At 41.7% G+C, this 72089-nt stretch overlaps 1 long non-coding RNA gene across 1 annotated transcript; it reads right to left on the minus strand.

Annotated features, from left to right (window-relative positions):
* Positions 1 to 12542: 12542 nt before the first annotated feature.
* On the minus strand, positions 12543 to 44079 carry LOC134585680 (uncharacterized). Its single transcript, XR_010086539.1, has 5 exons — positions 44005 to 44079; positions 42412 to 42461; positions 38740 to 38817; positions 26270 to 26469; positions 12543 to 13339 (listed from the first exon to the last, which is right to left on the minus strand). It is a non-coding gene; the product is annotated as an uncharacterized LOC134585680 (long non-coding RNA).
* Between the last annotated feature and the right edge of the window lie 28010 nt (positions 44080 to 72089).

The raw sequence follows: 72089 nt of genomic DNA on the forward strand, positions 1-72089 counted from the left end.
CTCACTTCTTGTCAGATCATTATCCTCTATCCTTCATCCTGTACCTGCTGTTTCCTGGTTCCCGTGATTCTGACTCCTTGCTCCTGTGTCTTGTATCCTGTGTATCCTGTGTTCCAATGTCCTTATGGTCCTGTGTTCTTGTCTCTGCCTGGTCCTGTGTCCTGTGCCTCCTGTTCCAGTGTTCGCCTGCAGTGTTCCTGCCCATACTCCCTTTCCAGTGATCCTGACCTTGCTGCCTTATTTTTGTGTGACCTGCTTCGGGCTTAGCTCCTTGGTGTTTATTTAGTGCTTGGTGGCTTAGGATCTGTGCCCCACTTATATTCTGTGGTGGCTGCACTAGCCTGACTAAAGCCTTTACCTTTGCCTAAGGACTATCACGTGTACTCTGCCTGCTCTATTGTAATATATTGATTTATTGTATATATTTGTGGCATTGTTCATATTTTGTTTTGTGTATATATATCCTTTGGTTTTCTCTAATACATTTTCTTTATTACTCCATTCATCATGTCCTTGCATTATTTCTCTGCTAAGTTGGTTCCCACATTTAAAGGGACAGTGCTGTCGCAGGGCAGCACCCCTTCATGTCCTTACATGTAGGTGTTGGGTTTATGCTGTAGAAGGGGTAAAGCTATTAAGCCCTCTGCACTTGTGTCTAATGGGATCGAGCCGTATTCTGGGGGTACATTAACAGAGCCTATAGGCCAGCAGTGGTGCTTTCCCGCCCGGTCTAAGCCCTGTTACGCCACCCTTTCTCTGGGTTTGCTACCGGGGGTATAGTAATAGGTGGGGTAAGAAGTTGGCCCATGCGTCTCTGGCAATGCTAGTATAAACCTTGTAGGCACATTATTCATGTAACAATCAAAACACGAAAAAGAAAAGGAAACCAAAAGGGAAATCAGGCGAACTATGTACATAAAACCGTTAATTGCGGCTCATATTTTAAGCCACTGTGGGGGTGGGTGACCAGCGACAAATTCACTAGGTCTACGTTACAGTGGTAGGTCTGTATGGGGTTAGTTACTCCACACAGTGTTGTGTACTCTGGTGTCTAGACAATACATTCAAGGTTCAAATGTACCTTTCTAACATGAGACAAGTTAGTTTGTAAAGCACATATCAGATATTTCACATTTGTGTACATATTACCCCTCCGCAGGTTTCAAGGACATTTATGCAAGCGGGCATGGATTGCTTTTGACCAGTCTCTATTTAGTTTCACTGGTGATACCCTGGTTTGGGGCATGGAAGACACCGCCTTAGTGAATGGAATGTCTCAATCTTGTAAGACCTTCTTTCCGTCCTCTGGGGATAAGATGCTGGAGTCGGTCCCATTCCTTTTGACCAAGAGTCTGGTTGGGAAACCCCACTTGTACGGGATATTTGCCTCTCGTAGTGCTGCTGTGATGGGGGCAAAGGCTTTTCTCTTCATCATAATGGATGCAGATAGATCAATAAATAGCTGTATGTGTTCATAACGCCCAGATAGGGGGGAGTTTATCCTTGCCGCTTGCATGATTTTGTCTTTGGCTGTGAAATAGTGTAGCTTGGTTATGACATCTCTCGGGGTTTGTGGGCCCAGATGTTTTGGTTTGGGCAGCCTGTTGGTCCTGTCCAGGAGGAGCTCCGTTTCTGACAATTCTGGCACATAAGCTTTAAATATTTCATGCACATAGGATTGTAGCTCCAGAGGGGTAACAGATTCTGGTATCCCCATCAGTCTAATGTTCTTACGCCTATCCCTGTCTTCATGGTCCGCCATTTTGTCTTCCAACCTCTTTAATTTGCTTTCTAGCTCTGTGTAGGCCTCAGCTAGAGTGTTATGGGCATCTACTATTTCATCTGCCCTTACTTCCAATCTGGCTGTTCTTTCTCCCAAATGTTGGATATCTGACCTTATGTCTGAAGCCACTTGCAGTAGATCTTTATGAAAGGTGGATTTCAGGTCCCCCAGTAACATTTTGAGAGTGGCTGTTGTGACTGGGTTTGTTAAGCCAGCCATGCTGTTGGCAGTAGCACTTACTTCTGAGACTGAGGCTGGCAAGCCCAGGCCGTCGGCGCCATCTTGCCCTGTCAGTTCCCGTGTGGTAGCAGAGGTAAGGTGCATTTGAAGCGTTTTTTGCTTCATTTTCTTGCAGGATTTCGTAGTCATTTGCTTCAAGTGAAAGGTGCGGTCTGTGTGTAGATTGCAGTCGGATTGATGCTGGAACTCAGCTGAGAACACCGTGTGTTGAGGAGCTCAGCACTCACGCGTCCGTTCTCGTCCGCCGCTAGGACACGCCCCCCTTGAGTTTTGTTTTTACACAACACCACTGACTACTCCTGATTGAAATATCTGAAAATTCCATTCAGAGCTCTATCGCATGTGAGTGTATACGCTATATACTTACATTATTATTCAAAACCTGCCTTATATACTACACTCCATTTTGTTCCTGTACTGTGATCTGTTTCATGTTTTAGCAAGGACCAACATACAATACAAGACGATCTTAAATATCCTCAGGCAGGGTTTGTTCCATCCAGGCACAGTATCTCAGAGCTAGTGTGACGCTCCACCTAATGTAAGTGGGACACCACACGTATTCCTGTCCTGACATAGCGATATACTCCATCATTGGATGTTTTTTTGCTCTTTTTGTCTTACATTTATAACCATCTGAAGCGCAACTATCCACCAACTGTGAATTATTACCACTTATATAGGCAGGAGGAGAGAACCTTGGAGGGATTGTTGCTGCTATACACATTACTGTTTTAGCGCATGATCTCCTGTTTGTATTACTTTATTAAATGGGTTGAGTTAGGGATATCATTAAATGAAAAGGATATGGGAACATTTATAAATTGCAAACTAGGCAGCAGTCTTGCTAAAGCTGGTAGGGTGTTTTCATGTAAAAAGGCGTATTTATTCACATTATCAAAATATAACATTTTGCCTCTTTACAAATCACTGTTAAGACAACCTTTTATATGCAGTGTAATTCTGTGCATCATTGTTAAGGAAGGATATTGCAAAACTAGAAAATGTGTAGAGGCAAGCTACAAAATTAGTAAGGTGGTTGGAAAAGATTAGCTATGATGAAAGGCTAGAAAACTGTATTGGTTTTCTTTAGAAAAAAAGACGGCTCTTCAGATGGGATATGATAACACTATACAACTATATACAGGGTCAGTACAAACCACTATGTGCTAAGGTGTTTTTGCTTACAGTAGAGCAAAGTGTTCTTTACACTAAGAATACTAAAGATGTGGCATTATCGACTTGAAAGGTTGTCTTACCAGATTCTATACATAATTTTTCAAAAGGCTTTAATGTTTTTTTGTTTTATATAAGCCGAATATTCAAGGATGTCATTTATATGTATATGAGCAGGTTATTGTTCCAAGGAGAAATCAGATTGCCATTATAGAGTCATGTATTTCCACCCCTTTTTATGGCATAATTAGAAATGCTACAATTCTTTAGGGATTTTTTTGCCTTCTTTTGGATTAACAGCACAAAAGAATAAGCTTCAGGACTTACCTTATAACACAAGCATGTCAAACTCACGGCCCACAAGGACCTTCTTTGCGGCCCGGCGAGCTGAGAGTACATGCTGGTGTTATAGCAGAGTAGGCACCTGCTTTCTCCACATTGCTGGTGCCTATTCTGCTAGCACTTACCCGGCTGGGGAGGAGGGCCAGCGAGGGAGCTCAGTGTTCCTGCTCCTCACTTCTCCCTCGCGTGCGCCGTCTATCGTAAAGCCGGGCGCTCGAATATGATGTCATATTCCGGCACCCGGCATCACTAAAGCGCGCGCGGGAGCAGATAGAAGGACCCCAGGGAGATGCCCCACATCGGCTCCAAAAGGTAGGAAACAATAAAGAAAAGTGTGTGTGTCTGTCAGTGAGAGTGTGTGTGTCTGTATATATGTGTGTCTGTCTGTGACTATATGTGTCTGTATGTGAGTATGTGTGTGTGTGTGTTTGTCTGTCTGAGTAGGTGTGTGTCAGTGAGTATGTGTGTCTGTCAGTGACTATATGTGTCTGTATGTGAGTATGTGTGTGTGTGTCTGAGTATGTGTGTGTGTGTGTGTGTATATCTGTCAGTGTTTCAGTGTGTGTGTGTCTGTCAGTGAGTGTGTGTGTGTGTGTGTGTGTGTGTGTGTCAGCAGGAGGATCAGATTTGGCACAGGGTCTAGGGGGGACAACTGGGATTTAGTAGAGGGGGGTGGGGATGCTGGGTTTTTTGTTTATACTGTACTTTTTAAATAAACCTAAGTTTCTATGAAAATTTAAGGTATTTTTGTTTTTGCGGCCGACAAACTTAAACCGTGTTTATGTGGCCCGTGCCAGACTTTGAGTTTGACATGATTGATATAACATAACAAAAAAATGTGCTTGTAATGTAAAGGGTCATTTAGCTTCCAGAGATTCATTTTAAACCTCAAAACTTGTATTTTGAGGGGTACAAAATAAGTTATAGCCTACTTGGAGAGGCGGTATCTCTGCCTGCAAATACCAACAGTCGTTATATTTTAAGTTCTACATTTCAGTCACACATTGGAAAAAATGGATACTTAAATAAGACCATAACATTTTAAATGAAGTTTGAATTTATTGTGTTTTATTGACATGTTTAAGGAACATGCAGATACAAAATTACCGAAGATATAATGAAACAAAAGAGTTAGAAGACCAGGTATACAATGACAGAAGCATCACAGAAATCAATGTAGCTAGCGACTTCCTTTCTGTTGCTATCCAAGGCAGACAGCGTAAACAGCCTTCTCCCAGCTTTCTCTATTTCCACAGCTGAGAGTGTAGGATGTTTACAATATCTGTCACTCAAAGAAAGTGCATCAGCTGGCTGGAGCGGAGAGGAAACTGCAGATTACACTACATTTAAATATACAAAAGAGAGTTAATCTAAACTGACCAAAAAGGCCACAGATTCAAAAAAAACAGTCAGGAACAGTCTTCAAGCAGGAGAAAAATCTATACAAATTTGGAACCTCCCTTCCCAAACTATATACCAATTATTTAAAGTTAAAAAAGTGTTCAATTTGTAACTCAAATATACACAATTTACCCATTTAATTTTGCACACATATCTTAATTGTATTGTGTATGTTATGAACTTATTCTCTTAAGGAGAACAACTTCAGCATTACCTCAGAGGGTCACAATACCTAGAAAACCAATTATTACTTAAGAAAAAAATACTTACAAATTAAAAACAATTTTTTTTGGAGGGTAGGGGAGAGGAAAAAAAAAGAATGGAATGCAAATTCACACGAGCATACTTACCAGTGCTAGAAGCTAAAGAGGGACATTTTATGACTGTATGCAACAAAATGCAACATTTACTAGTCATAATAAAAAATAAAAAATAAATAAGGTTGTTACTTTCTACAGCACAAACAGAATTAACATTGATTTCCTGAAATCTGACTAGGACAATTCCCTAAGACTAGCAATGGGAAAAGGTATTGAAGTGAATCAATGCTTTTCTATGGGGAAAGCCTAATGTGCATGGTGCTCATTGCGCATTAAGTTCCTCCGAGCTGGAATTAGGGTGGTGTAAAAAGGGTATTATACCTTTATTTGCTGGTGTGGAGGGAGGGCAGAGGACAGCTTTGTATTCCAAACACCGAAGCGTTCCTTTAAATCTAGACAGCCACATCTCACTTTAAGGGAGTGCCTCCTGTCAATCATTGTTATCAATATTTCCCTTACACCTGGCAGTCAACATAGAGAAAGCACACCAAAAAGGGAAGACAATAACCCCATTGCGACCGTGGACGGTTCAGGACCGTCATCGGTATTTTACCGATGCAGCCCAGGCAGTCTCCCTAAGGCGAATTAGGACCCCTGGGGCCATGTGATCGCTCAACAGAGCGGTCCCATGGTCACAATAGGTGTCCTAGTGTCTGCCTGCAGGGGAACTGTCTGGGCTGACAGCCAGTCTCCCTGCAAGTGTAAAATAAAAATAAAAAATAAAGTTAATGATAAAAAAATAGAATTATATATGTGTGTATATATATATATATATATATATATATATATATGATATATAGACATATATTATATGTATATAATATATGTCTATATATCATATATATATATATATATATATATGTATAAAATGTCATGCTAAGTGTATTTTTATATTAATATATACATATATTAATATAAAAATACACTTATAATTAAATTACACACGTGTATATATATATATATATATATATATATACACACACACACACACAATATCTATATATTATATATATATGTATATATATATATATATATATATATTATAAAATACAAATAAGTAAATTAAATACAAAATTTAAAAATAATAAAAAATTCTTTTTTTTATATATCTATATGAAATTTTATTCTAACTGTATTTTGATATTAATATATATATATATATATATATATTTATATCAAAATACACAGAATGAAATTGTATATATATCTATGTATATATAAATAAATAAAAATAATACAAAATATACATATGTCCATATACAAAATTACATAAATAATTATATAAATATACACATAGACTTCAAATATATAAATATGCATATATATTTAAAATCTATGTGCGGATTTATGTCATATTTTTACATAATTAAGTAATTTTATTGATTGCAATTTGAGGGATCTGCCTGACAACCCAGGCTGAAAGTCCAGAGAATTTAATTTGCTAGCACTGTATTTTACCCTGTAATTTTTTTTTTTATTCTTTATTTTTGTTGTGCTTTGTATGGTGCACAGCTTGTCATAAGACATGTCATCAACAGTGTAATCATGGTCATAGCATTGTAACAGAACATATCAGTTATACAGCACATTTTATAATATAAATTACCCTGTAACTTTCTATGACATCCTAAGTGTTTGTGACTAAGTGGATACTAAAAAAGACTAAACATACCCCACTTTCAATACCTTGGCTTGTCTACTTTTTCAAATGGTATGCCATTATGGGGGTAATTCTCATTCCTGGGCTACCACACCGTCTCAAAGGTTACGTAACTAATCTGGCAAATTTCAATTTGAAAATTGAATATTTGACCCTGTAACTTTCCAAAACACCATAAAACCTGTTAATGGGGGGTACTGTTATAATCGTGAGACATCACTGATTACAAATATGTGCATTTTTTTTCAGTAAAAGCTAACAGTATTATGAAATTCACAGCTAAAATGTCAGACGGAAATACAAATAAAAAATAAATAAATTTTTATTTATTTATTAAATTATTTTCTCAATTTTTTTTTACATTTTATTCATAATAAATTATGTTCCATATATGAATAGTTAATGATAAATTAAAGCCCTGTTTCTTCTGAACAAAATTATATATAATAAGTGTGGGTGCACTTAATGTGACAGCAGTGAATTACGGTTGAACAGACATATAGCGCAAATTCCAGTTTTTGTTTATGTTTTGTTTTGATCAGATCGTGCACTATTGACTCTGTCCTGAAGGGGTTAACGTACAACATCGCAAAAACAGGCCGGTCCTTAAGGGGTTCAATGTTATTATTTCTTCTCTTTATGTACAATGTTTGCCCTAGCCTTGGATGGTTTGCAATGGATTATAAATGTCATTTGCTAAATCTTAAATATAAAACTTAAAAGAAAAACAGGTCATCTCAGGAATAAAAAAAAAAAAGTTAACACAAGTCATAAGTTATTTTCAATGGTTTCCCTTTAAGCATAACATGCCTAAACATTTGGAATAATTTAAGAGATTAATGGAATACAAAAGGATGACTCCTCCCTGCAGACCACTGTAGAGTTCACAAAGAAACAGGCAGCTTATCCTACTGATAAACGTCACAACCAAATACTGGACTGCATCCAAAATCCACTTTGTGGAGAGGATGTAAGTTTTGAAGATGCAAATCTTAAACTGAAGCTTTTATAGCTATTAACCGATTTCCGACTTAAAAAGGGAGTTTCCCCAAGTGAATCCTGAACACACATCAGTTATATATTTTCTCCCTGCAAGGTTTGTTTGTGGAGTCAACTCAAGGGAGGACAAGTGTGGGAGAAAGGGCACTATGTAATCTACAAATTGAATTAAAAATACTGCTTCCTCATCAAGATATCCAGTCTGCTCTGAACAGTACAGCAAAACATGCACTTTGTGGGACATTAGCATGGATTACAACACCCCTACCCCCACATACAAAATGTATTCCAGAAAGCCATAACAAATTAGCAGGCTTATTGTATCAGTTTTCTTGTTAGTAACAAACTATAATCCATTATCTTAAAGGGACACTATAGCATTAGGAATATTTCCTAACACTAAAGAGACCTAGTCACTGTTTAGGTGGCTAGGACCCCGTTCTGTGGCGCATAAATTGTTTATTAACCATTTATTTGCTTACCTTAATCCAGCGCCGGGCTCTCCTTCTTCCTCTACGTCAGCTTCAGAGGCGCGCACTCATTTACACCAGCCCATAGTAAAGCATTACTCAATGCTTTCCTATGGGGATCTTTTTTGATGCTAGACTCCGTGAGGACGCCCAGCATCATATAGGTGAGATTTATGCTGTGTAAGTCGCGGAACCAGCCTCTAGTGGCTGTCAGGGAGAGGCAGTTTCTCTGAAACTGCTATGTTTTCAGCTGCAGGGTTAAAACTAGGGAGACCTGGCACCCAGACCACGTCATTGAGCTGAAGTAGTCTGAGTGCCTATGGTAGTCCTTTAACTGGCAGCTCACTGAATGGTAGTCAACACCAAATTGTATCCCTTAAAAGGGACACTATAGGCACCCGGACAACTTCATGTTCCTGTAGTTTTAATCTTGCCACTGAAAAATTGCTATTCTGCAGAAACTGCAATGTTTATAATGCAGGGGTAATATGTTTCTAGTGTCTGTTTCCCTGACAGACAGTAGAGGTGCTTCTGCCCCAATAGATAAACTCTTTTTCTATGACACCATCTGATTGAAATAGCCATTTTAAGAACACAGTTCATTGGATTGGCTGAGATCATCTACACCAGGAGTAGTCAACCTTTTCATACCTAACACCCACTAATGCATCTTTCTTGATGAAAAAATTCAATGTATATTTTTATTTCTATTTTATGGGTGTTTATAATTTTTTTAACTTTATGAAGTTTAATGAGAAAATAATAAAGTAAATAAAAATTTATTAAAGAGATCCTTGAGGCTGATGCTGCGAGACTAAATATTTGATATCTGGTTTAATTTTCGTAAGGAACAACGGTCTCCTGTTTCTGTGATATGCAGACTGTTTTTCCGTCTGCTTATAATATGATTTCTCATCCGTGCACCAGCTCCCCTCCTCTACCTCCTCAATCCCCCACCCTTTTTTTTCTTCCTTTTTTTAGCACTTCCTGCTGAGTGCGCTGGAGATGAAAAGAGCCTTCATCTCTCTGGATAGAGGGAGGATTCTTCTTGCGCCGTAGAACCGACAACCGCCCACCTGGAATCCTGAAACGCCCACTATTGGGCATTAGAGATCAGGTTGACAACCACTGATCTACAGTAATGATCTTAGCCAAAAAGGCCCAGGGCAAAAAGCAATGGCTGAAAGGCAAGTAAAAATTCCCCTTTCAATCCTTCACAGGCAAAGGGCGGGACCTAAATAAGTAATTTTAAACTATCGAGATATGAATAGTTTAAATGACACTGTAATGCTTTTTTCCCCTGGGATGAGAGAACATGGAATTGTCACTTCCACAGATGGAACAGTTCACTTTAAAATGTTACATGCAGATCATTGGCCAGTGTTTGTTTTAAGGATCAAGTGCACACATACGTTTAAATAAGCAAAGGTATAATTCCTGTATTCAAACAAACTGGAATGTTGACAGATTTGGCTAGACTAATTCAGACAAATAATTGTGTGCATTGGAGAACCTTACTTTAGCTACAGTTTCACTTTAAATACTAAAAACATTCCACACATGCCTGCCGGATAATCTATTATATGTTAACAGACCATGAGCTGGAATTAATCCAAATGTTATGTTATCTTTAAAAAATGAATTGATAAAAGCAATGTATGCATACTTTTTGCATTGGTAAATGTTGGCCTAGTTACTCTGTTGATACAGGAATGTGAAAAATACCAAAAATGCTACAAGAGGCATAAAAAAGACTGAATACAATACAAAACTGGAAGCCTACAGGAACTTAACTTCAAGAAATGTAAAGTCAAGTGTACTTAATAAAGCAGTTTAAAGATATTTTATAGTGTTAGGAATACAATCTATATTCCTAACACTATAGTGCTTCTGGTCTCACTCCCCTCTATCGTGGAGTTAGAGGGACAGGGGCACTGCACCCACACCACTTGAATGAGAATAAGTGTTCTGGGTGCCTATGGTATCCCTTTAAAAAGAACACAATAGCATTAAGAAAAGAAACCTGTTTTAATGCTATAGTGCCCCTGCCCACCCATCTGCCATAAAACAAATAAATATTATATATTTACAAAACATATATTTTTATACACACACACACACTTATTTGTGTAAAAAAAAATGTTACTCACCTTTTTCTGACGCCGAGACTCCATCTTACTTCTCCACCTCCTGTGACGATATCAAGGAGAAATGGATTGATGATTCAATCCAACAGGGTCCTAGTGCACTTACACAGTGAGAGCCGTGCCACATGCAGCAGCACTGAATTCAATGCTTTCCTATGAACTACAAGTTTTGGTCTGTTCAGCAAATGAACCTCTAGTGGCTGTCTGGAACACATATATGTTTAACCCTGCAGTGTAAATATTGCAATGTATCCAAATGTTAAAATGACAGGACCACTGAATCCACACCACTTCATTGAGATTAAGTGGTGTGGGTGACTTTAGTAGTCCATTAATAGAAAGGTAGCTTGATGCTTTTTCAGACATGTAATGTAATATATACCAAGCAAGGAAATATAAACAACATCTAGTTTTGCAATACCTACAAAAAAAATCCAGTTATTTGAGAATATTATCTTTTGCAGAAATAGACATATTAATTTTCAGAATAGTCTGAAAATGTTAAATTAGTAGTGAACTGTCCAGTAAGCAGGAACCGGGGTTTCCTTTCTTGGCAGATAGAAACTGCACAATTTAATGCATTTGTGAAGACAAACCTGCTTTACAAAGTGCCAATATTTAAATGAGACCACCAGTGTTTGCTTTCCTCATCTCAGGGCGAGAACCCACTCTTAAAGTAGCCCCGCTATATTTTTCATTCAGACACAGGGAGCTACATAGAAGCAGATTACACTGATCAGCTACAGCATTAATACCACCTGCCTAATATAGTGTAGGTGACCCTCGTGCTGCCAAAACAATTCGAATGCATTGCGGTATGGACTCCACAAGACCTCCGAATGTGTCCTGTGGTGTCTGGCACCAAGATATTAGCAGCAGATCCTTTAAGTCTTGCAAGGTGATATTGAATTTGTTGTTCCAGCACATCCCATAGATGCTCAATCAGATTGTAATCTGGGGAATTTAGAGGCCAAGGTAAAACCTTGAACTATTGGTCATGTTCCTCAAACCATTGCTGAACAATTTTTGCATTGCGGCAGGGTGCATTATGCGGCTGAGAGAGGCCAACTGCCATCAGGGAACACCAAAACTATGAAGGGATGTATGTGGCCTGCAATCTCTAGGCAGGTGGTAAATGTCAAAGTGACATCCAAACGAAGGACCAAAAGTTTCCCAGAGCATAACACTGCCTCCACCGGCCTGCTGTTCCCCAGGTAAATTACATGCAGCCATCCAATGTTGTGGCTGATTAGTGTAAATATAGTTTACGGTAGTTTATTTTTGATGATAGAGTCACTTTAGGATCTTCGAGGTACAAGTTTCTTAAAAATGAAACTATAGGAGCAAAATATGTTCAGAACATTCACAAGCGATTGTTTACAGTAAAAGCCATCTTCTTTGGCAATTCACATCTACTTTAAGTAGCTATCCCCATACACCACCATTTGGTGTATTTGTGGAAATTGCTGTTGATATAAGACAGCCCATTACTGCTGTCAATAAATCAGCCTGAACACTTAAAGCCGGGCTGCATTCTATCAATTTTGTACATAATGCATGTGCGCACTATAAGCATACACATTGGGGGAAGCTCTCCTTTTCCTCCTGGAGATAGCCAGGATATGGGGTCTGCAGGCGCTGTCCTTGGTTCTGTCAATAGTTCACTAAGCTCTCAGGCTGTGTGTAAACAGATAGCAGACACTGTATTGTAGCCATCAGTTTACAATGCAATTCCAGTCATCCTTTGGGATGATTAGAGTGGTGTATAGTCTATAAACCACTTATTTCATAATCTCTATCCAGATGAGGTTTATAAAATGAGACCAGCCACGATAGACCACATTAAGAGGTGTCAGCAATGTGCTTCTTTGAGCGCTGCTGTTCCAAAATTCAGGAAGTGTGTGAATCACTGAATGGTCGCCATCTTCAGGACTATGCCTTTTATTTTACAATTTTATAGCTCAATATAGTTCATTTTTATTGTAATAAGAAAATAAGCACAACACTGTATTCCAAGCAGAACTAAACGTTCTACTCAACCATGCCCGGGAGGATATTTCTTCTGTCAGGGCATGTGTCTTTTCTAACACTTGTATGTAGGACAAGGAAATGCTGGAAACCATCCACCAATGGTAATATTACCCCCTTTTGTATTTTTATTTTAAATAGTCTTCATTTGTATTTAAATTCCAAATTAATGAGCTAATCTCATTTCATAGCATTCATTAAATAAGCTACATAGTACAATGCTTGAAATGAATGGTTTGCATTGTACTGTACATAAATACATATTAGTTTCAGTCAGATTCACCCCACTGGGGGCTTCTGTACTACTCGGAGGGAGCAAATTAGCCCAAAATGTGGGATCATAATGGGTAATAAAAACAGATCTTAGTTTAGAACTGACTGACACTAAAGTTCTCAAATATAGAGGCAAACTCCATTTTTACACTACGTGTAAAAGCTACAAATATATAGAATGGGAATTGACAAAAACACTAAACAAAAACACAAACACTTGAATATATACCAAACCTGCAACAAGCCATCAGGAAAACACGACAGGATTATAGACTTCTGGTCATGAACGAGTTACAGAGAACAAAGTATAGGAAATCGGATTAAGGAGTGTGGGAGTTTGCAGCATTCAATATCCAAGCTGTTAAAGCACTCTTCATTAACAAGTTTCAAAACTGTACAATAGTCTGATTTAAAGAATGGTGGAATCCCGTGGCCCGTGCTTCAGTGAAGAATCACCATGGGTCCAATAGTTTTTCAGCCAGTTTTTCCATGACTGTCATCTACAAGCATGATGAAACCAAAAATCAATAGTTAAAAAATTTTGTTGGGTCAAGTTAATATAATATACTTTTGAAATAAAGGAATTTATACATTGAACGGTTTGCTAAAATCCTTGAAGTGTGCAGCAGTTGGCAGCTGCAAACATCCGACTGAAAGCCTCTCAGTTGCTTCACAGCTTCCAGTCGAGGATGTTTACAGATGCTCACTGTGAAAAGCAAATCACAGCCCTGGGGTAAACCAAAACATATACAGGTGTCACTTTAAAGAAACTATGCATACATTATACGTTTCCTCTAGTCACCCAGGTCAGTAATTAAAGTCATTTTTTTTTTTTTACATAGACTAATCAAATTTAAAATAAAAAATAAAATGTATTAAAAAAAGAGCACAAAAAAAACAACACACCCTACATTTGGGTCTGTTAAAGGGACAGTAATAAATATGACAGGATTGTGTAGTGGCTAAGATTCTTGAAGTCTCTATGCGCCAGTTTTATCCAGTGTAAGAAAGATGACCTAGCACACAGAAAATTTATTCAGAAACTGTGAACACCAACACATCAGCTCTTATACAAGTCTCTCAGGCTTATAGAGACACTATAGGCACCCACTTCATCTCATTCTGTGCACTGTCCCTTAACCCTGCAATGTAATACATTGCAGTTTTAGAGAAACTGCAATGTTTATAATGCAAGGTTAAGACTGCCTCTAGAGGCTATCTACCAGACAGTCACTAGAGGCGCTTCCTGCTCATTCACGTATTGACTCCGTAAAATGACGCTTGACGTCCTTAGGTCCTTCGCGTTCAAATCCCCTATAAAGCATTTAATTGAGCTTTTTAGTCCTAATACTAAAGTGTTCCTTTAAGAAAGATTTTCTGTATTGACGCAATTTGTGTGTGCAGTAATTTTTCTTATACTTAATGATTGTGGGTTAGACACTAGACAGAGAAGCACTGGGTCCTGCTATATAAATAAGATTTTGTACTATATTTTGTGAAATCCCAAAAGTCAAATTAAGTTGAGAAGGAAGCTTAGAACAAATATGGCATTCCACCTGGCCATGAAACAATAAACCTCCCATGGTCAACTTCCCTATCCAGCAAGTATTGTAGATACAAATCTATACATGGTGTGTGGAAGTGAATTTTGAATTCATGTACAAAGTGAAATATTATGGAATGATCACGTACCATTTGATTTTACCATAGAAAACAAAAACCTTTAAAATTCAGCAATATGGAAAGTGAAAAAAATGTAGGCCAAAGTAAATCCGAAACCTAGCTAATTAGAATTTGGACAATGTAAGTACTTTGGTCTACAAATTAAAGTTCACTTTGACAATTCACAAGGAATACAATAAGATTCAGATTCTCTAGTGCAATAGTAAGCTACAAAAAAGTTTGCTGAGAGTTACTGCGTTTTTCCCCCACCAGTTTAAAAAAGTAGAATGCTTGTAAGTTAAGTAATTCTTTAAGGACCAAACATGGCATGTAACACAAGGCCAGAGTTAGAGCTAGATATTCTAAATAATGTATATATATATATTTCACACAGAGCATGGAGAGACATTTATACTAAAGTGAAGGGGACTGCACTAATCTCCTGTGAAAAACTACTGGTGCTTAGCCGAACAGGAGCAGACACAGACTCCTCACATAATATTATATTCAAATATATTTAGATGCTCAGAAGTTTAAAGCATGGCAGTGATTGGATCAAAGTGTGTTCACCTTAATCTAATTAACACTACCATGTTTTTAAACTACGGAGTGCCTGGACATATTTGGATATAACATGAACCACAACATGTATGATTTTTTTTTTGTCCAACAGCAGGTGGAGCTGTTACAAGTTTACATGGTTAGAGAATGTTTTACGTTAGTTCATGTTTTCCTAGTGGACATACAGTTTGTTGTTACAGAGATTTCTCATGACCCAGTGGTACCCAAACTTTTTAGATTCAAGGCGCCCTTAATATTTTAATATTTTTCTAAGTCGCCCCAAATCAAAAGATTTTCTAGGTTGTATATATGTACAGAGCAGCGGCATATACTGGGCCCCTGTTCTGCAGAAATGCTTGCCGTTCAAGCGCAGATCCAGAACCTATTCTTGGGAGGGGCACTGGTAGATTATTTAAAGAAACAATCCAGGCACAATAATCACTACAGCACGTTGTGTGATGGGTAAAGTTTGTGTGTATGGAGGGGCAGTGTGTGTGTGTGTGTGTATAGGGGGGTAATTGAGGTTTGTAGTCCTAATACTAAAGTGTTCCTGTATGGGAGGGGCAATTGTGTGAATGGGGGGGGGGGGGGAAGTGGGCTGCTAGAGTTCACTCTTGCGAGATTTGGAGCGTTGCCATTGTAACCGTGGCAACGCTTCAAGCTCGCAAGAGAAGAACCCGGAGGAGCTGCAGGTTGCAACTCCCCCGGGTCCTCTCACCCTCCCTCCCCTACTGGCTGCCAACATTACACTGCTAGCGGGCCGGGGAGGGAGATTTCCCCTTCGGTCCTGCAGAGCCGGCAGGGGAGAGGGAGGCACAGTTCCCGGTGCTTTCGTCCTTGAACCGGGAAAGTAGCCTGCGGCTCCCCTGTGTGCCTGTTGCAGCACACAGTTTGGGAACCGCTGATATGACCCATAACTTTTAGAGTCCCTCATTTATCGTTATCCTTATCAGATACTACACGCAAAAACAAACACAAGCATGTCCCACAGAAAATGAATAAAATGTTAATGTTACAAATATAACCAACACAACAGTGGTTTAATTATATTTGAAGGTGCAATGAAACCATGTTTTCAGGTACCGTATATACTCGAGTATAAGCCGAGTTTTTCAGCCCATTTTTTGGGCTGAAAAACCCCAACTCGGCTTATACTCGAGTCAGAGTCTGTATTATGGCAATTTGCATTGCCATAATACAGACTGGGGGGAGAGGGGGGCTGGCAGAGCTGTACTTACCTTTCCTGCAGCTCCTGTCAGCTCTCTCCTCCTCCGCCGGTCCGTTCAGCACCTCGGTCAGCTCCCAGTGTAAGTCTCGCGAGAGCCGCGGCTCTCGCGAGACTTACACTGGGAGCTGACCGAGGTGCTGAACGGACGGCGCAGAGGAGGAGAGAGCTGACAGGAGCTGCAGAACAGGTAAGTTACAGCTCTGCCAGCCCCCCTCTCCCCCCCACTGAACTGCCACTGGACCACCAGGGAAGGAGAGCCCCCCTCCCTGCCATATATCAAGCAGGGAGGGGGGACGAAAAAAAATAAAATAAGAAAAAAAAAAAAAAAAAATTAATAATAAAATAAAAAAAGGGGTATAAGGACCACTATGGGAGGGGGGGGGGGGGGGTATAAGGACCACTATGGGAGGGAGGGGGTGGGTTAAGGACCACTATGGGAGGGAGGGGGGTATAAGGACCGCTATGGGAGGGAGGGGGGTATAAGGACCGCTATGGGAGGGAGGGGGGGTATAAGGACCACTATGGGAGGGAGGGGGGGGGGGGGTAAGGACCACTATGGGAGGGAGGGGGGTATAAGGACCACTATGGGAGGGAGGGGGGGTATAAGGACCACTATGGGAGGGAGGGGGGGATAAGGACCACTATGGGAGGGAGGGAGGGGGGATAAGGACCACTATTGGAGGGAGGGGGGTATAAGGACCACTATGGGAGGGAGGGGGGGATAAGGACCACTATGGGAGGGAGGGGGGGTATAAGGACCACTATGGGAGGGAGGGGGGTATAAGGACCACTATGGGAGGGAGGGGGGGGGATAAGGACCACTATGGGAGGGAGGGGGGTTATAAGGACCACTATGGGAGGGAGGGGGGTATAAGGACCACTATGGGAGGGAGGGGGGTATAAGGACCACTATGGGAGGGAGGGGGGGATAAGGACCACTATGGGAGGGAGGGAGGGGGGATAAGGACCACTATTGGAGGGAGGGGGGTATAAGGACCACTATGGGAGGGAGGGGGGGTATAAGGACCACTATGGGAGGGAGGGGGGGTATAAGGACCACTATGGGAGGGGGTGGGATAAGGACCACTATGGGAGGGAGGGGGGTATAAGGACCATTATGGGAGGGAGGGGGGGGGTATATGGACCACTATGGGAGGGATGGGGGGGATAAGGAACACTATGGGAGGGAGAAGGGGGATAAGGACCACTATGAGAGGGAGGGGGTGGGATAAGGACCACTATGGGAGGGGAGGGGGAAGTAAGGACCACTAGGGGAGGGGAGGGTAAGGACCACTAGGGGAGGGGTGAGTCAGGACCACTGGGGGGGGGAGTGAAGGAACACGGGGGTGGGGAGGTAAGGACCACTGAGGGAGGAGGAGGGGAAGTCAGGACATATGGGGGGGGAGGGGGCGGCAAAATTTTTTTTGCCTACGGCGGCAAATATCCTTGCACCGGCCCTGCACACACTGCATTCACACACTGCATTCATGCACACACACACACTGCATTCATGCACACACACACTGCATTCATGCACACACACACTGCACTCATACACACACGCTGCACTCATACACACACACATACGCACACACTGCATTCATTATACACACACTGTAAATAAATATTCAATTAATATATTTTTTTTAGGATCTAATTTTATTTAGAAATTTACCAGTAGCTGCTGCATTTCCCACCCTAGTCTTATACTCGAGTCAATAAGTTTTCCCAGTTTTTTGGGATAAAATTAGGGGCCTCGGCTTATATTCGGGTCGGCTTATACTCGAGTATATACGGTATTTGAGCATGGTGGTAGATTATGTACAGAGCTCTGTAGCAGAAAGCTGTACATTTCCTCTATAATGGAGGATTAAAACCAAGATGCTCCTTTGAGAAGAATTTTAAAAAAAGATACACAATGGTTCTTCTATATCCGACTAGGTTTGAAATACATCAGACCAGGTCATATATATGAGTGGAGCGCTATAGATAGATGGAGAAAGATTAATTACACTTACTCCAAACAGACAAAATGTTCAAATATTGGTAGAACTGGGATAATATGATTTATGATTTTTTTTTTTTATCAACATGTACAAATGCTTTTACCGTTTTATGTACACTTCCTTCTGCCTGAGGGAGCTTTGATGCTGATGCCCGCCTACCTCAACACACTATGGTTTATTTAAACAGAAAAGGGATCAATGTTGCCAGTATTCAAAATGATCGATATGCACGATGGCCGGTGGTGGCGTGATGGCCGGTTCCGACGCATCACTTCCGGTTCACATGGGGTCTGGCAAGTGCCTTAAACGAAGATGGCCGCTCTGCGACTGGAAGTGACGTAGCGGTAAGGTGCCCACTGCTTCTGCGATATGAATTAAGGATAATTGCATAAAGGCAGACACACGTAACCCTCCATAAAGAAGTGGGATTTGATTGGATGAAAACGTTTTGAATGGACCAATAAAACTTTTTTTGGGATATTTACAAGCAAGAGGAAGCAGCTATGATTTGCACACCGATTGAGAAAGCCGAGTGATCTGGGAGAAACGCGTCTCTTCAAAAGGAGCCTTTATGGGACATTCTTTTAGACTTTATTGCATAGATTTTATTACATATTTTTTATTTTACTTGTTTCTTTGTATTTTATTGCATAATAAATTAATTTAGTCCTACTCTGGCTTCCTCCACTTCTGCTTCCAAAGAAGGGTTGGTGTCCTCTTTATAGGCACCCAAGCACTATCACCAAGAGCCAGGTTCCATTGGCTCTGGAAAAGGTGAGCATTTATTTGCATTTTTAATTAAGTCATTGTTCATATAGCACAAAATACTAACACCATAAGCGGTCTTTTATTTTTATCTTCTGAGGATATTTACTGGGACCAACAAGGGTCAAGTGCCACCAGATGGCACAGATGCAGATGTGATTTGAGCCTGTCAATCTAGAGGCTCTTTTCCATGTGAGTGTACATCTCATGGTCTCTTTTTTATTGCCACATATCCAGCACAGATTTATACTATGTGATTCTTTTCACCTCTCTCCCCCATTTATGTTCTACCAATATTTTAACAATTAGTCTGTTTGGAGTAAGTGTAATTACTCTTTCTCCACCTATCTATAGCGCTCCATTCATAAATACGACCTGGTCTGATGTATTTCAAACCTAGTCAGATATAGACCTTTCTTTCATCTGTATCATTTAGTGGGTAAGGTAGATTCCCACTAGAGTGTGTAGCAGCTGTCACTTATACACTATTTTTTATAATTATTTAAGCGCACAGCTCACAGTCTTTGTATTCACCAAGTAATGATTCTCCATTTATACACATTAATAACAATAGTGTGGAAGTTTGGTAAAACAAATTTAAAAAAACATATATATATAAATCTATCTTTGCCTCTAAATACCAACATTTTGTTTTGGGCATTTTCAGAGCAGGGTATAGATAATAAGTAAAAAAAAAAAACTAAATTAAAAATGTCATCCAGGTTCTGAACATACCGCTCTCTTCTTTAAGAAAGCATAATTCACCAGTGACAATTCATTTGAAACACAACTCAATTCCCTGACATTACCTCATCGGCTGTGCACTGCCATAATGCATAGACTAGCCTGATTTTGGAAAGGACGCCCTCTAATTTTGGGTTCCTTCAAAGACAACATATGGTTTCTACACAATATGAAAAAAGTTTGCTGCACGAAATAATGAATAATGAATATAGAGGCTCAAATCCATTGAGTTTAACCTTCAAAACAGAGAGCTTTGTAACACACACATGTCTATATACCCTATAAGTAGGGAGTGTGCATATCCACTTAATTAGAAGTTAGAATGCTTCTGGATTCTCTACTTTTATAGGTTCTTTCTTACTTCCCACACCCATATCTTTCTTATGCATTCTCTGTCCTGCACCTGTCCTTTATGCAGGAAACAAAAGGACACCATACTCCTATACTGGTCCTGGTGCAGTCAAACCTGGGACTGGCTATCCCCACACCATTTGGTAAACACAAAATGTAGTCCAGGCACTCAGAATCGCTTATTCATATTGTGTACCTTGTAACCACCGACTTGCAAGCTTCACAAATATACATCACGCACATCTACATCCTTGTGCTAAAAAAAGGATTGTAATGGGGAGTGGGGGGTAGGAGTTTCAGTGGGGGACAGGAGCTGTGTGTGGGACTGGGTCTGTAGTGGGGAGATAAGGGCTCAAATGGGTGACAGAGGCTCTAATGGGCGAATAGGTGCTGTAGTGGGGTAAAGGGGTGGTAATTGGAGATAGAGATTGTAGTGTGGGTGTTGGGTGGTGCGTGGTTAGGGGCTTCAGTGGGGAAATAAGAGCTGTAAGGAGGAGGGAATGACTTATGGGGGAATATGAGCTGTGGTAGGGGCTTTAGTGGTGCGAGAAAGGCTGTAGTAAGGGATAGAGATTGTAGGGTCAATGTATCTCTATGGGGAGCGTTCAGCGCATCCATGCAGAGCGTGTAGAAGCTGAACTGCAGTGGCACAGGAAGCATCTCTAGTGGCTGTCTGAGTGATTGTCAATATAGGTATTACTAGGCACCAATGTAAACACTGCCTTTTCTCTGAAAACACCCTTTAAGTTTGCCTCTAAATATTTTATTCCTCTGCGTTGCTATGTGAATGTTTTCTATGTGTACCATTTGAGAGTCTGCATTGTGCTCAGTGGTGGAACTAAAGTAGAGAGGACTTTGATGCAAGAATGTTTTGGGGACATCCCCCCCCCCCCCCATTGTAAGGATGTAAAATAAAAAAAAATAAAAAATAGGACACAATCACACTTCTGAAGAAGCCTTGGACTGGCGAAATGCGTTAAGTGGGACTAGTTAATATATATTATACTTTTATATATTTATTTTTCGTTTGGTTAATAAATAGCATATTTTATATATTCATATACACACACACACACACACACACCTTTTTCCCTTCGTATAGTGGCAGTACTTACAAGTGGGATATTCCTTACGGTCTTGGACAAGAAGCTCCCTTCTTTGAATCTTATAGCTGTGCTCCGCCTGCTGCCTCCATAAAACCTGCAAGCCTGAATCTCACACCAGTTCTTCTTGTCCCGGCAACGGGACGGACAGGTTCCCTAGTTCTGATGGAGAAAGGTGCGATCAGCACAGGCTGCTGATCGGGGAGGTGAGTGCCCGATAGCTCCCCGGGCGGGAACTGAGTGGCACAGTACTTCCGGTCTCGCGTTACGGTACCGGGTACTTCTTTTTTTGTGGCTTCTACTGTGAGTTCCCGGGCAGTCCTCCTCGATGGCATTACGCATGTGCACAGCAGTGGAATGCACGCCCGGGAGGCATTGCGTTCCACCAAACACGGAATCGCGCTACTGCGCATGCACAAAACTGTGTTTTGGCGCCAATTTAAAAAAATTAGAATATAAAGCTGTGCAGAACCTTTCTGACTCCAAGGGTGGGTGTACAGTCCTGGTTCTCCGTGTCACCAGCCCTCCTACACGGACCTTAGGTGATTTAAGGTGAGATTTAACTCTTTAAACTCTCCTTTTATTCACCTATAATTATGCATGCTCATATATATATATATTTATTTATTTTTTTATTATGGTGTTTCCACAGATATGTCCAGTCCTATTTCTCCGGATAAAGCGGATAAAGACAAGATGTCAACATCTGTCCCCAAAAAAGCCACAAGCAAATCTAAGCACTTATGTTGTCTGGAATGTGCTGTACCTTTACCTGACGGATGTCGCAAAAAGACGTGTAATCAGTGCTCTGCAGAATTGCTAGAAAAAGCAAAGCAGACTGATATGGCATCCTTCCTGGGCTGGTTTCAGGAAAATTTGTCCCAGACATTTGAGTCTTTTAAAGATGATGTGGAGAAAGAGCCGGCTATTCAAGAGAAGCTGCCTAAGAAACGTAGGAGGAATAGATCTCCTTCTGTGTCTGACGTTTCTTCAGGAGAATGCTCCTTTTCTTCACCTTCGGATATTTCCAGCCTAGCTTCAAGTGTGGAGGAGGGCTTTCCACCAGAAGAGCTGAAGAAATTTATTAAAGAAGTGACGACAGCTGTACAAGAAACTGAACCTACCAAGGGTAAGGTTAAAGGTTTCCCCATGTTACCTAAAATCTTGGATCTCCTTCATAGAGAATGGAAGATTCCCGTTAAAGGCCCATTCCACTAGGGTTATGGCGACCTCCTGGGCTGAAAGAGCAGCAGCATCACCTGAAGACATCTGCAAAGCGTCTACTTGGTCTTCCTTACATACCTTTATTAAGCATTATAGGCTGGACATATTCTCATCATCTGAGGCTGCTTTTGGGCGTAAGGTGCTGCAAGCTGTGGCCTGCTGAGTCCCCACCCTTTTGTTTTGTTACAGGGATCTTGCTATATCCCACTTGTAAGTACTGCCACTATACGAAGGGAAAAACAGTAATTTTACTTACCGTAAATTCCTTTTTTCTTAGAAAGGGCAGTACTGGCTTTCCCTCCTCTTTCATATGGATTAAATTAATTTGCATTATTCAGACTCCATTTGGTTCTTTTTTATTACTGGTGTGTGATTCAGGCTTGCAGGTTTTATGGAGGCAACAGGCGGAGCACAGCTATAAGATTCAAAGAAGGGGGAGCTTCTTGTCCAAGACCGTAAGTACTGCCACTATACTAAGAAAAAATGAATTTACGGTAAGTAAAATTACTGTTTTTATTTATCCACCTACTGCTTCCTGGTACCATCATATTCTTAGGTGGGGATTATACCATCCATGCTGTTAAAATTAGAGTAAGTACATTACTTTATTTCTTCACTTGACTTTCCACCAATACTTACTTCACCATTGGAGGTTCCCTTTTGTATTTAATTTTATACATGTCCTGCACATCGCACTCTAATTGGAGCATTTGTGGTGACTACATCACCATATATCCTTACATGGGGATTGTTCCGTCCATGCGCAATACAACAGAGCTCTAAGTTAGCTCATTAGAATGTGAGTGGAAATTACAAAAGCTTATCCACCACATATCTATTGTACAAACTGTGTAGGACCCGCTTAGGGGGGTCTGCCTTGACGTTGGCAGGCGGGCATTCCCTCCAATAGCCATTGGAGTAACTAAATGACCTCCATTTGTCTAAATATACATACGTATTAAGGAGAGAGCGCAGGTAACTTTTTTTTCTTTGGTTTTTACTACATACTGTACTACACTATTATTTCTTGTCTTTATTCTTTTTTGAGGTCAATTGTGTACATACCCCTAAAGACTTGTGTATGTATATTACCTTATACTCACATTTTAGGTGCCGTTTCCCCTTTTCTTTCTCACATTTCACTTTACAAGGTTTGGGAATCCTTGATCTAATTACTGCTGCCTATAACTATCTTTTGCTGGATTCTATAGTGAGAGCCTATTACTTCCTTTTTACATATACATATGTACTGCCACACACACACACACACACACACACATCCGGAAACACACAGACACATAGGTAAAGACAGGCAGATACACAGACATACAATGACACACATGCTGATACAATGAAATACACACTAACACATACAGACCGCGAGATTTACACAGGGAGCTGAAGGGAGCTAAGTAACAGCTTGCTGCGGTTCCCCCCACTGTTCAGTACACGACACTGGACCACCAGTGAATGCCACAGCCCCCCTCCCTGGCCAGGTAACAAGCAGGGAGGGGGGACAAAATAAATCAAATAAAAATATTAAAAATAAAAAAATGCCTCCCCTCCTGCCCATTTTACATAAATTACATCCTTTCACAAACACACACACTATACAAACACACACACACACACACTCTGCATTATATACACACACTACACACTCTGCATTATATACACACACACACACACACACTACGCAAACACACACTCTGCATTAATTATACACACTATACAAACACACACTCTGAATTCATTATATACACAGACTACACAAACACACTGCATTCACTATACACACACTACACAAACACACTGCATTTACTTTACGCACACTACACAAACACTCTGATTCACTATATATACACACTACACAAACACTCACTGCATTCACTATACACACACAGTACAGAAACACACCCTGCATTCATTATATACACACTACACAAACACACACTGCATCCACTACACACACACACACACACACACAGCTCTCCTGTCTAAACACACTGCATCCACTACATGTGGCATGTATACTTTGTGCATTTACCTTTAGAAATAGTTTATTTTTTTCAAAATGGTAAATGTACAGAATATCGGCAAGTTATCGGCTATCGGCCCGAAAGTTCACAGATTATCGGTATCGGCTCTAAAAAAACAATATCGGTCGATCCCTAATTGATACCTGGGTCTCCTGGTGTGAGCAGGAAGTTAACCCTGCTTATACTGCATTGCAGCCAGCAGAGATTTAAATGCTGATTTAAAAAGCTGTATACAGAGTTCAATTTGAGCTCACCTGTCAATCTGGAGCCACTAAATATGGAGCCGATTTATATCAATTGATACCTGAGATTCACTGGTGTGAGCAATAATTTAACATAAACTAAAATATGTTTCATAACCTCATGGATGCAGTTAGATATTCAATACACTTTATACCAATATGCAAAAATAATTCAGCACTGAAAAGAGAAAATATAATGCAAGACAAATTTATAAATGGGTGAAAATAGTTACCAAAAAAAGTTCTAAATGTCCTAGGAATCCACAGTCTCAATAGGTCAGGTCACAAGAGGAACAAAGCAAACTTTATCAAAGCCAAGTGTTTATACATTCCTGGAATTCCTTAGAATCCAGCCAAAAAAAAAAAAGATTACATAGTACACTTATCATAATGCAAGAAAGATTTTATGGAATTTACTGTAGACAAACAAAAAAAGATATATATCTCTCTATCTTCTTTGTGGTTTAGTTGCAAACTTATGCACATATTCCGTTTTAATTAGCCATTAGCAGGTAGTCATCTGTATGAATAAAGCAAGAGGAGGTGGGTCTATAAGTCTATAATCCTTTAAAGAAACACTCCAGACATCATAAGCACTTAATTTCACAACGTAAGACTTTGCGACACTGACATTTTATGGTTTTCTCTCCCCCCTCAATGTTTCTTCTTTTCTGGTAACACCTCCTCAGCTCTACCTGTCTCAGTTGGAGTTCCCCAGGCTCTGCCCTTGGTCCACTTCTGTTTCATAGAAACATAAAATGTGACGGCAGATATGAATGGTTTGTCCCCTCTAGTCTGCCCAATTTTCTAAATACTCTCATTAGTCCATGGCCTTATCTTATAGTTAGGATAGCTCTATGCCTCTCCCACGCATGCTTAAACTCCCTCACTGTGTTAACCTCTACCACTTCAGCTGGAATGCTATTCCATGCATCCACTACCCTCTCAGTAAAGTAATACTTCCTGATATTATTTTTTAACCTTTGTCCCTCTAATTTAAGACTATGTCCTCGTGTTGTGGTAGTTTTTCTTCTTTTAAATATAGTCTCCTCCTTTACTGTGTTGATTCCCATTATGTATTTAAATGTTTCTATCATATCCCCCCGTCTCCTCCAAGCTATCTATATTGCCTCTCTTGGCGAACGTATTAATTCTTTTGGATTCTACTAACCTGTCTATGCCTAACATACCTAAATGTATCTTGTCTTCACTGATCTCTCCCAAGCTGTCCTAGAACGGCCACCTGTTGCCTCTCTTCCGATTGGATGTACGGTATTCCCTATTTCACAGAGCTTATCTTCCCACCTCATAATACGAATCCTCCACACGGTTGCTCTCCCTGCAAGTTGATGGTGCGCTCATCAGCCCATCCCTGCATGCGCGCAGTCTTTCTGTTATCTCTTATTCTAGCTGCACCGTTACACATTATCTAGAGTCTGTTAACAAAACTGGCCTTTTATACCTCAAAAAAAAAAAAAAAATTAATGAATCTGCCCCTTACTTACCCAAAATGCGACTTGGTTTATTCTTCATGCTCTTAAAATGTCTTGCATTGATTATTTTAATTTGTTCCTAAATGGTCTCTTCAGAAACAATACTGCCTTTTTACAGTCCATAATGAAAGTTGATGCGAGGCTTATTTTTTTCCCTGTCGCTCCACTCATACGTCTCCCCTCTGTCAATCATTGTACTGGCTCCTCGTGCCCTGCAGGATTCAATTAAAATGATTCATTATTACCTACAAAGCTCTTTTCTATTCCCCTTTGTATTAATGTAAGGCACTGCAGAATGAGTTGGCTATATAAAATGTCAATAATAAATAATCAGACGCCTGCTGCCTCTCCTCCTCTGTACTGGTTAATGCAGAGGTGTTTGCTAAAGCAGCAGAGGTGCAGAAAAGATCAGCCTATCACTGGCTGCCCATTGTGAGTAAAGCTTAAATATGTATGTACTTACAATGGGTGACCAGTGATGCTCTCAACGTTCAAACGCAGTTTAACAGGTGAAAAAAAAGACAAGGCCAGGAGACTGAGCACCATAAAAACTTTATTTATGTGAGTGGTTATGGTGCCCAGGGTGTTCCTTTGATTTGGCAAATTTAAAATGTGTAATAGTATTCCCAGTCACATAGCTCACTATCACAATGAGATGAAAGGTCTTGACTTCGCTGTTACTAATATAAAATACAGCTACAAAGGTAAGTTACCGTAATATCAGGTTGATTAACAATATATTCTTTCCACAAGAGATTAGATTTTTGGAACTTTTACACAAAGTTCTGTGCACAAACTTGCAATGCTCTGAAAACTATTTGTTTTCAGAAATCAAACGGCAAAAACCACAGTCACAAAAAAAAAAAAAAAATACAATTATAAATAAATAAATGAAAAGGGGGGACAAAAGTCTCACAAACTGGAGGATGTGACACACATATGGATCAACAGAATTGTCAAAGATAAAAAGTGCTTTCCTGACCGAAGTTACCATCTTAAAGTGGATCTGTCGCCGTCTGGGAAATATGCAGATTGTGCATAGACCCCAGATGGTGAAATTGCCACTGGGGGTCCGGTTGCCTAGGGGGGGATGGAGGGCATGCGAGTTTAACTTACCTGAACCTGTCCTTCATGGGCACCAGTTTTCTTTCTGCTCCTGGCGCTTCACCTGATCTCATGGCTGTACATTGGTACATAAGGTCTATGGAGAATCCCGTAAGACCCTACACAGATAGAACCAATTTCCTGCGGCAGTCACTGGTGACAGCTGGGGAATTGGTACTTCTTGATGGCAGTAGCTCCCTACCTTGCCTCAGTATATCCCTACTTTGTCTCAGTATGTTTGACTGTGTTGGATTTTCAGTAAAATTAGGGATTATTCTAGTTTCAGTGACTGAATAATAAAAGTTTTATTAAAGACAAGAGGCAAATATTTGCTTTAACCTTTATTACTGAACCTCTGAGCAGCAAAGAAATAGTTAAAAACTGTAAACAAAAATCAACCAGATTACATATTAGGATTATTATTGGAGCATTATAGAGCGCTGAGACTCCTCCCAACTCCTCGTTCTTGATAAAGCTGAGCCAACGGATAGTCAACAATGTAAACTAGAAAAAAAAATGAGAAGCAACAGGAAGAACAGGTAACCACTTGAAGAGTCGATAAGAATGTTCACACTTGAAATGAAAAGAAGCCTCATGCATCCACAAATTGATCCTTTTAGGAACAGCTGTCTGTGGGTGTATCGGGTATTACCCGAGCTCCATGGTTCAGTAGGGAAATGCCTCTAGTCAATTAAGGCTGCCCTGCTGGTAGCTCGGCCTTAGTGGCGACCAGCTCTACCAGAGAAATTGTTGGAATGGGAAACTCTACAAAGCGATGACTGGGCCTTGTTTAGTGAAGTGAACACGGAAATATGTTTGCTGAGGTCCTTTATATATTTGTCTCCCAAGAGCAGCCCATTTACCTCTGGGCATTTCCCAGCAAAAAGCCCTCTGCGCCCATTCACATATCACGTAAGGGTCAAAGGTTCTCTCTGCCAGGGCCAAGTCAGAAATGATAAAAATCTGATTGAGCAGACCTGCAATATCCAGTAACCTATCCTGAGTAGTCTTAAGACTTTGCTTTAGGCCATTGCCTGATCTGCTCAAACAAGTGACCAGTAAAAGGTCGAACTCAGGTGTAAGAGCCACTTTGTGGGGATGGTAGGGAGTGGTTTGGTCAACAAATTTAAACAGGAGATTTGAATCAAAAGATCTAGGGTTGGACAGACAAAAACCTCCTTCATGAATTTAGAAGGGGTTCGCAAGGGCTGATAGTTGTTAAAATTGCTGCACAGAATTCAGCCATGACCTGGAAGTTGTAGGACATACAGCCCTCTAAAATGTCTAGCTCAAATAGAGCATTGTTTGGGCAAAGGTTGGGTTACTAACTTTATGCACTGTAGCCTTTACGCACGGTAGGCACTTTGCTTTTACCGTTGGAAACACTTTTGCCCTTCCATGGGGGTTTCCTGTAACCACCTTCGTCGTTCGGATAGGAGAGACTCATCTGAGTCAGATAAATCCATGTGTAAGGAAGCAGCTCTCCATAATTCCCATTAATACATTATATGGACAGAAGTACTCGGACACATCTCTTAATTATTGAATTCAAATGTTTCAATCTAACCTACTGCAGCAGTTATATAAAATCAAGCACCTAACCATGCAGTGTGCATTTACAAACATTTGTGAAAATAAAAATAATGGATCGTTCTGAAGAGCTCAGTGAATTCAAGATAGGAAAACCTCAGTTCGTGAAATTTAATCCCTGCTAGATATTTCACGGTCAACTGCAAGTGGTATTATTAGAAAGTGGAATCGTTTAGGAAAAGCAGAAACTCCTTCACAAAGCGGAATATCACAGAGCTGGGTCACAGAGTGGTGAGGTGCATGGTCGACAATGCTCTGCTGACTCCATACCTGAATTCCCTCTGCCATTAATATCAGCACAAAATCTGTGCAGAAGGAGCTTTATGGAATGGGTTTCCATGGCCGAGCAGCTGCACGCAAGCCTCATGTGACCAAGTACAATGTTGGATCGAGTGGTGTAAAGCACAATGCCACTGGACTCTAGAGCAGTGGAAACATGTTCTGTGGAGTAACGAATAATGCTGCTCTGTTTGGCACTCTGAAAACACCTTTGGGATGAACAGGAACAGAGATTGCGAGACAGGCCTTCTCACCCAACCAGTGCCTGACCTCACAAATGCTCTACTAGATGAATGGGCAAAAATATGTCACAGAAACACTCCAAAATCTTGTGGAAAGCCTTCCCAGAAGAATAAAAGCTGCTATAGCTGCAGAGGGTGGGCAAACTACATATTAATTTGTGTTTAAAATGTGATGTCATAAAAGTCCTGTTGGTGTAATGATCATGTGTCCCAATACTTTTGTCCATAGAGTATATAACCAACCCTCAAGGTCAGAGTTATTGTTGTGCATTCAAAGTGAATTTTAAATTGTAGGCAAAGATAACCAAATCATTGGTGTAAGTGTCAATAAATGCAGCAATAAGTCTATATTCCTAAAAAAAAAAAAAAAGAATGATAACTATCTCTAACCAGATGGAGATATAGATATGTCTATAGATGGAGACAGATAGCACTGACTGTCAAGATCCTATCCTGACAGCCAAGATATTATTCAGTTTTATTACTGCAATACCTGTTTCTCGCCTCCAGTGGCCTCCCTAGCCACTAGTCACCTCAGTCACTCTCACCTGCATAGCATGATAATCCAAGTCTGCTATAAAAGGCCACACCCGACAAAACCAAATGCCTTTACATTGAGAGAAGTTGTGTTCTGAACCTGACAAGTCTTCTGCTCCTGGCTCTTTCTAAATAAAATCTGCTCCACCCTTACTTACCTTCAACCATCCTGATTCATCCAAACATCTTGCTTTATTTCTATACTGGACTTTGTTTTCATATTGATTTCCTCCCAACCTGCCTGGATATTATAGACATTATTTTATTTGCCAATATCCTCAAAGACCCTGAAACTGCAGTTCTGATTTCCAACCAAAGAGGCTGAACACCTCAATTGCTGCTTTAACCTGTTTTACTTTATCCTTTATATTCCTGTTTAGTTTTATCTAATTGTTTCCCTGTCTCCTGTAAACCTGTTTTGGGGCATATTGCCTAAACATCTATTTTCATACTCACCTGTAGTTCTGCTTTCCGCCTTTTGTCTTTATTATACCTTTTACCCCTTTCCCCTGTTACTCTTATTGTTACATTTGTCTTACCATGTCTAATAACTCAAATAAACTACCTAAAGTCAACCCCGGCATAAGTCTCTTGTCTGACCTGATCAGAACCATGACACCGACACTATCTGTAAGTTGTCTTCCCACAGTGTGCTACCTAGATCACTTACAAACTATACTCAACATAATATTCAGTCAAAACTTCAATGAATGGAGATAATTTATTAACAAAAGTAAATATGCGATTAGATCTTTCTTATGAAAGGCTTAATGGAAGCAAAAAGTTGGGAAATCTCTTTGCCTGCTTATTTGCTTAATATGGAATAATATGGGATAGTGTTTGTGCATAGTTCCACTTCTACACAGTTGCTCACAGCTACCTAAAATGAAAATTCTGCAAGTTTACACAATTTGAATTGTTAAATTATGCATTCATTCCTCAAACAAATATTATAGGATAAAACATTATTCCCTATCTTGCAATACCTTAGACAAGGAAATCTTAAGAAGCTAGCTTTATATAGAGCATCTATTATACACCAACGCAGAGAACCTAGTTCTGCAATCAAAACTTTGGATAATTTACTCTATGTAGGGGGGGCGGAGCCTGACCACCAAGCTGATCAGACACATGCAGCTTGAGCTCCTACACTAAATGCTGGAATTAACCTTAATAAGCCTGAAACTGGAACACATCTGCACAAATGTCGACATATTCATGGTCAGGGGATCCCGGGCAAGCAATATTAACCCTTTCTGGACCATTCTCAGCAACGCGAGCCCAGGGATCCTGCTGCGGCCTACCGGGCCCAGGCTGGATGAGAGGCGGCCGATCTCGTTGCGGCCTGGCCCCAAATGTTGCCCGCTACACTCACGCATCCTCCCCCCCCCCTGGACTTGCGGGGGTCATCCCAGTCCCCTCGGAGCTGACAAACCGGGCACGCATATACTTACTCTGCCTGGCAAGCGGCGGACAGAGGTGAATACAGCCACATCATGGCGGGAGTTTCAGTAGCGGACCCACAAGGAACGTGTCCCTTTCAGAAGACACCGAACGATGCTGTGGCAGAGTTCCAATCGCGGCTCAACCGCCACTTCCAACACCTCTGGCTCAAGCTCCAACAGCTTCTGGCACCCTCTGCAGCCAACAGCAGGAGCAGAGCCTGGAAAAGCAAGCAACCGGAGAGGAAGGGGTCTACTCGTGGTGAGAAGCTCTGGAGTGGTCCTGTGCAGCCAACCCCATACACTCCCAGGTCGAGGGTCACAAGGGGCATAAAGGCCCGGCATCGACCATTGAAGTGGAGAAATGCCCACATCAAACAGCGCACGTCAACCCGACCCCCTGGCTACCTCCAACTGAGACCAGCCACAGGCTACAATAGACGCCGGGACCTTGGCAAGCAGAGGCAGATCCTCATTAGGACCTGGGGCCGGAGAGGAACCCAATCCTGACACCATGTCCCCCAGAGAGCTAACACCACCCTGCTACCCGTGGGAATAGGCTGAACCGGGCGGACTACTACTGGGCACCCTACATTGTTTGGATGTACCCTACCTAGCACACACTACCTGGCACCACTTCCTACCTATCCCTGTAGCTGCCCGCTGTGACACTCCTGCATAGGCACACGCAGGCGTTGTATTAAAGGACTCTAATGTCAGCCTGAGGTTTCCCTCTTTGAAACTACCTAGTTAAGTAATGATTCTCATAACATGTATGTTACTGCTTTATACTTATTAGATGTTACATGCTTAACGACTACCAAACATGAACAGCTTGTTCCAACTGTATAATGTCATAACGAACGTCATCTATTTTAAAAAATGTATTAACCTTTTGAATCCACATTTGCATTTGTGAAAAGCGTCAGCTAGACTTCAAATAGATCTCAGATAACCTAGTAGTTAATCAACAGTTAAGCGCAGCCGCTTTATGAGTTTCATAAATGCCGCAACGTACCAACCGAATGTTAATCTTTAAAGAAAAAAAATTTAAATGTGCCTGACCAACGAATGTCGCAACCTGTATTGCATATTGTAGTTATCTATACCTTGACTCTGCTGTTGTGGCGAATCAAGACTGTTTGTCACTCTTTGTGCACAATAAAAATAAAGAATATATATAAAAAAAAAAAAATGTACTCCATGTACAGGGTGCACAAGTCATTAAGAGCACCCAACTGTTACGGAAAGAATTTAAGTAATGTCCATGCCGGGGTAAAACATTAACAAGTGGAGCATTTAGATGCAATAAATCATTAACCACATAATTCAAATCATTTTAAAGATCTCTCTGAAAAAAAAATAATCTATGAAAAAGAAAATCCACACATATAACCCAAAAAGTAGGCCTTGTAGCAAAGAACAAGTCTTCACATATAGCTCACCATTACACTCAAATAGGATCAACATAGGCACATGTATGCAGATGTGTAACAAAATTCAACATCAAGAAATAGCGCTAAGGAGCAAAAGCTTTGTAGCAGAGATGCATTCTTTAGCTCAATGTCCACCTTCATATTTCAATCTTGTAAGTGCTGCAGATACACACAATATGTCAGGAGATTGTTTTTCTTAAACTCACTGGATAGTGAACCTGGTGAACAGCCAGATATATAGATTATATAGATATATATATATATATATATATATATATATATATATATATATATATATATATATATATATATTAAAACTGGTTTCTGTGTTAATTAAGGTGACGGTTGTGTGTTGGTATGACGATAATTTTAATAAAACAAACAATGTTAGTTGGAAGAAGAAATCTAGAAATGTTTGACATACCGGTATAGAAACATGATATAGTAGAGCTTTGTTGCAAGGGGGCAAATCAAATACAAGGAGGGAAAAAAAAGCCCTCTTTCTAAAAGAAACCAGGAGAAAGGACATTTCAAATGAAGCACTTACAACTTCCTCATACACTACAGCCACGCCTTAGGAAATAATTAATGTCAGGAAGGCATCAAGATTCCGTTTTGGAATGCCTTAGTAAGAGGAGGAAAAAAAAAAAATCACATTACCCCAATTTCTTGCTCAGTAAGTGAATTATGGCACACAATTGGTATTCAACACACAAATGGAGAAATCAGTCAAGCAGAACTTTAAGACTGTATGATTAACTGAAAGATCTTGAAGGTCAAATAAATGCCAGAACTGTTCATGCAAGCAGAGCCACAGACTTGGATTGGGGTCTTAAAGGGGAACTACAAGTACAATAACTACCAAAGTGAGCCTAAAGTACGCCTGGGTGCTATACCCATAGTTTGTGTAAAACAATTTTGTCAAAAGCACCTAAGTTTTGCTGCTACAGTTCATGGAATATGAAACTTAGAAAGCCATAAGGCTGGGAGCCCACCCCAGCACACTTTTCAGCCAAAATCTAGACAGGCTAAGGGAGAAACACCACTTTTACATTAACCAATCTGCAACACAGTGACTAGGCCAAGAGCACTAGGAGAGACCAGCTTCTGTCAATAGTTGGTTATACCACAGTCAACGCATGCATCCCTTTCGAGATTATATGTAAAGAGATCAAAAGAATCAGAATATGTTTTACAGACTGATCACCACTAGCAGTCCACCAAAACATCAAGAGCCACAAAATCCATTTCCAGAAGACACCACAAAATCATTTCATAATACATATGATTAAAGTGCACAGATTCCTGCTGTCAGACACACATGCCACAGAAGCCAGGCATACATTTTTTATGTGGAGATATATGACTGGGAAGGAGAAAGGTAGCTCATGCCATGGCAAAGTAATATTCATTCATGTTTTAGGAATTATGAAGTATAAAAGTAGGTCATTTAATCACTGCATGCAAAGACAAGACTTACACAGCAAGCCAATGCCCTAAAGAAAAACTTTTGGAAAGTGGTAGATTGGTTGGCAGCTGCCAAGAGTATCAGTCACCAGACAAGCTATTGAGGAAGAGAATGCTCACCACCATCCCAGTAAATCCCAGTGTACTTTTTCAGCTATTCACTGTGTAATGCATGGCCCATAGACTGTTAGTGCTACAGAATCTGTACAGGGTGTAGCTGGTGGCTTCAGCTCTGAGCATGGAATATGGATGTAGCTAACCCACAACTAGCAGCAAGAACCATTGCTGAAGCTCTGCATGGGCTACCTCTCACACTGTGGGGTGACATGCTCACACAGTCTCCACTAAGTCTTCATCAATCTCCTAGTGTGCCACTCTGCACAGGTCGACCTCCATCCTCACCAACTGCCTCATCTCCTTCTTCCACCTGCTAATAATGGATTGGGCCATGCCAAAAGTGAGCCTATTGGTAAGAGGGAGTATCTGGTTTCCCAGGCTCTCATTTAATAAAATGCACAAGCTGATGCTGCTGGGCAATGCAGGCCAGTTCAGAGTATATCCATCTTCCCAACCGGACCAATAAGAACTGCAGTGCACCACACAGGCCCCTGAGCTGGTGCAGGCCCCTTACAAGGGTACAGTCTGTACCGCCAAAATGCCGGCCCTGCCTCCAGCGAGTGCTGCACACTGGTATGCCACCACACATCAGTTGCAGAGCACTGTTACAGGTGTTATGTACATTAAAGGGACACTATAGTCACAAAAGACGTTTTTGTGTATAGATTATGTCCCTGCAGTCTCATTGCTCAATTATCTGCCATTTAGGAGTTAAATCACTTTGTTTATGCAGCATGTGACTTACACAGCCTTCCTAAACACTTTCTGTAAAGAGTAATCTAATGTTTATACTTCCTTTATTGCAATTCTGTTTAATGTATAATTTTGTATATCCTGCTCTGTTAATAGCTTGCTAGACTCTACAGGAGCCTCCTGTATGTAATTAGAGTTTAATTTACAGAGCAGAAGATACAAACTTTTAAAGTAAGTTCCATCTGATTGAAAATTAAACCTTTTTGCATGCTTTTTTTTCCATGTAGGCTGTGTCAGTCACAGCCAGGGGAGGTGTGGCTTGGGCTGCATAAACAGAAACAAAGTGATTTAACTCCTAAATGGCAAAGAACTGAGCAGTGAGACTGCAGAGGCATGATCTATACACCAACGATTTCATTAAGCTAAACTTGTTTTGGTGACTATAGTGTCCCTTTAATAATAAATTTTGTAACAAAATTATTTTGGCCACCAAAGAAACACCAATAAAAACAAAGGGTCCCAAAATAAAATATTGCAGGTTTATACTATTAATGGAACAGTTCAGGTACCATAACAATTTTATCAAAATGGTTCTCGAAAGACTTAGCCCCAAAGTCTGTATGCAGCATCTCCCTGCCTCTGTTTTAGTTTTACATATCTCTGAACCAGAAGGCTCAGAATTGACAGCGGTACCGCTGACTGGCTGAGAGCGTCATCTGACCACTCTCAGCCAATCAGCTACGCCGCTGCCTGATTCGAGAACGGTTTAACCTCTTAAGGTGAGCCAGCGCCAGGGACTTCTAGGCACCATAACTTTATTTTGATGTTGTTATGGTGCCCAGAGTGTTCCTTTACACTGGTGTTAAAGCGGCTCTGTCACCCCATATCAAATGATAAATCTTTATTAAATGCTCAGATAGACTGTGTTGGAATTTCACTGTCAGGTTAAATCACTCTCCAAAAGTCTGTTGTATGGAAGCTTCCATGGAGGATTCTGGGAGAATATAGGATAGAGTTTGTGCAGAAAACAGAGGCTAAAAACAAGAGTTTCACTTCTACACAGGGTACCTAAAAATGCTAATTCTGCAAGTTAACACAATTTGAATTGTTAAGTTATGAATTCATCCTACTTTGTCTCTGTAAATTAGTCAACTTGACTATTTTATGAAGATTTAATGTTTATGAAATACTAATTTTTAATACGGCAGTGACCAAGCTGCTTTAAAATTTAATCTCTAATGTGCATTTTTAAATAATGGGTGGGGGGAGGAGACAACTACCTTTAGCTCATACTGCAACCACTGCATAACTTTCCAGAGGCAGGCAATGGTGGATGTACTTTACTAAACTGATTATTGAAACTTCCTGTCAACTAATTGGGGGGAGAGGGGAGGACAAAGAGGTTCAGAGCTTAAACATAGTTGAGATTTTGGCCTGTAAATTGCAGTTCTCCATCTCTCACTGTTTAGAGATGAGACACAGAGGCCAATTAGGAGATGTTCATATCTTTCCCTTTACCCCAGTTCTATTCTATTCTATTCTATTCCTTGCTTTATAATACATGTGCAGCGGTGTGTAATTTAAAAAAAAAAAGGCAATTCAATAAGCAGGAAAGTTGTCTGATTTAGAACCATTATTAGTACAGTAATTAAAGGAAGAAAAATACAGAACTGATGATTGAAGGCTTACTCGAGCCAACCAGCTTATTTGGCTTTGAATAAATAAGAGTAGGATGGAAAGGAAACTAATTTTAGCAAAACACATCCTGTCATCAGTCAAACATCTGGATTGTCTGAACAGAAGAGGTCAAAGCAATATTTAATCTGGAAAAACTAACCAAATTGTATTTTCTAATTATTTTTATATCACTGAACATTTCAGGAGATTTACTCTTCACATCAAATATTTCAGAGCATTAAAGGACCACTATAGGCACCCAGACCACTTCAGCTCAATTAAGTGGTCTGGGTGCCAGGTCCATCTAGGGTTAACCCTGCAGCTGAAAACATAGCAGTTTTAGAGAAACTGCTATGTTAACACTAGGGTTAATCCAGCTTCTAGTGACTGTCTCATTGACAGCCGATAGAGGCGCTTCTCACTGTGAAAATCACAGTGAGAAGACGCTGACGTCCATAGGAAAGCTTTGAGAAATGCTTTCCTATGGACTGATTGAATGTGTGCGCGGCTCTTGCCGCGCATGCAAAGCTGATGTCGGAAGAGGGAGGAGAGTTCCCCAGCGCATAGGGAGCCCGGCGCTGGAGAAAGGCAAGAGTTTAACCCCTTCAGCCCGGTGGGAGGGAGGCCATGAGGGTGGGGGGGACCTAAGGACCCTATAGTGCCAGGATAATGAGTTTGTTTTCCTGGCACTATGGTGGTCCTTTAACCCCTTAAGGACACATGACATGTGTGACATGTCATGATTCCCTTTTATTCCAGAAGTTTGGTCCTTAAGGGGTTAAAGGACCACTCTAGGCACCCAGACCACTTCAGCTTAATGAAGTGGTCTGGGTGCCAGGTCCAACTAGAGTTAACCCATTTTTTTTTATAAACATAGCAGTTTCAGAGAAATTGGTTAATCCAGCCCTCAAATCCTCTAGTTGCTGTCTCACTGACAGCCGCTAGAGGCGCTTGCGTGATTCTCACTGTGAAAATCACAGTGAGAGCACGCAAGAATCCATAGGAAAGCATTGATAATGCTTTCCTATGAGACCGGCTGAATGCGCGCGCAGCTCTTGCCACGCGTGCGCATTCAGCCGAATGGGAGGAGAGGAGGAGGATCGGAGGAGAAGAGCTCCCCGCCCGGCGCTGGAATAAAGGTAAGTTTTAACCCTTTACTCTCCCCAGAGCCCGGCGGGAGGGGGTCCCTGAGGGTGAGGGCACCCTCAGGGCACTATAGTGCCAGGAAAACGAGTATGTTTTCCTGGCACTATAGTGGTCCTTTAAGATTTTCATGTGCTTTGGTAGAACTTGGAGTTAAAGGGGAACTATTACTTTCTAATTTTTTTAGAGCAAACAAATTGCTAAATCAAAAAAAAGGTTAGAAATTGGTTATGCTAAAAAGTTTCTTAAACTTGGTTTTCGTTTTAAAACTTTAACTTCCATACTTTGCCAGCCAAGGTGTGAAAAAGCACAAAAGTGCCTCACACCCAGCACATGAAAACAAAGAGCACTGCAAAAAAAAATTATATATATATATATATATATATATATATATATATATATATATATATATATATATATATAACGAACTTGCATGCCCATGGAATTTTTCTGTTTGACGTCCGAGGTAATGTACATACATCAAAGGCATCATGGGATGAAATTACAATGTAAAGCGGAATGGCAGCAGAGGAGAGTGCTTTGGGGGTTTTGTTTTTTCTTTTTCTATTCACCCCAATAATACAAAAAAAAAAAAACATTACAAAAAAATTTAATATGTTGAGGGAACAGTCACTTGAAAAATAAAACACTATATCATATTATATAGTCAAATAAAAACCATAGCCAATGGCTGCAGCTAAGATAACTATATTTATTTATAATATTTTCTAATTATTTCTAATATATTAATTCACCATTGCAAAGGCAGTTTCCATGACACAGCTCAATCCATCCTTGCGAATATGAACAGAAAAAAAATGTCACAACTTTGGCTGGGAAAAAACAAACAAAAAAAATGTCACATTTTATTTAAAATACTATGAACAAACAAATATAAACCATGAATTAACTGACAATACATGACATAATTTATGTATTGGGAAAATATGTACTCATTTTCTTAAAGGGACACTATAGTCACTAGAACAACTACAGCTTATTGAAAATGCAGTGTTTACATTACAGCCTAGTGATAACTTCACTAGCCACTCCTCAGATAGCTGTTAAAGATCCTTCCTGGGTCATGGCTGCCTAAAATGCATCCAAACATTCAGTGTCTTCTCCCTCTGCATGCAAACACTGAACTTTCCTCATAGAGATTAATTGATTCAATTCATCTCTATGAGGAGATGCTGATTGGCCAGGGCTGTGTTTGAATCATGCTGGCTTGTCCCTGATCTGCCTCCTTGTCAGTCTCAGCCAATCCTATGGGGAAGCATTGTGATGTCAGCAGACTGCTTGTTTTTTTCTATGCAAACAGCATGCAGAGCTACAGCTTCAGGCTTGAATACGGTAAGATTTTGCTATATTTATGGAGGCATGAGGGGCCCAGGGGGGCTAGATGGTGGTGTTAACACTATAGGGGCAGGAATACATGTTTGTGTTCCTGACCCTATAGTGATCCTTTAAGCAAAGTAAAGTGAAGTGAAAAAACAAAGAATTTAAGTCAGTAATTTGGAAACAAAACAGCACTTGTAACGACTGAAAACAACTTAAAAATAGTTTAATCTACAACCACCAAGCACCATAACCACAATCAAAACTGAAGCGGTTATAGTGCTTTGAATGCCTTTTATAAGAGAACAGGCAATCCTCTGGAAATTGACAAAAGACAAACAATGAAAAATCTCCTATATAGTGATTGTATTCTCCCCCCAAGTGATGTTCGGTTTTCCTTTATAGTAAAGATTTGGCAAATTTCATTACAATCCAATTCCACCCATAGGCAGGCCCACATTACAAATGAGGAGGATAATTAGAAGTCATGGTTTCATATCGCCTCTTCTTTGTATACTTTCTCTATGCTGGCTGACAGTTATAAAAAGACAAAGTTTATAACAGTGACCGACAGGGAGCCAAGATGGAGGCAGGACTAAGAGGTTTGCATTTCCGCTTTTACATTTTTTCACACTTCACAAATACATATTTATTAAATATAGAGAGGGAAAAGTAAACATAAAAAAGCCAGATAAGTGACAGTTCCCCTTTTAAGTAAAATATTAACTCTAGGTGTTACATACAGTTCCATCCATTTAGTACACATCTGAACGTCATAGAGAGGTTTAGTAACTTTTTTGTTGTAGTTACTGTCATTATTATGTACAATTTATTACCTTTGCTTTCTCGCGCTGGATCTCAATATCTGCCATTTCATTCTTCTCTGTTTGTGATGTCTGCAGTTTGTCCTTTTAGGAGATTATTTTGATTGATAGACTGTGGGCAAATTAGCTCTATAATGGATTAAATATTTCTACACTCCTCTCGGACTTAATGTTGCATTGTGAAATCATCCAACTTGGGTCCCGAAATGCTAGTATAAAATGCTGTCCTTATTTATCTTTGGGAGCTCCATAGAGCTTTTTTAATGGAGTCGGACATTCCATTCATAAATAAGAACTTAAAGGGACTCTCCAGCCAAGCAGTTTTACTCACCTGGTTCCAGCCCCGGGAGCCTCGTGAAGCCGCGCCCCCTATTTCGTCAAAATGACGAAATAGGCGGGCGCGAGCAGGGAGCAATCAGACGCTTCCATTTGCACATGCGCACATACTTCAGAGAGCGCACTACCGCACATGCGCGCAGCCGCAAGCTGAGCTGACTGACAGCTCAGCTCGCGGTCTTTGCCCGCCCCCTCTCCTCTCTGACAGGCTGGAGAGAGAAGGCGCGCACACAGTGCCTTCTCTCTCCTGCACATGTCAGACGTATTTTCAAACGTCTGACGTGTACAGGGTCTTTTTAGGGCGCTGCATGATAGGAAGTCCCTCTGGTGGCCGTCTGAGTGACGGCCACTGGAGGTATTCCTATCAATCAATGTAAACACTGTATTTTCTCTGAAAATACAGTGTTTACATTAGATTGCCTGCAGGTAGCTATAGATCTCACCTGAACAAATACATTAAGCTGTAGTTGTTCAGGTGACTATAGTGTCCCTTTAAAGGGAAAGCTTGTTAAGATGGCATACATTGTCACTGGTCAAGGAGAAAGCTCTACGCAAGAAACAGTACTGCAGAAATCTAAAAAGGAAGATGCTCTGATTTGAGATATGTAATATGTAATGTAAGAGGAAGGCTTTTTTTAAAAGAATTACATTGATTCAAAGCATCTCTAAAAGGACATGATGATTGGCGCAGCATTTTACCGAGCATTTGCAACAGTCTTTAATGTACATTACTGGGTGATAGTGGCTCAAGCCCATGCTTCCAGATTCATGCAGGAGAATCCTGTTAGGTTTACTGAGAAGACCAGATGTGGCATAAGTGCCAGAGGAACCCAGGTAATGTGTTAAACCATACAGTGCACTGGAATGGCAAAATGGACTAGCCCCATAATCAATAAAGCAGGCTGCAGTAATTATAGTGCTAGTTCCTTTAAATATTACAAGATTTAAACAAAAAAAAAATGGTTAGAGTGACTTTATGATCAGCCTTGACAGAACTACTTGCACATCTATTTAATTACACTAAACTTAGCAAATTGGAAAAACAATCAGAATTAGGTTTGTGGAGGGAGAAAACCCCACAAATTAAAAATTTTAAATCATACATTTTATATACGCCATGTAAACTGTACATACCATGTCAATACAGTAGTATATAAAAAGAAACACATAGAAAATTTTTCTACTGCTCAAGCACTTCTAGGGGGTACGGGCAAGTTTTGACATGGGTGCAAGTACAAATAAATGACTTTCTTTGCCACAAATATGCATGATCCTCACTGTGCAAACAGTACATGAATTTGACAGATGGCAGGTGATTGAGTCACCAAGGTGTGACATGATATTTATGCAAATGCCATCACTATGCCCTTTGCAGCATCAAGGGAGCATTCACAGAAATTAGTGCATGCCCAAATTCTAGACTCTGTTTAGTGTGACTCCAATGACACCAATGTCTCATTTCACCCCACAGCCAAATGTAAATATCTCCATTTACTCATAGTCTGGAATCTTGGTTGGCTCCACATGCTACAGTGGAAAACATTCCAGTGAGCCAGTCCATCCCTGGAGAACACCAAGATTACAGGCCACCAGGCCAAGCACAAACCCACACGATGCTGAGCAATGCAAAGGTCTTGCATAATTCTGGCCTGCTCTCTGACTTTAATCAATACAATGTGATCAGGTGATAGAGCACACACAATCGCTGTATGCTAGTGGCAATTGTCCCATGCCAACCTTTCCCTTAGACATAATATACTTTATTAAGATCTGCCTTGTCACAAGGGCTCTGTTATGTGTTCCACACCTTATAGCCCCATTTTACGAAAGTGATCTAAGAACCTTGCCCAGGAACCATGTCAAGCTAATCATGCAATGCATCTAAAAAAAATGATCTTAACACACATGTAAATTATGGCATTACTGTACCTTTTGTTGCATTCTGATTTGTGAGGTGATTGTTGCACATTTGGTATTAACTGCAATAAATTGAGGTCACGTATTAGAATAAATATTACCTTGAATTAAAGGAACATCCCAAGCTGACAAACAATGAAAGCAGTCCTGCTTTGTTATATAGAGCAATTCTGCTTCTTCTGGAGAATACAGGATGCAGTGCTGGTGTGCAGCGAGACCAAGGTAAGTTGGCAAATCATGCAAAAAATGGTTTGACATCTTACCATGGGATAGGGCCATGGCACTATCTGCACAATAATCACTACAGTAGGCTGTAGTGGATATGGTGCTTACAGTGATCCACTTTTCTGATCAATACTTTGACAAATTTCGCCAAAAATCTCAAACCCTCGTGAAGGAAAAAGGGAAATACCCAACAAATTAAAAACACTGGTGTAAAAATGTGTCAAGTATAGAAAAATCAAGGCCCATATATACTTTGCAAACACTTTATAGACCAAACATGTCAACGTTAAATGACCTGGATATATTTTTTGAAATTGCTAATCTCCTCATTGAGTCTTAATCACAGTACATTTTAAATATGTCAAACAATACAATAAAATGACAGGCTTTGTTGCAAGAGGAAACTGCAGACACAGAAATGTATGCCCTCTGGGTAATTACATATTGTAATTCTATAAGGGAAAAAAAGGTTTGCAGTTGCAAAGGCAAAGGTTTGCAGAGTGTTGAGGGGGATGATAAAAAATATCTTACATTTTATAAATATACAATAAGTATACTAGAATTAATTCAGCCAAGAAGAATGTCATGCATTTCTTTCTCCTGGAGTTTCATTAAGTATTTTTATTTGATTTGTTTTATTATTTATATTACACTCATACTTGTTTTGTGGTTAAACAAACAATGTTTTGCCAACTTGAAAAAAAAAAATCACGGTTTCCTGTTTCTAAAGGCGTTTGTCTTAGGAAGGAAAAAATAAAACGCGCAGGCAGCCCAGCAATCCCTGCATAGATTAACAGAGCAGTCAATGCCACATCCCCGATCATGCTCTCTAAAGCGGGTAAAGTAGAAGGTCACTCACAAGCAGGCAAGTGAAGGGCAAACGGCATGGGTCACACTCCAGCTCCCAGCCCATGGAGGAGGATGAGGGGTAGCCTGACCTGTCATCACAGCCACTGAGACAGGCTTCCTGGGCAATAAAACAGGACAGGCTCAGCCTGCAGCTTCCCTCGCCGTGTTCTTTGTGTCCCCCCTCCCTCCTTTAACTCTCCCAACTGCACAACTAGTACCAGCAATTACTCAGACACATTCTTTACAGGGCCAGGGGCCGGTTTGCCATCCTCTGCTGGACTACAACTCGCATCACTTGAAGACAGGCGGAGGTGATGAGAGTTGGGTCTCAGAAAAATTGGAGGAATTCGAATCCCCGCTTTAATTCCATCAGTAGAATGTTGGTTTTATTCTGAAGGGTATGCTTCAAAGCGCTGATTAATGCCCTTCAAAGTGTCCTTATTTCGCACTATTTTACCCTACCCTCGCTGTCTGGGGAGCTCTAGACCTGGGGGAAGCTTTACAAGGGGCACAGGCTACATTTTCTCTTACCTCGGTACCGTGTGAACCGGCCTGCAGCTCCCTGGGATGTGACCCCATGTCCCCTCTGAGCTCCTGTCAATGAACTCCAGGCAAACACACCCACTGCTTAGGGCTGAGCTTTAATATCTGGACCAGTGAGCAGCCGGGGCGGAACACTAATAGTAGCACCCATGGGAGGGAGTCTTCACAGGAGCACCCGGGGAGGGGGTCATAGACTGGAGCATTCAGGGCATTGCTTTTACACTCTGGAATATGAGTTTGTGCTTTCTGAGATTAGCATCTCCCATCGTGTGATCAGGTTGAAAGACACAAAATATTATACTGCCGACTGGGTTATTGCCTATCTTCCTAAACTTTTTGGAAGTTATTGTTCACCATCATTTGTAGAATACAGAAGATTATGTATAACGAATAATTCTGATGCAAAGATCTAAGAGTGGGGGCAATTGGGCAACATGGGGGCAACATTATATTAGTTTCCATGGTTTCTTCTCCTCTTTTAGCACTCCTCCAAAATAACTCCAGAAAGGGATTAAATGAACTCTAGTGCTTTAGGAATATGAATAAATTTCACATTTCAGACCACAATCAGCCAATCTGGAAAAAATTCTTCAACACAACTATGTTTTCAGTTGAGCTGTTTTGGTAAAATGTTTTCATTTAATTTAATTTTCACTTTAAATTCCTAGATTTTACACTTTAGTGAAAAACCCAGAATGAATGCACCATTTATTGAAATAAACAAAAAAGTGACAGGGATAAAATAAATGTTATAATATAACATCAGCCTCTATTGCATAAGACCCCATACTTGAGTTTGCTTTTCACTTATAAAGAGTAATGAAAATAACCTCTGAATGACTTCTATATTGCTTTAATTGCAAGCCTTGTACAGTGTCCAATTCCTGTGTTTGTGGCTAATCATTGGCTTGGTTCTTTTGCCCTAACCTCTTAATGCCTATTTCTATGGCAACCAAAGCACTAAAAATTTAGCTATGACTACACACAATAACAAACACTATTCTTAATACATCAAACTAGTGATTCTTACCCTTTTACGTTACAGTGACCTAAATTACGTAGATGGCATTGTCTTGGTGATCAATTCTTCAATAGTAAAGTTAACTGAGTAACCCATTCTTCAAATCTACGGTAATATTTAATAATTAGAGTGTTCCTTTAAGAATCACTGCATTCAACCAAAGAGATGTTTCTCTATAGTGATTGAAAGTTCTATTTAGCAAGGACATTAAATTAGTTTATTAAATATGTTCATGATAAAATAATTGCAGTGGAATGGGTCATCCACAGATCTGCAGATGACAGGGTCCCTTCAACAAAATGTGTTTTAAATTTCATATTAGCAAAATAACCAGGTTGCAATAATAATGAGCATGTTGGAAGTTTTGTTTACTGGTCTCCACAATGATATGTGCGTTGCTATGTACCAAGATTTTATTTTGCTGGTGTTACCCAATGCAATCTGGGACTGAGCCATTCATTGTGGATTGTCTACAGGTAGCTATAATTTACAGCAGTATAAACTTAATCTTCAAGTATTAAGCATGTGTATATGCTTTGATTTCAAAAGCTCTTTACACCTAATTATTGCACCTACAACAGATGTATTTGTTAGGTTATCTTCCCTAAAATGTCTAGAAGGTCCAGTTGTCAAGTTTGCTAAAACTTAGTTTTTGAAAACAAGATGATGAAGATTCACCCTATCTTTCTTTGCAACGTTGCTGGAAAGAAACAGCCCATTCATGGTATCTCTGAACTAGGCATGGGCTGGGACAACCAAATTGACATTTAAAGGCTGAGCAGCCCAATACCACACCTCCCAACATTTCACATGGACAAAGAGGGACACTTTAATTTTAGGGGTGTTAGTGTAGGTGTAGCCAAATGGGGGGTTGTTTGGAGAAGCAATTTAATTAAATCACAATTTATGCAACTAAAATGTAATTTAGAACAAGAACAATGCATCTTAGTTCCACAGAGTGTATTCTAAACACATTTATTGTAGTTTAAATGCACATTACTGTGAGTATTATTGGTGTGGAGCTCTGCTATACAATGTCAGTTGAAACACTGCATAAAATCTGAATACTCTTTATTATGAATATCACAACAAGCAAGTAACAAGCAATCCATATATACACATATATTCCAAAGATGAAAAATAAGGAGATATATTAAACTCCTAGAAAACTCCTAGAATATTAAACTCCTAGAAAAGAGGGACATCAGTGTAGATCAGCGTTTCCCAATTGGGGTTCCTCCAAAAGTGTAAAAAAAAAAATGTCCGAAGGCGGCGAGGGAGCAGTGAGCAGTGATCTCCCTGCTCAGCTCCCTCACGCGCACAGCGGTGATGCTGGAGCCGGAATATGACGTCACTCCGGCTCCGGTATCACCAATAGGCGCGTAAGGGAGCTGAGCAGGGAGATCACTGCTCTCTCGCCGCCCACACCCCAGCCGCTCAGCAGCCCCACTGGACCCCAGGGACTGCACGCTCAGCATGCCAGCTGCTCAGCAGCCCCACTGGACCTTAGGGACTCCATGCCAGCACTCCTAAAGGTAGGGGGGCTGAGTGGAGTAAAATGTAAAAAAATAAATAGAGAAAAATTGTATGTGTGTCTGTTAGGGAGTTTGTATGTGTTTATGTGTCTGTCAAAGAGTATATGTGTGCTTGTCAGTGAGTGTGTGAGAGTGTATGTGTTTGTCAGTGAGAGTGTATATGTGTTTGTATGTGTGTCTGTAAAAGAGTATGTGTGTTTTTCAGTGAGAGTGTATGTGTCTGTCAAAGTGTATGTGTGTCTGAGTGTGTCAGTGTGTGTATCTGTGTGTCAAGGTTTGTGTATGTGTCACTGTTAGAGATGTCCACGGATGGCAAACATATGCGATGTTCGGTTCGCCCCCTATTCGTCATCATTGAGTAAACTTTGACCCTGTACCTCACAGTCAGCAGACACATTCTAGCCAATCAGCAGCAGGCCCCTCCCAGACCCTCCCACCTCCTGGACAGCATCCATTTTAGATTTATTCTGAAGCTGCATTCTTTTTTTTTTTTTGTTTTTAGACAGAAGTGTGTTATATTTGAGCATGCTAGGCTGAACGTGCGTATATCATGGCTAGTTGCACTGAGGGTATGAGTATATAGCAGTACATTGTTGTGAAAGATGGCTGTCATGTTTAGGGTGTAGCTTGCACGTTATCAACTGTGTATTTATATCAGCAGCTCCACCACTAGTTATAAATCAAGTGTGAGTCGCCCCATGAGATGAGACTAGTGAATAACATAATACATGAACGGTTAAGGTAAAGGCATGTAAGGAACTACGACAATAAACTCTTTCGGAGGTGAAATAATGACATATTTAAACGCTTGCTAATTTACGATTAGTTAATGTGCAGAGAGCAGTTCATGTGATCAAAGGCATGGTGTGGAGGATCGGCTATAGTGGGACATGCTTGGCAGGCTGCTGTTTACTGCTTGTGCTCATCCGATCCCTTCTGGGCGCCAGGTGCAGACCCTGGGAGTCCCTGATACCTGGAACAACAAAGGCAAGTCTCTGGCTGAGTGTCGTGTTCGCGGCTTGAGGTGGTGGAAGCTTGTTTTGTCGGGTGGTCGGATCTGTCCCGGTGGTGCTTCACGTCCAGTGCGGGATTGTCGTGGCTTTAGGTGGAGGCGAGTGCTTGACGTGGGGCAGGCTCTGCATTTCTGTTTGTGCCTCTGGACCCGTCTTCGACGCCTTTTGCGTTGGTGGATTTTAATGGGGACTGCTTCGCTTAGCTGTGGTGGAGCTTGTTGGGGCTGTGGTGGAGCTTGTTGGGGCTTACTGCTTGTTATTTGCTTCCAAAATTGATTAAAGAGTCTGTACAGCTTAGACTCAATATCAATATGCTCTAGGGGCTGCTGCTGAACGCTTCAAACATTTTGCTGATAAGCGTAGGAGTGCCAACCCGGTGTACCAAGTGGGGGACCGGGTTTGGTTGTCATCTTGCAACATCAAGCTTAAGGTCCCTAGCATGAAGTTTGCCCCCAGATTCCTTGGTCCCTATAGAGTGCTTCGTAGGATCAATCCAGTGTCTTACTCTCTGGCTCTTCCTGCATCTTTAGGGGTTCCCAACACTTTTCATGTGTCATTACTCAAACCTCTTGTCTGCAATAGATATACTGTTCCTTGTGTTCCTCCCCCTCCGGTGGTGGTGGGTGGTCAGGAGGAGTATGAGGTTTCTTCTATCGTGGATTCTAGGTTTTCTCGGGGCACTTTACAGTACTTGGTTGTTTGGAAAGGTTACGGTCCTGCTGATCGTTCTTGGGTTTCGGCTCCTGACCTGCATGCGGGCCGTAAGATCCGCGCTTTTCACGCCAAATTTCCTCTCAAGCCTGGTCCTGCCTGCCCAGTGGGCGTTCTTCAGGTGGGGGGGTAATGTCACGTATTCATCCGCTTATAAAAATGTGGTTAATGACAAGTTGTGCCGAGCAGCAACCTAATCCACAGAAGGGTTAATGCTGAGCAGCAATTATGCAAATGAAACCTGGTAACTGACTTTGGGGTCAAAGGCCGGTTACAGCCTATCAGATCTAGAGGAGGGGTATTTAGGCCCAAATCTCATCCTGCTCAGTGCCTGTCAGGATCGGGACAGGGATCCAACACGCAGATACAAACAGTAGCCAGATACGTATACCGGACCTTAGAATGGCCGGACTAACGTAAGTAGTACAGTATAGAATGGTCAAAGACAAGCCGAGGTCGAGGGTAACAGAAGACAGGTAAGCGAGAGACAAGCCGAATCAAGGGTAACAGAGATAAGCAGAGTAAGGTAAACAAGCCGGGTCAAAACCAAAAGGGATACTAGAATACACAAGCACTGAGTGACTAGAACAAGCTAGAACCACGACAGGGCAATGAGCTAATGAAAGAAGCTCTGTTAAATACCCTGTTCAGAGCAGTAACCACGCCTCCAAGGCGTCCTGATTGGTCCTGCAGCCATTGACTGACAGGTTGTTCCGGGGGAGTGTCCTGATGACTACTTCCTGCCTAGATGCTGTAAAAGGCAGTCACTCCCTCGCGGCCGGCCTAGCATGACCGGATAGACCGCGGGGAAGGGAGCCATCAGACCGTCTGGATGGAGGAACAGCTAAGTCTCTACCTCTTTCGGAGGTAGAGACCACAGGTACCCTGACAGTACCCCCCCTCTCAGATACGCCCACCGGGCGGAATGAACCGGGACGAGATGGGAAGCGAGAGTGATACGCCCTGCGGAGACGGGGAGCATGAACATCCTCCTGAGGTACCCAACTCCTCTCCTCAGGACCATATCCCTTCCAATCAACCAGATATTGTACTCTCCCCCGGGAGATTCGAGAATCAATAATAGAGTTAACCTCATACTCCTCCTGACCCTCCACCTGAACAGGGCGAGGAGGGGCTATTGTGGAGGAAAATCTGTTACATATGAGTGGTTTCAGCAATGAAACGTGAAACGAGTTCGGGATGCGTAAGGTATTAGGAAGAGCTAAACGATACGCAACTGGATTGATACGGGTCAGCACCCTGTAGGGTCCAATATAACGAGGAGCGAACTTCATGGAGGGCACTTTTAAACGGATGTTCCTCGTGCTCAGCCATACCCTATCACCTGGAACAAAGACCGGAGCCGCCCTTCTACGTTTATCAGCGTGTTTCTTGACCAACATAGAGTTGTGCACAAGGATTTGTCGAGTTTGATCCCACAACTTCCTCAAATTGGCAACATGAACATCAACCGACGGCACCCCCTGGGAAGGGGAATCCGAAGGAAGAATAGACGGATGAAAACCATAATTCATGAAGAAGGGGCTTGAATGAGTAGAATCGCAAACAAGATTGTTGTGTGCAAACTCCGCCCAAGGAATCAAACCGACCCAATCATCCTGGTGTTCAGAAACAAAGCATCGTAAATATTGTTCGATTTTCTGGTTGGTACGTTCAGCAGCTCCGTTAGACTGAGGATGATAGGCAGAAGAAAAGTTTAATTTAATACCAAGTTGAGAGCAGAAGGACCTCCAAAAGCGGGAAACAAATTGGGAGCCTCTGTCCGATACAATTTGAGAGGGTATCCCATGTAGGCGAAAAATCTCCTTAGCGAATATCTCTGCCAATTCGGGAGAAGACGGGAGTTTAGGCAGGGGAATGAAGTGTGCCATCTTAGTAAACCTGTCAACCACGGTGAGGATAACAGTCTGTCTTTTAGAGATAGGTAGATCGACAATAAAGTCCATGGCCAAACAGGACCATGGTTTTTCTGGAACCTCCAAGGGGTGCAGGAATCCACATGGAAGCGTATGGGGTTGTTTGGTTTTAGTACAAATTTCACATGCAGCGATGAACTCCTCAATATCCCTCCGTAAAGCAGGCCACCAGAAGTCCTTAGAGATCAACGCGTAAGTTTTGCGAATACCAGGATGTCCCGCCATCTTGCTATTATGTAAACACTGTAAAAGTTCCAGTTGAAGAGCAGGAGGAACGAAATGACGGCCCGCAGGAGTCTGTTTAGGTGCTAGATGTTGCAACTTAATGATCTCGGCCAGTAATGGAGAATGAATCCTGAGATTCGTATTAGCAATGATATTGCATTTCGGAACTATAGAAGAAAGAACTGGTTCAGGTACAGTAGAAGGTTCATATTGGCGAGATAATGCATCGGCTTTAGAGTTTTTAGAACCAGGTCTGTAAGTCAGTACATAATTGAAGTGAGTCAGGAATAAGGACCAACGAGCTTGTCTAGAGGATAAGCGCTTAGCCTCCCCAATATAGGACAAGTTTTTGTGGTCTGTCAAAATCGTAATAGGGTGTAGGGTCCCCTCCAACAAATGTCTCCACTCCTTTAAGGCTTTAATGACTGCTAACAGTTCCCTTTCCCCGATGTCATATCTGCTCTCAGGCCCAGAAAATTTCTTAGAGAAAAAACCACAAGGGTGTAACGGTTTATCCACCCCTAACCTTTGAGACAGAACAGCCCCAACTGCTGTCTCAGAGGCATCGACCTCGAGCAAGAAAGGCAGAGTCGTATCAGGATGGACTAGAATGGGAGCCGAGGCAAAAAGTTCCTTGAGAGTCTTGAAAGCACCAAGAGCTTCCTTAGACCAGAACTTAGTATCAGCCCCTTGTTTGGTCATATTGGTAATAGGCGCAATGATAGAGGAGTATCCTTTAATGAAGCGCCTATAGTAGTTGGAAAAACCAATAAACCTTTGGATAGCCTTGAGTCCTTTGGGCAAGGGCCAGTCTAAAATAGATTGGAGTTTTACAGGATCCATTTTAAAACCCTCCCCAGAAATCACGTATCCAAGAAAGTCTACCTGAGACTGATCAAAACTGCACTTTTCCAATTTGCAATATAGACCATGTTGCAGCAGCTTGTGTAATACCTTTCTGACCTGTCTATGGTGAGTCTCAATCTCCTTAGAGTGTATTAGTATGTCGTCCAGGTAAACAATAACACAATCATGCTGAAACTCCCTAAGTACCTCATTAATCAAATCTTGAAATACTGCAGGAGCATTGCATAGTCCAAATGGCATAACAGTGTATTCGTAATGGCCATACCGGGTATTGAATGCCGTCATCCACTCGTGACCTTGCTGGATTCTCACCAAATTGTAAGCCCCTCTGAGATCTAACTTGGTGAAGATTTTGGAGCCCTTAAGACGATCAAATAACTCGGTAATCAGTGGGATAGGATAGGCATTTCTGACAGTTATTTTATTCAAGCCTCGGTAATCGATACAAGGTCTCAGCGTGCCATCCTTCTTCTTAATGAAAAAGAACCCAGCCCCAGCCGGAGAAGAAGACCTCCTGATGAATCCCTTTTCTAAATTCTCCCGAATATACTCCTCTAGAACCGAGTTTTCCTGAACAGACAAAGGATATACATGGCCCCTCGGAGGCATAGTGCCGGGTAGCAGCTTAATCTTACAGTCAAATGACCTGTGTGGAGGCAAAGAATCGGCATTCTTCTTGTCAAACACTGCCCTTAAGTCTAGGTAAAGGTCTGGTATTTGTCTTTCTGTGGACTGAGTAGGATTCTCCGGTATGTTAATATTAGCTAATGGAGAAACCTTGCACAAACACCGATCCTGGCAGCCCTGGCCCCACGAGAGTATCTCTCCTAACTCCCAATCGATAATAGGGTTATGTTTTTTCAACCATGGGTACCCCAGAACTATGGGAACGGAAGGAGACAAAATGAGCAGAAGAGATAAATTCTCCACGTGTAGGATACCAACATTTAAATCAATGGGTACGGTCTCACGAAAGATAACAGGATCTAGTAGTGGTCTACCATCTATGGCCTCAACGGCCAAAGGTGTCTCCCTTAGCTTGGATGGAAAATTGTTCTTACTAGCAAAGGCTTGGTCGATAAAATTCTCAGCAGCACCGGAATCTATCAATGCCATAGCCCTTACTACTTCCTTCCCCCAAGTTAAGGAAACTGGTAGCAGAAGCCTGTGATCCTTATAATTAGGAGTAGAGGACAAAATAGAAACACCCAAGGCCTGTCCTCTAGAGGGACTTAGGTGCGAGCGTTTCCCGGGCGGTTAGAACAGTTCGAGAGTAAATGACCCTTGGCTCCACAATACATACACAAACCCTCTCTTCTCCTGTGCTGTCTTTCCTCCTCAGAGAGGCGGGTATACCCTATCTGCATAGGTTCAGTAAGCAAAGATATCGTGGAGTCAGGACTTGGAAAAGCAGGAGCTAACCTAAAAGAAGGTCTCTGGTTCCTCTCTCGAATGTTTTGTCTCTCTCTTAGACGTTCATCTATATGAGAGATGAACGAAATTAAATCCTCTAAATTTTCAGGGAGTTCTCTGGTAGCAACCTCATCAAGGATTACATCAGATAGGCCATTCAAAAATACATCCATATACGCCTGCTCATTCCACTTGATTTCTGCCGCCAGAGACCTGAACTCTAGTGCATAATCCACCAGTGTTCGGTTCTCCTGTCTCAGGCGCAACAGTAATCTGGCTGCATTAACCTTTCTACCTGGAGGGTCAAATGTTCTTCTAAAAGCAGCTACAAATGCGTTATAGTTATAAACTAATGGGTTATCGTTCTCCCATAGTGGGTTGGCCCATCTCAGAGCTTTCTCAATGAGTAGGGTGATAATAAATCCTACTTTTGCCCTATCTGTAGGATAAGAGCGAGGTTGCAATTCAAAGTGGATACTAATTTGGTTTAAAAAACCACGACACTTCTCAGGAGCCCCACCATAGCGTACTGGGGGGGTAATGCGAGAAGAAGCACCCACTGTGGTTACCTCTAGACCTGAACAGACAGGAGAAACAGGGGTATTACGTATCTCCTCTGGTGGGTTATTGGCACAAGCTAATAGAGCCTGTAGCGCAAGCGCCATCTGATCCATTCTGTGATCCATGGCTTCAAACCTAGGATCAGGAGCAGCCAGCTGACTGTTTGTACTTGCAGGATCCATTGGCCCTGTCGTAATGTCAGGATCGGGACAGGGATCCAACACGCAGAGTACAAACAGTAGCCAGATACATATACCGGACCTTAGAATGGCCGGACTAACGTAAGTAGTACAGTATAGAATGGTCAAAGACAAGCCGAGGTCGAGGGTAACAGAAGACAGGTAAGCGAGAGACAAGCCGAATCAAGGGTAACAGAGATAAGCAGAGTAAGGTAAACAAGCCGGGTCAAAACCAAAAGGGATAATAGAATACACAAGCACTGAGTGACTAGAACAAGCTAGAACCACGACAGGGCAATGAGCTAATGAAAGAAGCTCTGTTAAATACCCTGTTCAGAGCAGTAACCACGCCTCCAAGGCGTCCTGATTGGTCCTGCAGCCATTGACTGACAGGTTGTTCCGGGGGAGTGTCCTGATGACTACTTCCTGCCTAGATGCTGTAAAAGGCAGTCACTCCCTCGCGGCCGGCCTAGCATGACCGGATAGACCGCGGGGAAGGGAGCCATCAGACCGTCTGGATGGAGGAACAGCTAAGTCTCTACCTCTTTCGGAGGTAGAGACCACAGGTACCCTGACAGTGCCCTGTCGTGGTTTCCCTTGTGGTTGTTCGAGAGCGCGTTCCTGTTTATAGTTTTCTACCTGTTTTTTGACTTTGGCTTTGTTTATTGACTTGTCTATATTCTGGTATCCTGACTCCTGGCTTTCCTCATCGCTGTGTCCCTTTCTGTGTTCCCTGACCTCGGATAGTATTTTTGACTATTCTTTGTACGTTAAATCCGGCCATTATAATGACCGGTAATACGTTACTTTGTCATCCGTGCTGTACAGTTCTACGTGCTGGATCAAACAGTAATCCTGACACAGGGGTCTCAATCGTATCACTATTAAGAATACCTATCCCATTCCCTTGATCACTGAGTTATTTGACCGCCTCAAGGGAGCTACAGTCTTCACTAAACTCGATTTGAGAAAGGCATATAATCTCATCAGGATAAAAAAGGGCCACAAATGGAAAACCGCATCTCTCGAGAACCATCATGCACACATCTCTCGTGTCCTACAGAGACTCAGAGAAAATAATCTCTTCTCTAAATTGGAGAAATGTGAGTTCAACCGTAAACAGGTTAAATTTTTGGGCTATGTTATTTCTGACGCTGAATTCTCTATGGATCCAGAGAAACTTTCCGCTGTACTACAATGGCCTCGACCTACGAGCCTTCGTTCTATACAGCGTTTTCTTGGCTTCGCCAATTATTATTACAAATTCATGCGCAACTTTTCTTCCTTGGTTAAACCTATAATTTATGTCCTGCGATGCTGCTTCCAGCCGCTCTAACGATATTGCAGCGATGCCTTGATGTCAAGGCATCCTGCAATACCCCCCCTCACTGCCGGGCCGCTGGGTGATTGCTCCCCCGGGTGATTACACCTTGTGTAACTATCCATGCACTTCGAAAAATAAAGAATTAAAAAAAAAAAAATACCCCAAGTTTAATACCTTAGGTTGATCTTTTAAAAAAAAAAAATATATATATATATATATATACACACATGTGAAGGGTTATTCATGGATTCCTGACAGATATCAATGTTACAATGTAACTTGCGTTCATTTTGAAAAAAAAAAATGGTTTGGAAATAGCAAAGTGCTACTTGTACTTATATCCCTATAACTTTCCATAAAAAGCTAAGTACATGTTAACATTGGGTATTTCTAAATGCAGGACAACATTTAGAAATTATTTTGCATGGGTGTTTTTTGGCGGTTGTAGATGTGTAACAGATTTTGGGGGTCAAAGTTAGAAAAAGTGTGTTTTTTTACATTTGTTCATCATATTTAAAACAAATTTTATAGTAAATTATTAAATATGATGAAAATAATGGTATCTTTAGAAAGGCCATTTAATGGCGGGAAATACGGTAAATAATATGTGTGGGAACAGTGGAAAATTACAGCTAAACACAACCACTGCAGAATTGTAAAAACAGCCTTGGTCCCAATCGGTAAGAAAATTGAAAAACGGTCTGGTCACTAAGGAGTTAAGCAGCAAGTTCCAGTACCTCCTTGCCCTTGCGTGGTTTCCTGTTTCCCAGAAGACTTCCGGTTTCCTGTGTATTCCTGGTTCGTGACTTCTGGCCTTGTTCCTGACTCCGCTGCTCTCCATTCTCCTGATTCCAGTTCGTCTGACTTCACGCTGTGGTGCCTGACCCCTGCTTGCCTCCAGGACTTTGCTTTTGGTTTATTTCAATTGTTGCTATTTATTAATAAAGGTGTTTTGAATCTACTTTATGTCTCTGTCTGGTTCCTGGTCCCTCACACTGTGATGGCGGTATAAGGGCTGTGATGAGGGGATAATGGGTGGATAATTACATAAAAAAATGTAATTAGAAAAAAACTAAAACAACGAACATTTATTCTATCTGAGATTTATCGTAGGCCAATAATAATCCAGATTCATTGTGTTCTGGTGGGAGATGCTCCTTGTCAGCTTTTGGATGCTGATGCTGGGAAAGTACAGAACATTGCTGTTGTAATGTGTGACAATGCTCTGATACAATAGAAGGAGGGAGACCATGTTCTCTCTCCTCTTTCTCCACTCAGTCCAGTTTGCCCAATGGCCAACTCAGACCATTCTAGGCCTTACCCATTTATCTAGGAAATAACCTGAGAGAACTCTGGGATTCAAACCCATTATAGGCCAACGTCGCCTGGCATCGGCTTTATCCAAAGAAAGAATGTGTAGATTCTATATGGGCGTTCCCATCAATAACAGGGTTATTTAATAGTAACTCTAACAACAAATTATCAAAGTCAGATATGCTTTCAGATCAGCTACTCTGGCCTAAAATATGAAATTCACAATGTATTCACTTAAAATCTCATTTGTGTGGTCACTCACAAAATAACACACATTTTCACCTTTTTATTTCCTGTATTTTACTTCTTATATTCACGATTCAGACATTTAATTAGGCACTTGTCATAGTTGATTCTCACAGTAACTGATGTTGCAGATGATACCTGATTTTTAAACACCCTATGTGCATTTGCATTTGCATTTGTTATCTGCCCTGTGGTGTACCTAGAGTATTTCCAACAGGAATACAAAACAAAAGCTTGGTGGGTCACGGTGGCCATTGGCCAAAGCTGATAATGGAAATCACAGCTAAATTGCTAACCCAAAGGGATCAACAGCCAGTGGAGTGATCAATGATATCCCTCACACTCAAGTCACGCTTTGTCTTAGGGAGAGAAACCGGTCTTCTGCTGTATCAGAACTTTGGCCTATGTAACCATAAAGGGTGTGGTGCAGGGATATGATGTCTCAATGTATATGAAATATATTGTTGCATGTTTTGAATGTCTTAAATGGGTAAATCAAAACAGAAAACTGTGCTTTCCTGGCTAATCATGGCAGCATCACTTATGGGTAGCTCCTCCCTTAGCAGTCACAGGACAGGAATTAATTAGATTAATTAATTAGACTGATAGGTATAAAGAGTCCCTCCTCCCCTTACACCACAGTCTTTTTTCCTGTCCTTAGCAAGTTCTACAGGACTTTTTACTTTTTATTTTATGGCCACCTTCCTGCGTTTGTCGTGGGTTCGTTCCAAATGAAGTTCAGCCTCTCTTCATTTGAAGGACCCAGTAAACAGCCTGCATGAGCAGGACTAACTGGGTCAGGTTCAGAGTAAGTACTGAACTGCTGCGTGGGATGTATATCTAGTGTTATGAGGGAGACACTGTTCTAAGCTTCCTGGGGTTGGTTATCCTTAAAAATTTCCCCTTGTTCTGGAAGTGCCCCTAGTAATTGGGGTTGAAATCCCCCCCTTACCTTGCTGGCAGTGCTTTGGGGGTCCATACTGCAGTCTGCCTAATGAAGGGTGCTGTTGTGTTCTATTGGGAGTTGTGTTTTCTTGCCTGCATGCCCTGGGTTGCCCCTGAGGGCTTTCTGGGAGTTGCTGTCCTTGTGGGGGCTGTGTTCAGCTCTTCCTCGGCCAGCGTTGCTGTTTTGCCGAGGTGTGCGTTCCAGCCGCGGAATTGCCGAACCCGGAAGTGCCTCGCGCCGGCCGCGAGGCTTGGAACGCATGGCGTGCGTTCCAGCGCTCTGCGCATGCGCGGACCGGGCGCAGAGGTATTTAAACAGGGGAATACTGACACTTGCCTGTCAGCTGTTCGGAACTTCTGATTTACGGTCTGAATTTTGCCAGTTCTCCTTCTTGCTGTCTCCTGGCTGCCTGGAGTGTGTTTTCTGCCGTTATGAGGTAGGATTGCCTGTTTCCATGGTTTTTGCTGGGGGCTTTGGGTTTGCTTTCCAGTTTGCCCTTTTGGACTTATTAGGAATGTGTTTCTGATTTTGCCTTTGTTCCTTTTATAGTATGGATTCTCCCTCTGCCTCTGCTAGATCCCTCTCTAGAAAACATAGGTGAGCCATTTATTTTGTTCAGGGGGGGGTTGTTAAAAGAGTGCCATGCTGAGCCTGTAATATATGTTATATATGGCTTTATTTCAGCCCCAGCAAACAGTTGGATTCTCCAGCGAGAAAATCCAGAGAAAAGACCAACAGATGCATCAATTGTTCATCACCTGCTCCACCTGGAAGGAACCTCTGCAGGGAATGCTTGTCGGAAGCGGCTAATGTCCCCAGTAAGACTTCACCTCAGGACGACCTTAAGCTTTGGATTTCCCGTGCAATTGCTGAGGGCTTTAAGTCTACCACGGGATGTGGTGGCCCTCCTAAGAGACGCAGAGCGGAACCTCAGTCTTCCAGCTCTGAGGAGGATCCGGACCTGTGGGAGGTCTCTGATGAGGGGGAGGAGGAGGCTGACTATGCCTCCAGGTCTCTGGACTCTAAATCTGTAGATCGGCTTATTACCCTCCTCAGAGACACTCTTAGCCTCACGGAAGAGAAGTCTGAATTGAGAGAGGCTGACAGGTTTTTTGAGGATTTGAAACCTAATAGACCAACGTTCCCAGTGCATTCCTCTATAAAGGACATGATCCTTCAGGAGTGGAATAAGCCTGAGAGGAAGTCCACCTTGAAAAACAAGTTCACAAGGACTTATCCTTATTCTACCATGGACTGCTGCCTTTGGAATTCGGTTCCCAAGGTTGATGCCGCAGTGATCCATATGGCTAAAAAGACCACGCTTCCTATAGACTCCATGGCATACTTAAGAGAACCTATGGAAAAGCGTATGGATGGTGACCTAATTAAAGCCTATCTGGCGCTAGGCTCCGCCCTTCATCCGGCAGTGGCGCTGACCACTCTCTCCAGGGCCTTACGAGTTTGGCTCGCTAATTTGGAGGAAGATATTGATCAAGGTGTCCGTAGAGAACATCTCCTGGGAAGTCTCAAGGATTTGAGCCTTGCTACTGAATTTTGCTCTGAAGCCTCCCTGGACATCACTCGCATGATTGCCAAAGGTATGGCCCTATCGGTGGCCTCCAGAAGGGCTTTATGGCTTCATTCCTGGGGGGCGAACTATGCCTCCAAAGCGTCCTTGTGTGGTCTACCGTTCCAAGGGGACCTCCTGTTTGGTAAGATCCTGGAGGATGCCATTCAGAAAGCGGCTGATGGGGAAAAAAGCGTTTCTTCCACAAGTCAGCAGAAAGGGTTTTTCCTCCTCCTGGAAAACCAGGCGATTTAAGGATCGGTCCTTTCGGGACAGTAGAAGCTACAAGCCCGGAAGGGAGTATTCCAGGAACTCTTCGTGGAAGTCCTTCTCTCACTCCTCTTCCAATAAGGCTTCCAGAGGTAGAGGTGCCAGGACCTCCGGGAAGACCTTCTGAAGGTCCTCGGGCCCATCCGGGTACGGTGGGTGGAAGACTGCAGTTCTTTTACCCGGTGTGGGCCGCAAATGTCACAGACGAGTGGGTCACCTCAATCATAAAAGAAGGCTACGGGATAGAATTTTCCTCTCGTCCACGTGCTGCCCATTTCAGAAAATCAAAAGTGTCAGAAGGTGTCAAACGAAGGGCCATGAGGACTTGCATTTCCACTCTGTTGGGACAGAAGGTGTTGGAGGAAGTCCCTTCTCACGAAAGATTCCAGGGGATGTATTCCACTGTGTTTTTGGCCCCAAAGCCCCAGGGAAAGTGGCGTCTCATCCTGAACCTAAAAGGAGTGAACGCCTTTCTAGACGTAAGGACATTCAAAATGGAATCCTTACAGACTATCCTAAAGTGCGTAAAACCAGGAGATTGGATGACCTCCATAGACTTAAAAGACGCCTACTACCAAATCCCTGTAAACAGCAATCACATGCAGTTCCTTCGGTTCTGGGCTTTAGGAAGACATTTCCAGTTCCGAGGGCTTCCGTTTGGTCTCAGCTTAGCGCCAAGGACTTTCTCGAAGGTCCTTGTCTCTCTGATTGCCGTCATAAGGATGAGAGGTATCGAGATATTCCATTACCTGGACGACATACTCATCGTAGGGCCTTCACAAGGAATAGTGGAGCATCATACATTAATGGCAATGAACATCCTGCAAGATCACGGGTGGCTTCTCAACATAGAAAAAAGCTCCCTGATTCCATCTCAGACCATCGTGTTCCTCGGAGCGGTGATAAATACCATTTCTGCTCATGTGTTTTTGTCTCCAGATAGGGTCATGAAGTTACAAGACAAAGTCAAGAAGCTCCAGGTTCTCGAAAAGGCCTCGGCAAGGGAAGTCATGAGTCTCCTGGGTTCTTTGACGTCTACGATAGGTTTGGTGAAGTGGGCCCAATGGAAGTTTCGCCCTGTACAGAGTTGTTTTCTTCTCCAGTTCGACAGAGAAAAAACGGATTGGGATCAGGAAATTTCTCTGCCCCTGGCAGTAAGAAGAGAGTTGGACTGGTGGAGGAACGGGAAGAACCTAGCAAAGGGGTTTCCCTTGGAAGAACCTCCGTGGACCGTTATTACGACGGATGCCAGTTCTTCTGGTTGGGGTGCCCACCTCGATTCCTCATGGACTCAGGGGTGGTGGACTCGAGAAGAAAGTCGGCTCCACTCGAACCTAAGAGAACTGCGAGCTGTTTCCAAGGCCATTCAGGTGTTCCTTCCGAAGATCAGGAATTCCTGGGTGTTGATCAAGACGGACAACCGAGCGGTGGCCTCTTATGTAAACAACCAGGGAGGCACAAGGAGCAAGCGGCTCTTAAAAGAGCTAGCTCCTCTAATGGTGATGGCCATGACCTATCTCCAGGGACTGAAGGCTATCTATCTCCCAGGCTCGGAGAACGTAGCGGCGGATTTTCTCAGCAGATCAGAAATTCTCCCGGGAGAATGGAAACTTCACCAGTCAGTTTTTGCTTGGATCACCCGTCGGTGGGGCATGCCCCAGATCGACCTGATGGCCTCGTTCAGGAATCGCCAGGTGGAGAATTACTTCTCCCTCCACCCAGAGAGTCAGGCACTGGGCCAGGATGCTCTCTCTCTTCCTTGGTCGTTCGATCTGGGGTATGCGTTCCCTCCCCTACCCATGATACCCAGGTTCCTGAGAAAAGTTTGGGCAGAAGGGAAAACGGTTATTGCCGTAATCCCGATTTGGCCTCGAAGGCCGTGGTTTCCCCTACTGTCAACGCTGAGCCAGGAACAGCCTCGGCCCCTGCCTGTTTTGAAGGATCTGCTAACGCAGGGTCCAATATCCCATCCTCATCCGGAACGCCTCAAATTGGGGGTGTGGGTCTTGAAAAAGAAAGACTTCAACAATTAGGCCTTTCAGAAGCAGTGGTCAATACTCTCTTACACTCAAGGAAGGCTTCTACGTCTTCATGCTACCATAGAATCTGGGATGTGTTTCAGGAATGGGCTTCGGCCAAGCGAGTTGACTTCATACGCCCTCGCAACACTGAAATCTTGGAGTTCCTGCAAGAAGGTCTGGATAAGGGTCTTAGCATCAGCACTCTTAAAGTTCAGTCTTCGGCCCTGTCAGCTTTGTGCAAAACCTCTTGGTCATCAGACCCATTGATCTCCAGGTTCTTCAAGGCAGCTTTCAAGTTGAGACCGCCTTCGAGATCCACTACCCCTCCTTGGGACCTTCCGCTTGTTCTCGACTACCTGTCTGAGGATCTATTCGTTCCTCTTGAGAATTTGGATGCTGTCCTCCTAACTTACAAAACATTGTTCTTAGTAGCAATTACTTCCGCTAGGAGAATTTCAGAGATCAAGGCCTTCTCCACCCTGCCTTCTTGTCTCCAATTCTACCACAATAGGGTGTGCCTGAAACCTAATCCAGCATTTCTGCCTAAAGTGGTCTCTCGTTTCCATCTATCTCAAGAGGTGGTCCTGCCATCCTTCTACCCTAATCCTTCTTCACCAGATGAGATCAAGTGGCAACGTTTGGATGTCATGAACTGCCTGTCTATGTACCTTGAACGTTCTGCTCCTTACAGGAAAACTCACCAGCTTTTCGTTTTGCCTTCAGGGGCCAGGAGAGGTGAGGCAGCTTCTCTATCTACATTGAAGCGTTGGATTGCTCTTGTAATCAGAAAGGCTTATCTCTATAAAGATCGCTCTCCTCCGCTGAAGATAAAGGCTCATTCAACCAGAGCATTGTCAACTTCATGGGCTAATTGGGCAGAGGTTCCATACGATGACATTTGCAAAGCAGCCACCTGGTCTTCCCCGATGACGTTCATGAAACACTACAAACTTGATGTGGATGCTCCTTCCACCTCATTTGGGAAGAGTGTCTTGTCTACGGTTTCTTTGTCCCGTTGATATTAAATTCAGTCATAGCATAATAATTTGTTCTGTGTGTTTTATCATAATTTTATTCCCACCCTAATTTTTGTGAGCTTGGGTATTACCCATAAGTGATGCTGCCATGATTAGCCAGGAATAGAGAAAATTTATGCCAAACTTACCGTAATTTTCTTTTCCTGGCTATTTCTCATGGCAGCATCAGGGTTCCCGCCCATTTTTTATTTTCAGCTTTATAATTGGACTGTGGTGTAAGGGGAGGAGGGACTCTTTATACCTATCAGTCTAATTAATTAATCTAATTAATTCCTGTCCTGTGACTGCTAAGGGAGGAGCTACCCATAAGTGATGCTGCCATGAGAAATAGCCAGGAAAAGAAAATTACGGTAAGTTTGGCATAAATTTTCTCTATTATTTAATAAGAAATTTGATGCCAACAATCATGTCCTGTATAATAGTGGGCATTATACCCCTTGGCTTAGTAATATCCCCAAGGGTCAGCTACAGCGAATCAGAAGGAACTGTACGGATAAAACAGTGTTTGAGGAACAGGCAAAATGAATAATTAACACATTTTCAGAGAAAAAAATATCCAATGACGTTGGTGGATTAAGCATATAATGAGGTTGTGCAATAAAACCAAAAATACTTAATTGAAATGAATAAAGGCGAAACTAATAATGCAAATGATTCAAAAACGATACCTTTAGTTTTTGACTTTAATGTGGCCCATAGGGAATTGAAGTCTATTGTCCATAAACATTGGCATTCATTAAAGAAAGATAACAAATTAATAAATATATTACCCGATAAACCATTTATTACTTATAGAGGGGCACTGCATTTTAATTTAATTTTAACTCACAATCAACCTAAAAAGGAAAAATATCAGAATTGTATGAATGAAAGAAAAGGTTTTTACTCTTGCAATAAATGCACAGGATGTAAATATAGCAGAAATAAGACACTAAAACTAGTGAATAAAATCAAAACGATCATTTTTTATAAAAGATTTTATCACATACTTCACAAGGAATGTTATATACCTTTTAAATTTGTCCTTGTGGCTTACAATATGTAGGTCGCACTATACGTCCACAGGTCCACTACATAAAAGAATAGGTGAGCAAGTTAATAATATTTTTAAAGGTTTTATTCAACATAGTGTATCTGCGCATTTTAAAGAATGTCACAACATGAATCCTAGAGGTTTAACTTTCCTCAGGATACAGGTAGTAAGGAAACTCTCCAGAGGTGGCAATCATATTTTACAAATCTGGAGAGAAGAGATGAAATGGGTACATAGACTTAAACCATGGTCTTAATATTGATTCTGATTTGTTTAATTTTTTTATAACCTTTTTAATGATCATTGTAGTTCCCCATAATTAGGTGTAAGTCTATTCAATTCCTATTACGCGGTATTAACATATTTTTCTTTTTTTATCCTTTTTTAGTAGGTATTTATCCATTTTAGATGCTAAATAAGTCATTTGATACTTAAATTATACATATTTGCATTATTATTTATGTGTATGTCACTATTTTTATATTTTATATGTTGTTGCTACATATTCTATGCTGCTGAGATAGATATAGTTTTTTAGGTGCATTTTGGCATTATTGTGTGTTGCATTTTCGGTTGTTTTAAGGTAGATTTTAGTGAATAATCCCCTTTCGGTCAAATTATGGTGTCTGACACTCCTTCAAAAGACTTAATCAATTAGGAGGTGGATTTCTAGGAACGCCCACAATATGGACTTAAAAGGGATTGGAGTTGATGGATGGGCAGATCTGAAGTAGCTGATACGATCGGCGAAACGTGTTATCACGTCCGACGTCGTCACGTTAATTCAGACATTACTGCCCCGCTCTCCGGAACTGTTTTTGTAGGGGACTTTGCACATTTTTAGCCCTGAGGAAGCCGGCAAACGGGCTAATTGCAATCTTGCTGTTGTGGGGTCTTTTTTTTTTTTTTTTTACACGTTTTGTGTAACTTCTGTTTCATTTATATTTGGAATAAACTCTTTGCATTGTATCCTGCTGCCTGCATTTCTGTGGATATTTGTCCATCTTTTGTTCTATAGCTGCATCGCTTGCATAGCCTGAGCAGACTTACCTGCTCCCCTTTTGTGAGTGTAACAATTCACATGTGTTTGGCATATTAGTAACAATATTATACTATGTTGTTTCTTTTTCCCTTTTTTATGTATACCATGATGGGAAGTTCAATGTATGTAGGTGAAGTGTAATCAAGTTTGACACTCTGTTTACACTTTGCACTTTTTTCACTGGAAGTATACTGCTTGTATATGGTATTTGCAATTGCACTTTGTTGCTATTAGTGCACTGAGTTTCTACACTGTAATTTACACATTTTCTCAATTTACTTTATTGTTCTGTAACACAAGTTTTTTCTATAAGAAACACTAATTGTCTTAATGACATGGCGCAGATTTTTGGGGATATTAAGAACAATAAAACGATTTTAAAAAAAGCCTCCAATATGTCTCCAGAAGTAGTCAGTAAGCAGGTTTCAGTTAGCATCAAAGGTTAATGTATCTTTTAATATACAAGCAATGTTAGTTTGCGATTCAGTCATTTTTGTTAGAAAGATAAAAGAAAAACATGAGAGGAAGAGTGGAAACTTGGAAAGTGTACAAAATTAAGATTTTTGGTACATTTCCTCCCAGAGTTTAAAAAACACAATTCATCTGAATTGTTTTGTATTCATGTCATTGTAACATATTTCATTTACTAGTGAAGCCAATAGCAAAATAATAGTGCTAAACAGATGTATATTAATTTAAAATAAATTTATTAAACAGTTATTTAATTTAATTCAAGCCTATGCCTCCGGATTCAAAATTGAATTTATAGTTTTTTTATGAAGACAAAAATAGAAATGTATTTACTTTGTCTTTTTTTTTTTTTTTTTGCTATTACAATAAATAGACTGTTTTGGGTTATGCTAACAGTGAACCTGTTTTGAAAAAAACGATTAACATTGATTAGTAGATGCTTTACCAGCCTTATAGCTCCAATATCATTATGGAAAATGTAGTCCCCAACGTCTGGATTGCCAAAGGTTGCCTACCCATGGACTAGAGAGAGTTCAGGTGTGGTGACAGCTCAACTGAAAATTTTGAAAATAGGCAAAAATTCACATATAAAAAACGTAATATCTGTCTGTTGCAGATAGTTCTGTAGTCAATGGACCAAATGCTGAAAAGGACAAGCTAGCAGCATCACTAGGGGTTGTGGTGGAAGTGCACCGCACTGGAAACACAATCAGAGGTGTGACACCGGTTGATACCATCTGAGCTTTTCAGTGAGTGGTATACCAGAGCCAAATTATCCATCAGGTATCTTAGGTGGTCGCTTGGAACTGGGCTTAGTCAGGGGCCTGGAGCTACATTTTTGGCTTTGTGGGGTCCTTCCAATATGCCGATATGGAGCTCAATAGATCTTCTTGCTTGGCACTGTGCCTCCAGACTACCTTAACCCCTGAAGGACACATGACATGTGTGACATGTCATGATTCCCTTTTATTCCAGAAGTTTGTTCCTTGATGGGTTAAGGGAGTGCTGTGGACTGCACCAATACCAGGTGAAGAACACTTTAAGAGCTCCCTTGTGGTCCCAAGTCTTCTCAATGACTCAGAGCACCATAGCCAGTGCTTTGAGTCATAAACCGACTGCTGGAATCTTAAAGTGTTCTGCACCTGATATTGGAGCAGACCACAATGCTTCTTCAGTGGACCACCAGGGATCCGGCTCATCCTGTACTAGACTACCATAAAAGCTATGCATATGTTTGTGTAAATTTATGACTGTATGTATCTGTCTGTGTGTAATTGTATGGGTGCATGTATCTGCCTGTGTGCACATGTGTCAGTGTATGTACCTGTATGTGTACATGATGGGGCCACATAAACTTCTCTGAGCCTAGAGCAACAAAACCACTAAATGCATTGCTGGTCTTTGTCTTATTTAATCATGGTTTTATTTATTTCTGTAATATAATGGACACAATGGACTCACTAACAAGTGCCCCTTGGGTGAATCACAGGGAAAATAAAAATTACCTGACTGCATTAAGGGTAATCTTATTTCACTTTGGGGCTTTTTGAAAGAGGGTAGGGACCCCTGCTACCTTTGTTTCCTTGACTCCTCCTTTAAAATCAAGAGTAACTGTTTAATGCTGTTGTTATATATACACCTATAAAATGTTCAGGGATGGCATGCTGTATACCCAGTTCTGTTAGTATGTGACCTTGTTTGTAATCTGAAGCTCATAAATAAAGAATTTATAATAAAAAGAATCCTATCATTGCAATATAAAGGCGTTTATCCACTAAACTCCATATTCTTGCACATTTAAATTTGCATTGTAAAATTCAGGCTAAAATAGCAGACTTGGCAATTCCATTTACATTTCAATCTGCAAGCATTCAGAGTTTAATGAATATACTTCATGCTCTCAATATAGGTAATATTTTTCAAAATGTAAAAACATAGTCTGCTCAATATGAGTATAGATTTTACAATACAATATGTTTTCATAGCCCTAAAAAATATCTCATTTTTATCTCACAGTTCAGAGACAGAAGGCAGAATTTATTCATTTGGGATGCACAACACCTGACAAGTCTTTGTATCTGTCGTCATGGCACACTACTACCTTAATTTTATTGTACAGCGCTACAGAATCTGATGGCGCTATATAAATAATAAAATAAAATAATAACAATATCAGTTTGGATCATCACACATTAACTTTCTAAAGGATTATGTTTTTATTCTGTAACGAAGACCCTAAATAAGACCCTAATGTGAATTCCACTCTGCAGTCAAAAGCTTGGATACACAGGTTATACTAAATTGTTTGGATTACTTTTCTACTTGTGACCTCAGCTTTGATTTATGTACGATTCTCTGATCACATTAAACTTGGATTGTACTCATGGTTTGTTACAGTGTATTTGCTTTACTGCCTATTGTCCACTACAACCAAGACTTTGTCTGTGCTTGTTATTGATACTCCCTAACTCAGACTGCCTGTCCACTGATGCGGTATGCTGCCAATTCTGATCTAAACAATCATTTCTGGATTAGGCCATAGGAACCTTAGCCTCCTTTTTAAATATAAAATATAGTCACATGAAGTCTGTCTATCATTTCACCTGCATCTTAAAATTATGACACAGCTATTTAGTTGGTATGTTATGTTGAACATATTATGATAAAGGGACACTATAATCACCCAGACCACTTTAGCTCAATGAAGTGGTCTGGGTGCTAGGTCCCTCAGGTTTTAACCCTTCAGATGCAAACATAGCAGTTTCCGAGAAACTGCTATGTTTACATTTGGGGTTAATCCAGCCTCTAGTGGCTTTCTTCCGGACAGCCACTAGAGGCGCATCTGCGACACTGGAGGCACATTTCGCAACCATTGTGCAGAGCGTCCATAGGAAAGCATTGAGAAATGCTTTCCTATGGACACTTTGAATGCGCACGCGGCACTTGCCGTGCATGCGCATTCGGCTCCAGTGATGTCGGGCGGGGGAGCTGACGTCGGCGGGGGAGGAGAGGTCACCAGCGCCGAGGGAATCTGGCGCTGGAATAAGGTAAGCTGCTGAAGGGGTTTTAAGCATTGAGCGCCACGGGAGGGGGACCCTGAGGGTGGGGGCACCCCCAGGGCACTATAGTGTTAGGAAAACCGCTTTGTTTTCCTGACACTATAGTGATCCTTTAAACATATTCTGGGCAGAGCAGGGCTCTGTATACAGCCAGTTCTGCTACCTTGGCTATATGGCTTTTGATGTCCATGTTCAGCATTGTTGTTGGCTTTTATTACTTAACTGTTATATATATATATATATATATATATATATAGTACAGTGAGCACACAAGCTCACTGACATGTGCAAATAGGCTCACTGACAGACAAAAAACTCTCTGACTCGCACACAGGCTTACTACAGACAAACTCACTTGTATAAACACAAGGCTCAATACAAAGAAGTTCAGGGACACACACATGCTCAATAAATAGAAGCTCACTGACACACACAAGCAGTACCATCTTAACAGTGTTAAGGGCCCCCGGGCAAAGCAGTGCACTGGGGCACTTCCTACACAACAACTCACAGGAATAAAAATTGTAATTATTGATAGACTGCTGAGTACATACACACAGTACACAAATACGAACACCGAGAAACTTCTAAATACACACACACAGACGTTGCTGAATGCACACAGACGTTGCTGAATGCACACAGGCTGATTTTTACACTTACACACAGACTGCTGAATCCAACACACACACACACACACACACACACAGACATACAGACTGCTGAGTCCATACACACACAGACTGCTGAGTCCATATACACACAGACAGACACACATTTACTGCTGAGTCCACACACACACACACAGACTGCTGAGGTCATACACACACACACACAGACTGCTGAGGTCATACACACACACAGGCTGCTGAGGTCATACACACACACACACACACACACACAGACTGCTGAGTCCATATATACACACACAGACTGCTGAGTCCATACACACACACACACAGACTGCTGAGTCCATACACACACATATACACACAGACTGCCGAGTCCATACACACACAAACACACAGACTGCTGAGTCCATACACACAGTGGGCTGAGTCCATACACACACAGACTGCTGAGTCCATTTACACACACACACACACACACACACAGAGTGCTGAGTCCATACACACACACAAACACAGACTGCTGAATCCATACACACACACACACACACACACAGACTGCTGAGTCCATGCACACATACAGACTGCTAAGTCCATACACACAGACACACACACAGACTGCTGAGTCCATACACACACACATACTGCTGAGTCCATACACACACACAGACACAAAGACATACACACAGACTGCTGAGTCCATACACACACACAGACTGCTGAGCAGGGCTGCCATCAGAAATTTTAGGGCCCCTGACACAGCTCAAGATCTGGGCCTCCAGGGCCAGCCCCGAGCTGCCCACATGGATGAAGGGTGTGTGTGTGTATAGTGGATGTAGAATGTGTGTCATGGATGCAGTGTGTATAGTGGATGTAGAATATGTGTAGTGGATGCGGTATGTGTGTCATGGATGCAGTGTGTATAGTGGATGCAGATTGTACGTTTTGTGTAATGTATGTAATGTTTGTATGCATGCATTAGATGCAGAGTGTGTGTGTAGTGAATATAGGTGTATATAGTGAATGCAGAGTGTGTGTTTTTGTAGTGGATGTAGTGTGCATAGTAAATATAGTGTGTATAGAGCATGTAGTGTGTTTGTAGTGAATGTAGTGTGTTTGTAATGAGTGCAACGTGTGTAAAGTGAATGCAGTGTGTGTGTGTGTGTGGTGCAAAGTGTGTTTAGTGAATGTAGTATGTAGTGCAGAGTGTGTTTAGTAAATGTAGTGTGTAGTGAGTGCAACGTGTGTATAGTGAATGTAGTGTGTGTGTAGTGCAAAGTGTGTTTAGTGAATGTAGTGTGTGTAGTGCAGAGTGTGTTTAGTGAATGTAGTGTTTGTAGTGAGTGCAGAGAGTGTATAGTGAATGTAGTGTGAGTATGTGTAGTGCAGAGTGTGTTTAGTGAATGTAGTGTGTGTGTGTTTGTGTATGTGTAGTGCAAAGTGTATATAGTGAATGTAGTGTGTGTGTGTAGAGCAAAGTGTGTTTAGTGAATGTAGTGTGTGTGTGTAGTGCAGAGTGTGTTTAGTGAATGTAGTGTTTGTAGTGAGTGCAGAGTGTGTTTAGTGAATGTAGTGTGAGTATGTGTAGTGCAGAGTGTGTTTAGTGAATGTAGTGTGTGTGTGTAGTGCAGAGTGTGTTTAGTGAATATAGTGTGTGTGTAGTGCAACGTGTGTATAGTGAATGTAGTGTGTGTGTAGTGCAAAGTGTGTTTAGTGAATGTAGTGTGTGTAGTGCAGAGTGTGTTTAGTGAATGTAGTGTTTGTAGTGAGTGCAGATAGTGTATAGTGAATGTAGTGTGAGTATGTGTAGTGCAGAGTGTGTTTAGTGAATGTAGTGTGTGTGTGTTTGTGTATGTGTAGTGCAAAGTGTGTATAGTGAATGTAGTGTGTGTGTGTGTAGAGCAAAGTGTGTTTAGTGAATGTAGTGTGTGTGTGTAGTGCAGAGTGTGTTTAGTGAATGTAGTGTGAGTATGTGTAGTGCAGAGTGTGTTTAGTGAATGTAGTGCGTGTGTAGTGCAGAGTGTGTTTAGTGAATATAGTGTGTGTGTAGTGCAGAGTGTGTTTAGTGAATGTAGTGTGTGTGTAGTGCAGAGTGTGTTTAGTGAATGTAGTGTGTGTAGTGCAGAGTGTGTTTAGTGAATGTAGTGTGTGTAGTGCAGAGTGTGTACTTGTAAGGATGCAGTGTGTGTGTAAAATAGGGGGGAGAGGAGTATTTTTTTTATTTATTTGTGTATATTTCAATTTCCCCCCCCCCCCCTCCCTGGTTCTTACTGTGCCAGGGAGGGGGGAGATCGCATTCCCTGGTGGTCCGGTGGCATGGTGGAGCGAGCCAGCCGCGTTACATTGAAGAAGGGGCCCAGCAGCACACACTGTCTTCCTTTCCAGCTCCTCTCTGACTAACTCTCGCTAGACAGGTCTGCGTGCTGTGCGGAGCGTTGCCATGATAACCCAGAGGGCGTAGGGAAGTTAGACAGAGAGCAGCTGGAAAGGAGGACAGAGTGTGCTGCTGGGCCCCCTCTTCAATGTACAGGTAGCAGGGGGCCCTCTGTGCACATATATATAGCAAAAATTATATATAAGTGCACATAAGGAATGTGGGGCTCGGATTGCCAGAGTAGTTCGGGCCCCCCAGGACCGCCGGGCCCATGACAACCGTTATGGTTGTTATGCCCTGATGGCGGTCCTGCTGCTGAGTCCATACACACACACATAAACTGCTGAGTCCATACACACACACATAGGCTGCTGAGTCCATACACACACAGAGTGCTGAGTCCATACACACACAGACACACAGACTTCTGAGTCCATACACACACAGACACACAGACTGCTGAGTCCATACACACACAGACTGCTGAGTCCATACACACACACACACACACACACACACACAGGCACAGACTGCTGAGTCCATACACACACACACACACACACAGACACAGACTGCTGAGTCCATACACACACAGACACAGACTGCTGAGTCCATACACACACACACACAGACACAGACTGCTGAGTCCATACACACACACACACAGACACAGACTGCTGAGTCCATACACACACAGACACACAGACTGCTGAGTCCATACACACACAGACTGCTGAGTCCATACACACACACAGACACAGACTGCTGAGTCCATACACACACACAGACACAGACTGCTGAATCCATACACACACAGACACACAGACTGCTGAGTCCATACACACACCGACTGCTGAGTCCATACACACACAGACTGCTGAGTCCATACACAGACACAGACACAGACACAGACTGCTGAGTCCATACACACACAGACTGCTGAGCAGAGGCGGCTCTAGACTTTATGAGGCCTTAGGCGTAACTCAAACATGAGGCCCCACTAACAAAAAAGTGTCACATATACACATTGATGCACAGTTTACCTGTATATGTGCCTGAGAGTGTGTCTGACAGAGAGTATCCTTGTGTGTGAGAATGTATGTCTCTGTGAGCATGTTTGCGTTTTTGTCTGAGACTGAAGTGTGTTGTGTGTATGGCGGGTGATGGTGTGAGGGGGTGATGGTGAGAGGGAAAGGGGGGTGATGGTGAGAGGGAGAGCGGGGTGATGGTGATAGTGAGCGGGGGTGATGTGAGAAGGAGGGGGGGTGATGTGAGAAG

The sequence above is a fragment of the Pelobates fuscus genome, chromosome 2 (assembly GCF_036172605.1).
Source record: "Pelobates fuscus isolate aPelFus1 chromosome 2, aPelFus1.pri, whole genome shotgun sequence".
In the NCBI taxonomy this organism is placed as follows: domain Eukaryota; kingdom Metazoa; phylum Chordata; class Amphibia; order Anura; family Pelobatidae; genus Pelobates; species Pelobates fuscus.